Source organism: Salmo trutta, chromosome 4, assembly GCF_901001165.1.
Source record: "Salmo trutta chromosome 4, fSalTru1.1, whole genome shotgun sequence".
Lineage (NCBI taxonomy): Eukaryota > Metazoa > Chordata > Actinopteri > Salmoniformes > Salmonidae > Salmo > Salmo trutta.
The window spans coordinates 19,263,558-19,335,646 of NC_042960.1; the positions used below are offsets into that span (position 1 = coordinate 19,263,558).

At 43.2% G+C, this 72,089-nt stretch overlaps 1 protein-coding gene across 3 annotated transcripts; it reads right to left on the minus strand.

Annotated features, from left to right (window-relative positions):
- Nucleotides 1-578: 578 nt before the first annotated feature.
- Nucleotides 579-51,799, minus strand: LOC115192013 (RING finger protein 24). Of its 3 annotated transcripts, none has more exons than XM_029750100.1 (6): nucleotides 51,294-51,799; nucleotides 19,080-19,229; nucleotides 14,606-14,648; nucleotides 13,960-14,001; nucleotides 4,554-4,633; nucleotides 579-2,061 (listed from the first exon to the last, which is right to left on the minus strand). In XM_029750100.1, the coding sequence occupies exons 2-6, from the start codon at nucleotides 19,220-19,222 to the stop codon at nucleotides 1,917-1,919; spliced, it is 453 nt and encodes a 150-aa protein (XP_029605960.1). In that variant the 5' UTR covers nucleotides 19,223-19,229; nucleotides 51,294-51,799; the 3' UTR covers nucleotides 579-1,916. The 3 variants fall into 3 exon arrangements, with proteins under 3 accessions (XP_029605960.1, XP_029605961.1, XP_029605959.1); XM_029750101.1 differs by lacking the exon at nucleotides 51,294-51,799 and adding an exon at nucleotides 42,703-44,156; XM_029750099.1 differs by lacking the exon at nucleotides 51,294-51,799 and adding an exon at nucleotides 22,684-23,381.
- Between the last annotated feature and the right edge of the window lie 20,290 nt (nucleotides 51,800-72,089).

Below are 72,089 nucleotides of genomic sequence, written 5' to 3' on the forward strand. Positions count from 1 at the left end.
TAGCGTATAGAATATATGATTCTAGACATGATCACATCGGCGACAATATTGGAATATAATCATCTTGGCATTATATGAAGTACTCGTTTACTATGTAGTGTGTAGATTGGGCTAGTTGTTTTAGACTTCCATCAGGCTAAACCTCACTCAAACCTGAGGACGGCAAGAGAGGGATGTATCTTTAACTGTATAAAACCAAAAGAGGAATCTTCCAGCTATGCGTTTTCATAGCGCTCTGTTGCCACAAGCTGAATGAGTAATGCTTTGGAAGCGCTGTGGGCTCGGGAGGAGCTCAATCTTCTCTTATGCAACAGTAACGGAGGCATCTGATTGGATGTTGGCTCTAGGGGTGCCATGGGTGTTGGGTTTCTCTTACTTCCTGATCGCCAGTCCACAGGAAGTGATAGAGGCCAGGACCCCTCCACAGTTAGTCGAGTGTGTGTGTCTGTCTCTGTGTGTGTGTGACACACACAGGGGGGCTCTATGTTTACACTAGAGAATACTACTATGTTAATGATTCGACCCTCATAAAACCTCATAGTGAAAAATCTTTCAATGAGAATACGAACTCGGCATTGTTGCGTTTTAACAATTAGTTCACATTTTTTCCCCCCAACAGAATAGTAACTATTGGCTTTTTCTGAAATGACAGATGCAGACCGTGACAATGGCCACAGCCTTTTTGTAACACGCACACAGGCAGCGTTCCCAAACAGCACCCTATTCCCTAAATAGTGCACTTTTTAGAGAATAGAGTGCCATTTGGGAACGCTGACACTGAGGTGTGCAGTGAGTAACAAACTGTACAACCTTCATATGCAAGAGGGGACGCAGAGTCCGATGCACACCGGTGAACCAGATTCGGGTCACAACCCCACATTCACACCCATCCTCTCTTAATTCACATTAAGTTGTTTAGACACCAAGTACTGAGGTTGGGGTGATCCTCCCCACACACACACACACACACACACACACACACACACACACACACACACACACACACACACACACACACATATTCCCCTCCAATATCCACTTTTGTATGTGTGAGAGGGTGGATCAGGCCACAGAATTCTGGGGTTCCTTGAGCTTCCCACGAGTATCCAGACGTTAATTCATTTGGAGGCTACTGTCCCTTTAAGATATTATGCTCCCTACCCCCCCCCAAAAAAAGTCTCCACTCAACTAAAAAATTAACTCACGTGGCTCTGTTTTGTGTGTATATATATATATAAAGTTCATCGAAATAATATAATATAAAATATAACCTTGTTGCTACTACAACCTCCTCACAAGCGTTCAATTTTTAAAGTGCTTGTAGAAAAAGAAAAAAAAACTAAGGTTTAGTCGTTAAAAAGAAAACTAAACGATGACGCCATTTTCATGTCAACGTGTTGTAGTTGTTGGTTTTCGTGCCTCTTACTCGTCACGTGCTGGTGTCCCCAGAAAAGTGCTTTGGTTGTGAAACGGTCAGAATAGTGACCACGGCTGTGTCCAAAAGAAAAGAAAAAAAGATTGTCAGTAAAGAACCGTTATTATAAAAAAAATCCTTATGGGAATCCACCAAGGCAGAGAGATGAGAGGAGATTCACTTCTTCGTCACCGTGAGTCTCTGTCTGCATCGTAACACTGTTGTGTTTCTCCATTGTCTGTCCTGTCTTTTAATCACATATAAACGCCTCGATCACACCTACAGCGTCATTGCGCAAAATGGTACGCGGCATCATCTTCTACCATTTCTGTCAAGCCGTCTACGCAAAGAATTTGATGCATACGTCCGATGATGCAAGGCAAACACAGCGTTCCATTGGAAATGAATGTACTTCTGGTGTATCAAAATGCAATGACGCTGTCGGTGTGATCGAGGTATACGTGTACTTGTACAGGTGTGTGTGTGTGCACTGCAGTCTGCGCTACACCAGGTTTTCCATGCCTGGCAGGGGCTGCTGTATGGGCACGGTGACGTCGATGGTGTTGCCCGCCTGCTGGGCAAGCTGCAGGACGGGCATGTTGCACAGCGGGCACACCTTCCTCACCTCCAGCCACTTAATGAGGCACCTGGTAGAGCGAGAGAGACAGACGGGGCGGGAGGAGAGGGAGGGAGAAGGACAGGGAGAGAGCGGGGGGGGGGGGGGAGAAGGACAGGGAGAGAGTGGGGGGGGGACAGGGAGAGAGCGAGGGGGGGGAGAAGGACAGGGAGAGAGCGAGGGGGGGAAAAGGACAGGGAGAGAGCGAGGTGGGAGACGGGGAGAACAGGAAGAGAGAGGGGTGAGGGAGAAGAACAGGGAGTGGGGGGATAGAGAGAGACAAGATGGTTCATTTTTAAGGTCATTTAGCAGACACTCTTATCCAGAGCAAATTACTGGAGCAATTAGGGTTAAGTGCCTTGCTCAAGGGGCACATTGACAGATTGTTCACCTAGTCGGCTCAGGGAGTCAAACCAGCAACCTTTTAGTTACTGACCCAACTCTCTTAACCCTTAGGCTTAAGTCATCACTTGCAAATGTGGGTGACACTAACATCAAATAGACTATTAGTGTACCCGTGTGGGTGTTTCTAGTGTTGTCTCTCTAAACACTAGCCCTCTCAGTTCAGCTCTTTGACTGCTGCAACTGATCCAGCTATTCTATTTCTGACTGCTCACAAAGTGCTAGCACTGGGAGACCAGGGGGCTTATTCCACAGGGCAGACTGTTCCGCATAGCAGCTAGAAATAGCTCAGTAACTGTATAAAAAAATTATCTAATGTGTGTGTTCTGTCTACCTGTTCTGTGTGTTCCATTTCTATCTGCAGCCATCTACCATCCCTACATGTTCAGCCCTACTGAATAAGGATGCTCTGCGCTATGCATTGTTAGCGGAACAGACAGCGAGACTACAGCGCGAGACAGTACAGTAGGTTGATGGGGCCTAGACTAGGGTGTGCGTCCCAAATGGCACTATATAGTGCACTAAATAGGGTGCAAAATGTATGCACCCCTAAACAGGGAATGGAGTGCAAAAGTAGAGCACCAAAGAGGGAATAGGGTGCCATTTGGGACGCACCACTAGAGCTTCTGCCCATGACTCAGTCAGAAGTAAGTGGGGGTGGCGTGGCGTGTTCGTTGCTACTGAATTATTTACAGTGGGGCTGGCAGTTCTATTTTGGTACACTCTGGTCCTACAGGGTTGGGAAGGGACTCACACATAGGAGTGAAGGGGGAGTGGGACTGTGCTTCCTTCTCACGGTCACCTAATAGAGGGATGCATTCAACCCCTGTGAGGTTTATAAATCGTCTACTCTCTAGTGCCATCTAGTTCTCTCTGCAGTCCTAGAGGGCCACACACACACACAGCGGAGTGTGTTGAGATTGAGTGGGCCCCGCCCCAGCTCCTGACATGTGGTAAAAACTAGGCCGAGGCTCGCACGACGTAAACAGCCCAATTTAAATTGTCATGCTGGTGGGAGGAAACTCATTTGGCCCCAGGCCACCAGAGACTTCCAATCCATCAAGTGCTGCATTGTGTTCCCTCTCACTTGCTCTCGGCCGGTCGTTTCCTTTCCCTATAATCTCTCTCCATCGCATTCATCTCACCCCCCCCTACTTTCACACTTTCCCGGATTTCTTCAGTCTTTCACTCTGTTGCCGTGTGTTGGGTTGCTCTACTAAGAGAACTTGGAGGGGGCGGGTACTGTAGATAGCGGTGAAGAAATGGCAGTAAAGGGACCATCACTTCTGCAGCCGAATCATAACATGTTTGACTTGGTGTGAGGAAGGGTCCGGTCCACAATATTGGGTCCACTTTGCCCCTCAACAGAACTGTTATTGTGCAACTGGGGCTAAGTGCGTTGGAATCACTGGACTAACTGTGTGAAGAGGATGTCCACCATTTTGGATCCACTTTGCCCCTCATGCTTAGCAACAACAGACCAATATTACTGTTATTGTGGGTCTAGTTGGACCCACATGCTCATCATTAACGGAACTTGTTATTGTTCGAATTTGGCTGCATACAGCGTGTGTGTGTGTATTAGGGGAGGCAGGGTAGCCTAGTGGTTAGAGTGTTGGACTAGTAACCGAAAGGTTGCAAGTTCAAATCACCGAGCAGACAAGGTACAAATCTGTCGTTCTGCCCCTGAACAGGCAGTTACCCCACTGTTCCTTGGCCGTCATTGAAAATAAGAATTTGTTCTTAACTGACTTGCCTAGTTACATAAAGGTCAAATAAATTAGACTGGGCTGAGCGAGCTGGAATCACTGTGTGGATGTAACTTTGTGTGAGGAGGCGGGAGGCAGCATTTTGGGTCAGCTTAGCCCCATATGCTCATCAACAGAACTTATCGTGCAACTGGGCGATCCTTTAGAATCGCAGTTTGGATGGGAAAGGTGCTCTGTGTACAGGGTGTGGCTATTAGATTGGGTTATGTAAATGGTGCTCAACCACACTGTTTAATGTTATTGTGAGACTGGGGCTGAGTGGAAGACAGCCTAGGCTTAGCTGGGCTAGGCCTAACTGGGCTAGGCTCCATCCACAGGCTCTGGGCATCAGCCAGGCCTCTGGTGTACTTACTTCCTGTGAAAGGCGTGTTTGCACGGGCAAATCCCCAGCTCGTCTTTCTGTTTGAACTCCTCCAAGCACACCGCACATATCTGTTGACACAGATGGGGGGGGGGGGGACACAGGGTTAGCAAGGCAGCAAAACAACCACAGTCATTGTAGCTGAAGTTTAAGGAGAGAGAGGAGAGATTGAGACAGAACGAGAGAGACTTAAGACAGAGGGGAGAAACAGGGCTGTTAGCACTAGCAGGGCAGAAACACCGAACAACATAAACAGCTTCGAGATAGTGGGTTTTGTATATACCGTTATGGCAACGCATCAAGGATGACAGACGTCAGTATCTCAAACTAAAACATGTCTGGGTATAGCCAGAGGAGGGAGCGTCGACACACATACGATTTGTACACTTCTGGGCCCATATTCATGAAGCGTCTCAGCGAGTGCTGATCTAGGATCAGTTAGTTTTGCCTTTTAGATCATAATGAAGAAGACTACGTGGACAGGGGAACCTGATCCTAGATCAGCACTCCTACTAGATGCTTTATGAATATAGGCCCTGGAACCCATCGCCTCGATATACCACTTCTCATGCCAGACCTCAATATGCGATTTCTCAGGCCTCGAAAGAGTGGCGACACACCTCGAGATAAGACTCCTCGGGCTGGAGAAAGAAGCCTCTCCCTCAAACAGTAGAATGTTTTCATTAAACTGTGACGTTAGAGGGGAGCATTCTGGAGTGTGGAAACAGAAAAGGCCTCTGCACCTGGAGTATTGTAAAAATGCAACTTAACACATGCACAGGGGTGTGATCTTTTCATCACAGCCCAACTAAATCCAGAAATTACATACGATACACACACACACACACACACACACACACACAATGTCGATTGTGCCCTCAACTTCACACAAGCCTTTAAAACCAGTTGAAACTAGATCCAGTAAGGGTCTCCTCAGCCCAAACAAATCTGGCCCAGCTGGGTGCGGTGTAGTGTGTGTGTGTGTGTGTGTGTGTACTTTCCTGCGTAAAGGTGCCAGCCCAGACAGCTAGGCAAATAGGCCTAAATAAGACCATTAAAAAGCTAATTTTATAGCCTAGTTTGGCCAAGCTGAAGAAAATACTAGCTGTGTAGTAAGACAAGAGAACACCACACAGGGAGAGAGAGGGACACCCGCCTGGGTATTTAAAGTCTCTTTTTGTGGAGGGCTGGATTTAATCACTCCTGTATTAGCAATATTGATGCAGGGATCGTTGTTTAGAACTACTACTACATGCTCAGACCTTATTCTGAAAACCTGTAAGCACCCACCTTAGTCAGAATAAGCCAAATCGGCTCTGTTATAGGACACCCCGGGAGAAATTAGTCTATGCATGAGTCTCATGGCACCTTATTCCCTATATAGTCCACTACATTTGATTTGAATCGCATGGACCCTGCTCAAAGTAGTGCACTAAGTAGGGAATAGGGCGTCATTTGGGACGCACACTGTTTGTACCAGCAGAGCATGTTCGATTGAGCAGCGTGCTGAGAGGCAGTGGTCGGTGTGTGTGTGTTGACAATGACTGGGAGTAGTCTGTTTGTGGCAGTGAGGAAGGATTAGACCTACTGTCACAATAGGACTCTGTGTGGACTGGGAGAAGAAGAGTGTGTGTGTGGTTTGCATGCGTGTTGGGGTCTGTGATGAAGCATTTAACCCACTGTCACAATAGGTCTCTGTGTGGACCGGGAGATCTTTGTGTGTGTGTGTGTGTGTGTGTGTGTGTCTCTCTGTCTGTCTATCTGTCTGTCAGAGGACAATGGGGAAGGTACAAGACAACAGTGCTGACAGAGGCAGGATGGAGACCGGCAGACTGGATAGAGCTCATCTACTCACTAGCTTGTCAGTGCTGCTGTACACACACACACACACACACACACACACACACACCCCATTCAGTGACCTATCAGCACTATTGTGTGTGTGTGTGTGTGTATACATTACTGCCAGTAGTGGTTCCACAATGTTCATGAAGAATCACCCTTGTAACTTGTGGCAGAAGAATCAGAATTAGTTGGGTAACATAGATAATTAAGATGTCTTATCTGCATAATATGCTTATATGATATACTTGTTATTAGAATGTATTCCTTCAGACTCTGGTGTTGGCAGTTGCACATCTTCCCTAAGCTGGGGCTCAGTCACCTGGGGCCCAGAGGGGGGAGAGGTCAGGCTTGTATTTCACATGTCCCTGGTGCTATGCAGAATATCAGAAAGAGAAGAGGACAGGAGGGAACATCGTCTTCATATGTGAATGTGTCTTTACCTATTCTTAAACCATGTGAAGGGATGGCGTGATTAATGGGGAGCCAATTACTTGTCTCCACAATGTCTGTGCGCCAGTCATTCCTTCCTTTGGCCTTGGGGGAGATAAGGTTTGAGACAACAGATGTGTGGGGTAGTGACTGGAACCACTGTATGTCATCTCTGATGTACTTATCCTGGGATAGTGTATGACCTAGAGGCTCACTCCCCTCAAACAGCTTGTCCAGGCGTGTGGTCAAGGGGTTTTTCTTGAGATGGGAGTATCTGGAGTTGACAATTGATTTATGCCATTGGATGAGTTGGTGTTTTCGTGCTATGAAGTACCAGGAATGAGATCGGAGCCTCGTCTTAGGGGCCAAACTGAACGATAATTTATAGCGAATGCTATTTGGCTACGGGACACTCCTTTCTCATTTAAAAAGTCTCACCTTGTGACCCGTTCCAAACATCTGTTGTTTGTTATGTAGACTAGGGGGTAGATCTTTGCTATAAAAGATCTCAGTAGCCTTTGTGTTGTGGCTCTCAACGAATCATCTGAGGTTGATTCGTCGACCAGCCATCGCTATTGCAAAGCTCTCACTAATAAAGATTCAGTTTAAGTATAACTCTGACTTGTGTGATAAGTTTGTCTCTCCTCATTTGATAATACAGAAATTAACCACCACAAACTATCTAGACAAAGATAGTAATGTTGTACCCCAGACATTACAACTGCGTCATTAAGTGCATCCCGATATCCAAGGGTACTTTCAATCCATATCAGTACAACACATGACATTTGTCCTGGGACGACGGCCCAGGAGGCTCACTAAACACTGCACAGTGACCTCTATGCGAGTTACTAGGCTAAATTCAAGAATGCGTATAACATTCCCTCAATACAGAAGAACTGCTAGTGCTGTGTATCCTAGCCATAGAGTTGGATATAGGTCACATCTTTGCAAACGTGTCCTATATTCAACTCTATGAGCCTAGCTTTTTGTCTGCAGCCATTTTGGCTACAGTATTACGTTCGGGGCAGGACCTACTTCGGAGTGCTACACTTCAAGGACAAAAGGCATACTTCTCCCTCTCTCCCCCCTTTTCAATACAAACTAGCTTGGGGCTGGGGATGAAAAGAGGTACTGCCGGCTTAGCCCTCTAAGGTTTCTCTCTAGGGTGTAGTTAGAGACAAGACACCATCCTCTCGGTTGAGCTCCATTGAACACTAACCCTGGCTCCTTCTCATTCACTAGATCAATGGTGTCAGTTCTTTTCAGTGCCCTCTCTTTAACTATGTTGTTACACTAATGGGAGGAGAGGAGAGGAGTGGTGAGCTAGGATGGTGTGTGAGAGATACGGCCCAAAACTGCACGTCTCAGCACCACCACCTCCTGTGTGTGTGTGTGTGATATCTATGCAAGTGAGAGTTAAATCATGTAGATGAGCAGTGCATTAAATCTGACAGTTGTGTGCTCGAGCAGGACCAAACTGCACATCTCAGCACGACCTCCTCCTGAGCTCAGTACAGCACACACCCAGGTCTCACAGCGTGTGTACGAGGGCATGTACATGTCTTACAATCACTAAAATAAATTGGTGTGCTGCTGTGCTCAACTCTGGAAAGCAGTCTCTTTGGGTGTAGCCAGGGTTACAATAGCAACCTGCACTGAAAATAGTCTAAGGACCCTGCTTCCATACAGAGGATCTGAGCCCTAGGACCATGCCTCAGGACTACTGGCTGTCCCCAGTCCACCTGGTCGTGCTGCTGCTTCCAGTTTCGACTGCGGAACCCTGACCTGATCACCGGATGTGCTACCCTCTCTCGCTCTCTCTCTCTTGCTCAACAATCTGGCCTTAATAGCCATGTACTATCTCCACCCAGCACAGCCAGAAGAGGACAGGCCACCCATCAGAGCCTGGTTCCTCTCTAGGTTTCTTCCTAGGTTCCTGCCTTGCTAGGGAGTTTTTCCTAGCCACCGTGTTTCTAGATCTGCATCGCTTGCTGTTTAGGGTTTCAGGCTGGGTTTCTGTATAGCACTTTGTGACATCTGCTGATGTAAAAAGGGCTTTAGGCTTTATAAATACATTTGATTGATTTATGAGTCAGGACATAGGGACACTGGAGATAGCAGTCATCATATAACTATTTACGAGACCACTGATCTCTGTCGCCATGGGAAAAAACATCCCGACGACTCCAACCACTGCAAATCCCGGAATACATTTTTATGAAAAGATAGTCACTCCACTCAAGGAGAGGGGGGTGGGTGAGATAGAGAGTTTGACATCGTGAGTGCTCTCTCTTATACTATGTAACTGCTATGTTAAAATAAACTCAAATCATCCCCTTGTAAACAAGTTGTCGCTTTTGATACAAGATGTACAGCAGTTATACAGTAAGAATATTTACTAGGCTATTTCGTGTCTCTTTACTTTGATTCCAGCTCAGCCCATATTGATAAAGTGTCTCAGTAGGAGTGCTGATTTAGTATCAAGTTTGCCTTTCAGATGATAATGAACAAGGAGCTCCACCCTCTCTCTTTGCAAGTCACGGGTCGAACGTCCCCTCCCCTTCCGAAATTCAAAAGACGCTAACAACCTGCAAAAACGTGATTTGTCCAAATAACCCAAACTACTGCTGCTCGTTATCCTACGCATCCCATACAGTCCTGACAGATTCTACGGTATCAGTTATGTTTACGTAGATCTGTCCACGAGAGATTAGAGGGGACCTGATCCTACGCTTTATGAATACTGGCCCTGGCAACTGGCCACCCATTGCTCCTCTTGGTCCACATCCCAGCTTACATAAGACTTACCTGGTTGCTCTCGTAAAATTGAGCAACAACACAGACCACTATCCACATAGCTAGCATTTAAACAAAGCCAGACAGCCTGTGTCTGATTGAAAAACAACCGCTCTGCTCCAAATGCCAGCGGCCTCATGAAAATTAGAAAATTCATGACGGCAAATTCATTTATTCAGTCTGGCTCTATTATTACCGTTCCACCTAAAGGTTGCTTGGGATGTGTTCTGTCTGAAGTTTCCCCTAGGTACAGATCTAGTTTCCCCTCCCTCAATCATATACTTAACCATTAGTGGAGAAAATGCTAAACTGACCCAAGATCAGCAACAACGTCTCGCGCTGGTTCAGGCTAGGCCAGTTTGTGAGATACAATTCCTATTAACCAAACAATCAAGCTCCTTGTACCATTCTGTATAGTTCTAATCCCACGTAGACACTTAAGAGGGGTGGCAGGTAGCTTCATGGTTAGAGCGTTGGGTCAGTAACTGAAAGTCCCCAAGTTGACAAGGTAAAAATCTGTTGTTCTGCCCCTGAACAAGGCAGTTAACCCACTGTTTCCCGGGAGGCCGCCATTGTAAATAATTATTTGTTCTTAACTGACTTTCCTAGTTAAATAAAGGTAAAAAAGAAAAAGAAACCCTGTTTAAACCCTTTGGCTTAATGAGCAGTTTGTTAAGTGGGGATGGTACGTGAGGTGTGTGTGTCAGAATGTGTACTGGTCAGTGTGTGCGCCCCCCAGGCAGGCTATGGGTTGGAGGGTAAGCAGCTCTGCCTTGGGCAGGAAATGGGGTCACAGAGACCCAGGCTGAGGCTAGTGGAGTTTTTCCACTCTGTGTACAACTTTAAAAAAATTGTATTTAACCTTTAACTAGGCAAGTCAGTTAAGAACAAATTCTTATTTACAATGATGGCCTAGGAACAGTGGGTTTTCAGATTTTTACCTTGTCAACTCGAGGATTCGATCTAGCAACCTTTCGGTTACTGGCCCAACGCTCTAACCACTAGGCTAACTGCACTGAGGTGAGATGGGCTGCATCTCATTCCTGACAACTTTCCCTTCTCCCCTCTACAACTGCACTGAACTAGAGTTGAGGGACTGTTTCATTCCAGATGACCATTTGCCGCCTCCACTCTATCCTGAAGAGAAAGCAGCATGGCAAGGAAACTAGGCAAAAGTTAAGCTATCGGTTAGGCTATATCTGTCCAATGGCAGATATGAAGCGGACATATTTCTGGAATGAAACACAACCAGGGACAAAGAGCTTTTGAGTTGATGGGGACAATGTGGGGGTGTAATGGGGACAGTGATTCACCCCCAGGGGCCCATTCAAAACTACTGTTGAGGGCCACAGTCCCTTGGTCATCACAGACGTCCATTACTACACTCATAAAAAGCAGTGTGTGTGTGCGCGTGTTCAAACTGAAAAGGCCTACCTTAATCTATAGGCAATTATTGGCAAACAGGGAGCATTGCTGCTCCTACTAAACCATGTCCTTGTAACGGTATTTAATTCATGCTCCTGATATCATCAGTAGTGCTATGAACATAGACCTTGACCGTGTCCCCAAAAGGCTCAGAACAAAAGTAGTGTACTATGCTATGTAGGGAATAGGGTGCCATTCGTGATGCAGCGCCAGAGTTAGGCTTATCTTATCAAAACGATAACGGCTGACTAATTCAAAAGTAGGCCTCTGTTTGCTATGGGAAGGATCGCAAGTAAAATACGGCAAGTCAAACAGAGCTGAGAGCGTATTGAAGCCAAAGTCAAAGCTTGCTAATTTCAACACTCATCAGCCACATACAGTAGTCCTACATTTTGAATATGCTACTTTGTCACAAGGTTTAGGCCTAGAAAGTTCCCTTAACGTCCTTTGAATGTTAGAGATTGGTTTAGAATGTTCCCCTATTGCTCTTTGAATGTTACATCGCTGCTGCTGTACAGTGCAACGTCACAGCAACACTATCTGTAATAGTTTGGCTGAGTACTATCAAGGACACTACTACTGAACTGCCACAACATTGAGCTGATGCACTTCCTCACACAATACAACCCCTGTCCATCATACACAGACAAGGACACGAAGTGATGTACTGGTGTGTGTGTGTGCGAGGTTGTAGACCTGTGTGTATTTATAAGGGTTATGTTCAGCTGGATACAATGATTTTTTATTTTTTATTTTACCTTTATATAACTAGGCAAGTCAGTTAAGAACAAATTCTTATTTTCAATGACGGCCTAGGAACAGTGGGTTAACTGCCTTGTTCAAAGGCAGACCGACCGATTTTTACCTTGTCAGCACGTATTATTCACAGCTGTTGTTGCCATGCTCTGTGTCAAATGAAGGTTAGATGTATACAGCTGCAAGAGGCGCAATCTATACACTTTTTCCAAAACATTTTCCTTTGGACAGGGCCCTTCCAATAAAATGGGTCATTCCCCCGGCCAGCGTTGGTGAGTGTTTTTCAGCAATACATAACAACTTGGCTGTCCAACAATCACGCACACACGCTCACAAACACACACAGGCACACACATGTCACATACTGTAGCGCTCTCCCACTTTTAATGACATAGAATGACTCAATAATGGCTACATAACTAGACCTCTGCACTGTGGGAGAGCCGTTTGGTTAGCGTTAGCAACGTAGCGCTTTCGCTCCTCACACGCGGGTGCCAGCGCTAGTTTTTTCATTAGCATTGACGTGCTAAAGGGAGTAGCGGGGGCTAGCAAGAGGCTAGTAGGGCCACTTGGGTCTAGTTTAAAAGGGGCCAGGGCTGAGGCTGTGAAGGAGATCTGTGGAAAAGGGGATAACGCTGCTAGCTGTAGAGCTGGGCTAACATGACTTTAACACATTGTCTGACGCAACAGATGGACCGTAACAAGCTCCAGAGACAGACATGCATAATGAGAGGACAAGGCACATGCACACTCAAAAACGCAAGCGCGCGCACACAATGTGCCTCTTCTGACATTGATACCCTAAAAATGAGAGAGATACAACAACGACAGTCTGCTGACAGCTCAACTAAATCTGTCTCGACAGGTCCACTTTGCATAAAGGGGTTCCCTCGCTCTTTCAACAACATTTTATTTTTAGCAGGTTAATCTAGTTGAGATACAAATCGATTTTTCAAGAGAAGCCTAAGGGATCTTGCGGCTATTGAACAACCAGTTTGCTTCAGACGACATTGATAAATCTGCTTCATCAAGGTCACACGTTTCTAAATCAATAAGTAGCCTAAATGTATGCCATGGGACCCATATACGGTAACACAGCAGTAAACAACAAAACAATCAATGTAAATACCAGACCAACGGCGACCTTACAGTTCATGAAGCTCCGCCTGTTCAGACAGGAAACCAGAGTATATGCATTAGCTGACGTCGCACCAATCATATTCTACAAACACTTTCTACCTTAATATGGTGGTATATTTAAGCTGATCAGTTTTACTCACATTCTCCACTGCCGTTGGTTACTCGATAGTATGCGCTTGCATTTTCTTGTACCCACCCACTACCCCAGCCTCCACCTGTTTGGTTCTGTGTTTCCATCCTGCGGTGGGATTGATACAGAGTACCTTGCTCACTGCCTGTAATTATTATGATCTTAAAAAGGTGCACTATGCAAAAATCACTCCGCCATTTCCTGGTTGCAAAAATGTGAATAGTTTGCCTAATTTCAGTTTGTGACAAAACAAGCAAGTATAGTGTAGAGAATCATTGTACCATCTAAACCGCTGTGAAATAGATTTTCCATAACCAAAAATATATTTTCAGCTGTTTGAAGCTGGTGTACAAAACCAAAAGTAAGATACAAAACTTAAACATAGAAATAGCACACATAGAACATACCTACTGCGTCTTAGACTTGCTTTCAATGAGAATGACAGATCTATAAACTCATATTTCTATGTGAATTGGGTAAGGGTCACCTAAAAAGTGACATATTACAGCTTTAACATGATGCACGCTCTGGCAGTGAGATACCTCGAAGGAGCAGAGCCTAACGCAAACCCTAACGTATTGCAATCATTTTCTAAATAATGGTTAAACAAATACGTGGCATTTGCTGTTTGAAAGGTTGCATTTGAGAGAAGTACAGTTCAGTACAACGACTAATAGGTTACATTAGGGAAGTACAGCACAGAGTGTGCTAAGCTTGTCAGTCGTATTACAGAATGTCCATGTCCGGTCCAATAAAAAAAGTTTCAACACCTGGTGCAATGCTAAACAATATCAACTCAAAGCCCATGTAACCATGAGATACAGTATCAATAGAAGTCAAGACAATGGAACAAGAAAAAAGTTAAGTGCTTACCTCATGCAAATTTAGCTCTTTGACTTTTTCCTTCTGTATAACCTGAGGGGAAATAAAAAAGGCATACAATTAGAACAGACAACATAAAACACACTTTTTCTCACAGGAAACATCCAGAAGTGAATCCAATACTTGTTTGTTTTTAGTATTAGAAGAATGGTGATGTATGAATGGACAGTAGAGTTCAGATCAGTTACAGGCAGTTATGGTCCTGTGTGGCTCAGCCCCGAGCCCTCACCACTCACTTAAAGGGATTAAAGGCGTATCAACAAAATCAATGCTTCCTGCTGCTATTTCACACACAGCATCTGGAAATGTCTTCTCTGACAGGAAGGAGTACAGCTACGACCGGAAGTTACTTTTTCAGCAGGCTGGCTGGCTAAAACTGGCCGTACATTTGATTAAGGTGGAGTCCCCCACTTCCAATGAAACTAGCCCAAAATAAACCACAATCCTTCTGTTTTTACTCTGATGCCTTCTACAGTATGTATATTAAGGGTGTGTACTATATAATGTGTATGTTCAGCAACAGAGGATTTGTAGGCTACAGTGACATACTGTGAGAAAAATAAACCATGTCCATAGTATATTTGTGTGTGTGTGTGCAAGTGTGAGCGCACGCGTGCATAGACAACGGGCCTCTTACTTGTTTGTACGCATACAGCTCCTTGTGCGCCTGGTGCCTTAACCTGTAGGGACAAGGCAGAGAAACACAGCATCTCTTCAATTAGTAAAGGAGCCGCTACAACTCGCCAGTTGCACTCACAGTACATTCAGATACAGTGGCAAGTCAATGGACCCTGAAACAGGAAGTGAGCAACTGTATAGATAGAGAGCATTCGGGGCAGAAAAACATGGCTGCTTTAACAATGTCCATTCAAATCTCCAGCACGGAAATAAAAGCCAGTCAAATTCAACTGTTTAGGCGCTGTAGAAACAGACATTGATGGCAGTGCTGCAGTTTTGAACTAGCCTGGTCTACATTGGATTAAAAATTATTTTAGTGCTACGAAACTTTCAAGAAACTCACCCCTGTACAATATCTTGACTATGGTAGCCTGGATTCAATCTTAACCTTTCATTTTTTTTAATCTTTAGTTTTGAAGTCATAAATCAATCCAGATGAGTTGATGGAAGATAAAAGCTACGGTCATTGTAATAACCACTGAATTGAATCCAGGCCTTTCCCTATGAACTCTTTATATACACACACACACAGGAAATACTGTCATCATATGTGGTTCCACTTGGCATTTCAAAATGGCTTTTGAAAACGATTGGATCTGCTATCTTTTATGGTCTATGAAATGGAATGGCCTGAGGTCGGGTAGGGCACCCGTTCTGCCCACAGACCCATTTGATTTCACAATGGTGGTATCCCAAATCCCTATGTGCTCTTGTCTAATGTAGTGCACTATATAGGGAATAGGGTTTCATTTGGGACGAACTCTGTGATATCACACCCATCTCACAGCTGTGAACGGTGACATTTAACCCCAATGGCTTGGCTGCTTCTGACCCTAATGACACTTATACACCTCCCCCACTAACCCTGACCAAACCAAAACATAACCTACTTCCCACCTATCAGCACCAAACTCAATCTCACTCAAACGTCACCCGGACGACCTTATGACGACTTTGACGGAGCACTGGTCAGCAGTCGTGCTGTGGCACAGCTCCACTGCCACAACTAGGTGGGAATTCCACACCTTGACACGACTCAATGTAATGTGGGCCACCCGTACTGAATGGCAAATGGTCTGGTCCGAACTGGACTGCTTAGACAAAATGTCCGCCAGGTCGAGAGACTAACGCTTTCCCTCTCAAGCGTTAAAAAAAGCACCCCCACGTACGGTTTCTGCCAGCAGGACACATGGTTTTATCACCATCATTCGTGTGAATGCAGCAGGGATGCTTTTCACGTGAGTGCGCCTATCTAACCAGAGCTCCTGTCTTGACTTTACCGTAGTGGCCTTCGTTACTGCTGACTAGGCTAGAAGGAGAGACAGATGAATCATTTGTGTGGGAGAAATGGGAGCTTTACTTTACATCCCAATAAAACTAAACAACTTCCTTTCTTGATTTTCTTCCCTTGACCTTCAGAAGCAATGATGGGTGATAGGACTGGATAGGGCTCTGATATTTTACTTTCACCTTTAAAGTCCTTAGATCAGTGATCAAGCGGATAGAATACAAGGAAAGGAAACGACTGGGCACATTAACCTTCATCTTTAGTGGGGAAGCTAAGGTCCTTTAAGAGGGCATGACAATGCTCACAAATGGGAGAGGAGTATAAAGGTCAACTCAAGAGAGAGGCAGCCAAGCATAGGGAAGTCCATATTCTTAAGATAAATAACCCTTTGAAAAGTGTTGTGAATGGAAAATGACACCTAACTTACTATAGCTTGAAGAAAGTCAGCCATGAGAAAGCAAAACATTTAAATAGATCCACAAATATTATGAAAACGGTGAGTATATACCACCCTGTGTTCATTTTTACTATGAACAGTTAATACACGTAGTGAATTAACATTAAGCTAGCTTGGATATTAACAGACATTTATAAACAAATAACTATTTTGGTAACTCCGTTTAGACATTTTCCCATCACCTGAAGTTAAAAGGAAGATCATAGATAACGCCAGTGGTCGGTTTGTATTGTCATTACACCAACCATTCACTTCAGCACAAATCAAAACGGCAAAAGAATAAAACATGTTGAATGAAAAACAGAATCGAAAGACAGTAGGAGGAGGGATAGATATACACAGAGTTCACAAAACATTTGGAACACCTGCTCTTTCCATGACAGACTGAATCCAGGTAAAAGCTTTTATCCCTTATGGATGTCACCTGTTAAATCCACTTCAAAATCAGTGTAGATGAAGGGGAGAAGACAGGTTAAAGAAGGACTTTTAAGCCTTGAGACATGGATTGTGTGTGTGCCATTCGAAGGTGAATGGGCAAAAAAAAGATTTAAGTGCGTTTGAACAGGGTATGGTAGTAGGTGCCAGGCGCACCGGGATGAGTGCGTCAAGATCTGCAACGCTGCTGGGTTTTTCACGCTCAACAGTTTCCCGTGTCTATCAAGAATGGTCCACCGCCCAAAGGACATCCAGCCAACTTGACCCAACTTAAGGAAGCATTGGAGTCAACAAGGGCCAGCATCCCTGTGGAACGCTTGACACCTTGTAGTCCATGCCCCCAACGAATTGAGGCTGTTCTGAGGGCAAAAGGGGGTGCAACTCAATATTAAAAACATGTTCCTAATATTTTGTACACTCAGTGTATTAAAAAAAAAAAAGGGAGAAAAAGAGAAAGCGATTGAGAGACATATGTGTTGAAGATTTACCTCCGTTACTAGTAACCTTAACCTCTCGGAGCAGAGCGAGAGGCTGAGGGATCTGTAACACACAGCAGCACAGTTCTAGGAGAGAGACTGACACCTTCTGAAAGAGAGCAGCGGGTAAAGGTGCAGAGACTCCCATTGGGCAAGGGGCAGAGGTCAGGGGTCAAAGGTGAGGGGTCAGGGGGTTGTCAAAGGTGAGGGGCAGATTTGATAAGTGGCCCTGTTAGCATGGTAGTGAGGGGGATAGATTAAAGTTTCATTAAAAATACAGGAGACCACAGAAGGGCCACTTGGTGCTTAGGGATGTGATCTTTCCATGGACTCCTACACTAAAATAATGTAACTGACTTCTAAAACAGAACTGGGCAACAAACACTCCTCAACGTGTATGTGTGTGTGTGTATGTATGGTGTGTTCGCCAACCACAGGCTTATTTCACGTATGTGTGTGGACTTCGGGACTGACCGAGAGGAGGGAGTCGAGTCTACCTGTGACGTTCAGCCTCACGTCAAGCTGTCCGGGCCGTGTTTGCTTGGGCCACACCGGGAAAGCGAGCATTCACACGTCCTCTACAGAGCCCGACTGGCCTCGTTCCCCTCTCCTTTTCCGTATTTGTCCAGCTTTTAGAGGATCATCTGTGGACTGGCTGTGAGGAGTAGGGTCAAGTTGACCCAAGAAGAGCGTCTATGGGTAGTTTAGCATTTTCCCCACTAATGGTTAAGGTTAGGATTGAGGGAAGCTGATCCTAGATCTGTATCTAAGGGAAACGCCACACTGGAGCCTCGGTGTGATGTGAAGGGGGCTAAAGTTAAGACAGGGCTCAGTGTTTCGTCCGTCGGTCTCTAAAGGCAATGAAACTGGGTCAAGGAAAATCAAACTGATTCTGTGTTAATATACATGGGAAGTGTAGCCTATCCAGTGAGGCCTTGTGGTTTTGTGGTGTGTGTGTGGTTGGTGGGTGGTTTAGGGAACCATGGGGGCCACGTGTTAGAAAGGGAGACTGCATCTTTAGAAGCCTCTCAGAGTAAAAACTGTCCCAAATGGCACCCTATTCCCTACACAGTGCATTACTTTTGACTAGGGCCCATAGGGCTCTGCTTGCTCAAATGTAGTGCACTATAGGGAATAGGGTGCCATTTGGGACAACGTTTTTCTATAAATTACTTGGTAATCTGACCACCTTTTTTCCCCCTTTTCTTTTTCCTCACAGAATTGTATCGTGACACTGTATCAATTTCATAGTTTGTCTTGAGGAGGGAGGGGCGAAACAATGAAACAAAAGCAGAAACACACATACCATCTCCCCCTGCCGGGTTAGGTAAAAGGGCAGGGTGAATTTGGGTTGAGACATGCTGCTTCTCGCTACTTTAGGTAAGAAACGCTACAGAGTTCCAACGTCATTGGCCATTGCCATGGTTGTCCACCATGGCAACAGTGCTCAGGACTATCGTGATTGGACCAGAGGGGCTAGAGTGGCGGGCCAATAAGATCTCCGCAAAGCAATATAATACAGCCAGGTCTGGGACTTCAAATGTATTGAAGGGGCCATTCTTTTTTTTTTAAATGGCCACCGTAAACATTGAAGTGAGGCTCTGTTGATGTCAAATATGGGGTCAAATATGGGGTCACAAACAAATGTCATAACCCAGAATCTACACTGTCTGGCACCGGTGCAAGGAAACCTAAACACAAATCAAGATTTTCAAAGTAGACTATAGAAACTAGGAACTAGCCTATGTCAACTAGGACGTAGCAGTGTGGATCATACCTTATCAAGTAGCAACAGAAGAGAAGGCTGAGGATGAAGACAAAGATGGCGGTCCCAAACACCACAATGTAGATGTTGAGAGGAAGGTTCTGAAACCCGATATTAGGCATCCTGAAACTATAGTGCTGGAAATCGGAGCTCATGGATATCCTGCAAAGAGAGAGAGAGATGGATTAGGGGATGTGATAAAGTGATAGATAGTCACATACAGTCCTGTGGTCAATTGGGCTGAGTGTGTACTGGACAATTTCTCATAGCCAGCAGAAAGCTTTGATATGGCTTCCAGCCTGCCACAATGACAATAGGTAGGGTGAATTGACGAGAACAAGCCACCATGATCATATACATTTGTTAGTTGCGTAATGTCACTGAGGTAGGCCTATTCCTGATCTTGCACATCACTGCGGCACCTTCAGCATTCGAATGCTTGTAAAATGGCTTGAGCAATATTAGTCTTTATTAGTACAGTGACAATCAATGTAATTTGCTAGGTTATTGTTAACAAATGCGCTGTTGAAAATGGTGTTTTACCTGAATAAAATGAAGCTACCGGAGACAACTCATCTGGCTATACCTGCTGATCGGGGCTTACATTAGATTTTATTGTTCAAGATCACCATCAGCAATAGTTTTGGTAGTTTTGCTTTAAACAATCAGTATATATGGTGATTGTTATAAAGGGTAGGGTAAAGTTGATAATTTCATAACAGCACTGCATGTTGAAGTGGGATGAGAAGAGACGCTCACGCTGTAAAAATGTCCAAAATGGTCAAAACCCCTCGATTTTAAAGGTGCAACACCATTTCCTGGTTGATAAAATTTAAATTAGTTCACCTAATTTCAGTTTATGTAACAATATAAAAGTGTAGAGCAGGGGTATTTGTCTCTAATCCTACAAGGTCCGGAGCCTGCTGGTTTTCTGTTCTACCTGATAAATAATTGCACCCACCTAGTGTCCCAGGTCAAATAAAGTTTAAATAATGAATAAATAAATCTATTCTGGACCTCGAAGCTAGTTCCACTGAATTTTTCATTGTTCCCCTCTAATCAGGGCCTGATTTATACTAGGCAAGTCAGTTAAGAACACATTTTATTTACAATGACTGCCTACCCTGGCCAAACCCTCCCCTAACCAGGACGACTCTGAGCCAATTGTGCACCGCCCTATGGGGCTCCTAATCACGGCCGGTTGTGATACAGCCCGGGATCGAACCTGGGTCTGTGGTGACGCCTCTAGCACAGCAATGCAGTGCCTTAGACCGCTGCGCCAGACAAAAGAGATTTCACAGCGACCTCTGTGCCACTTGGTCCATAAGAGTTTGAGGGGTGTAGAGAATCATTGTGCCATTTAAATCGCTGTGAAATATATTTTCAGTAACCAAAAATATTGTATTTTCAGTGGTTTGAAGCTAGTGTAGTCGTCTGTCCTTGGTTGCAACACTCACTACCGAGTTCCAAACTGCCTCTGGAAGCAACGTCAGAACAAGAACTGCTCGTCGGGGGCTTCATGAAATGTGTCTACATGGCCGAGCAGCCGCACACAAGCCTAAGATCACCATGCACAGTGCCAAGCGTCGGCTGGAGCGGTGTAAAGCTCGCCGCCATTGGAGCAGTGGAAACGTGTTCTCTGGAATGATGAATCACGCTTCACCATCTGGCAGTTCGTAGGGATGCAAACTGGTGAGGGCCCAAAAAAGGTGTCACTTTTTTTTGTTGAACCGAAACATGCAAAAAATCCCTGCTAGGGGGAAATGCAGGTTTTAACTAATTAAACAACAAAGAATTGTGTGTGTGTAAAATAAAAAGTGCTTAATGTGAACCTAAGTCACAGCAAAAAAATGTAAAGAAAGCAATCCAATGTTATTTGTTGCCTAGACTTTACTGCAATTGACACTAAAGTCTTGGGGGGAAAAAAACAATACACTAATATTGCAGTTAGCCATGGCAGCCTTTATAATAGAACGCTTGTGATCACACACACACACACACACACACACACACACATCTAAATATTGCACTTGGGAAAAAACATCTTAAAGTAGAAATAGAATGAAACAAACAGGCATTCTATTTTTGCTCTATTATAGTGGCCACTATAGTAGACATCGATCAAGCGCACAAGGCTACATGTGTGCAAAAATAATGTTCACTGAGTAAAAAATGTAATAATCCCTCCTCACTCACACAAAAGTGTTACTGTCGAGTTCAACACAACAAAAGCAATATCTTTGGGCTACTCTGCAGGTTATTACATTGTACACGTTCTGCCTGTGGACATCTGATTTACAATGTGCCAGCAGCAGAGCATGAGACCCTTTGTTGGCATAATTGATCTCTTTCAGGCAGAGTACACCTGGCATACCCATTTTTATCCACTGGATTGAAAAAGTGAGAAAGAGGGAAAGTGTGTGGTGTTTCTTTCACCTCTATAGGTTTCTCTGGCTAACTTGTTCCACCGCACTTTATCCCTCACCTCAAACTTTCCAAATGCCAGTTGTTTTTCGGTTACAGCTCATGAAGTACGCTTCATCACCTTCTCACCCCCGTCTCTGTGGTCAGGAGACCTACCTCTTCGTTATCGTTCAGGGGACGCGCTGCTGTAAATGGCAAACTGCCTTTCTACTCTCTGCTGTCTTTCCAGAGCAGATGTTGTAACTAGCAAATTGGTTGTCTCTTCAGTCACGTGCTGCATTCTGTGGTTACGCTTCAAAAGCCCCCCCAAATCCTCTGTATGGATTTTCCAATACTGTCAATACATTTAAAAAATATATAAATCTGAATATTTGTACATTTTAAATAAATACCTGCAGTCAACCTGTGCACTAGGAAATAGACAAAGCAGATCGCGTTCATCAGTTCGCCTGTTAGATCATTTTTCATTATGAAGCTTACCGGTACTAGTTCCCCAAAACAGCTGTTTAAGCCAGGCAAGTGTGTTTGTTTACAAAGATGCACAACAAGCAAAACGGGAGCTTCTTGAGGTGAGTCACTCCTGCAGCGCAACTTAACTTGTAGGAAATTACAACCTGATATATTTTATAACTATTAAGTTAACTATCTAAGATGTGCCAAATCAACTCACTCCAGCTGGGTTTTGATAAATGGCTAACGTTAGCTTGCAAGATCAAGCTTCTTGGTGACAGCAGCAGAGACAATCCCCTCCTGGATGAAGATCCCTGCGGTCTAATATTTGTTTTGTGTGTGCTGCAAACTGTGTTTTGAGATACTTGCATTACTTTATGAGATGTCTTAGTAGAAAAGGTTTGCATGCGCTAGTTAGCGTTTACCTAGCATCCCCTATGGGGATTCCTTAGTACATGTTAGCATTCTGGTAAATAACATTTTTGGTTTTTTTTTTACATTTGAAAAAAAAAAAAAAACAGCACCCCTTGTGTGCACTACCGGTAATAATGTATATCCTGGGATGGCACAGGCACAGTAAGAAGGTAAGAAACTGGATACAGCCCAACTCCACACACACAGTTTACAGTTACTCCTCCCTATACAGCCACGCCAACAGACATAATAAACCATAAACCCTGTCTTCCGCACACTGTTCACTTCCAGAGGACACACACTCATTAACCCACACACACACACTCACCCGCGTGGTGCCTTCATAGTGTTGAGCGGAACCCAATCTATAACTCTGAGAACGGCAGAGCTGGGAAGAGGCTCAGCCTTTGTTCATTTTCCTTTTCCCCTCGTCACACACACTGCGACCACGAATGGTAGTAATAACACCATCACAATTTAAACACCCTCAGTCTCCCTAGCTTTAGCCCCTAGGCTGGTATGCGGTCATAAACACTGCTGCCCTCTCGGTTGGGCTCAAATCTGCCCCCCTGCTCTGCCAGTATGCAGTGGCTCCACGCCAACCTCACAATCTTTCTATCAAAACGAGGCAACGACTGGAAAGCCCGGTTATCGCCACTTAGCTGGGCTCCCAAACACACTGGTTCCACATGGCCCTTTGACATACACATTCCAGAAGCAAACACCCACACAAACTCTGGGGTAACATGAAACCCATATGTACAGACCAGGGACTAAAATTAGCTTTTTGGTCCAGCAGCCACCGTGGCAGGTAGATCAAAAATATATATATAATCTACCAGGTCTAATTTACTTGAAACTAAAGTCTACTGAAGTGAGACTCTGTCCTTGTTTTTCTTGGCTATTTACCTTGTTTTGTTCACAAGCTAGGTTGTTTTTCAATGTTTGAGCTGAGTTTCAACTGTTTGGGAAGAGAAGACGATGATAAAATGGCGCCGGAAGAAATGGCAGCAGTTTTACGGGCGCCTAACCAATTATGTGTGTTTTTCCTCGCGTCATTTGTAACTTATTTTGTACATAATGTTTCTGCCACCGTATCTTACGGCAAAAGAGCTTCTGGATATCAGGACAGCGATCACTCACCTCGGATTAGACAAAGATTTTTACTTCAACAAGCAGGACGCACAGGATGTACTTCAGACACCCGACAAGGCCAAAATCCCCGTCATTGGCAGGAGAAAAAGACTCAGGTACAGAGGACACAGAGCGGGGTGCCTTGTAAGGATACGCCGACGGCGAGTGGGAAATCTGCCTTTACCGTCAGTATTACTTGCCAACATGGATATTCAGCTTGCGGAATCTACACTGCACTGGCTAGATAGAACAGCACACTCAAGTAAGGGGGGGGGGGGGGGGCAGATTGCGCATATTTGTAAACAGCTGGTGCACAAAATCTAAGGAAGTCTCTGGATTTTGCTCACCTGAAGTAAAGTATTTAATGATAAGCTGTAGACCACACTATTTGCCAAGAGAGTTTTCATCTATATTTGTCGTGACTGTTTATTTACCACCACAGACGGATTCCTGCACTAAGACCACACTCAGTCAGCTGTATAAGGAAATAAGCAAACAGCAAACTGCTCACCCAGAGGCGACTCTCCTAGCGGCCGGGGACTTTAATGCAGGGAAACTTAAATCAGTTTTACCAAAATGTCTATCAGCATGTTAAATGCGCAACCAGAGGGAAAACCATTCTAGATCACTTGTACTCCACACACAGAGACGCATACAAAGCTCTCCCTCGCCCTCCATTTGGCAAATCTGACCACAATTCTATCCTTCTGATTCCTGCTTACAAGCAAAAATTAAAGCAGGAAGCACCAGTGACTCGGTCTATAAAAAAGTGGTCAGATGAAGCAGATGCTAAACTACAGGACTGTTTTGCTAGCACAGACTGGAATATGTTCCGGGATTCTTCCGATGGCATTGAGTACACCACATTAGTCACTGGCTTTATCAATAAGTGCATCGAGGATGTCGTCCCCACAGTGACATTTTACATTTACATTTTAGTCATTTAGCAGACACTCTTATCCAGAGCGACTTACAGTAGTGAATGCATACATTTCATTTCATGCATTTTTTTTGGTACTGGCCCCCCGTGGGAATTGAACCCACAACCATGGCGTTGCACACACCATGCTGGCGTTGCAAACACCATGCTCTACCAACTGAGCCACAGGGAAGGCCCTTACCAAAGTGACTGTACGTACATATCCTACCAGAAGCCATGCATTACAGGTAACATTCGCACTGAGCTAAAGGGTAGACCCACTGCTTTCAAGGTGCGGGACTCTAACCCGGAAGCTTATAAGAAACCTGCTATGCCCTCCGACGAACCATCAAACAGGCAAAGCGCCAATACAGGACTAAGATTGAATCGGCTCCGACGCTCACCTTATGTGGCAGGGCCTGCAAACTATTACAGACTACAATGGGATGCACAGCCGCGAGCTGCCCAGTGACATGAGCCTACTAGACGAGCTAAATCACTCCTATGCTCGCTTCGAGGCAAGCAACACCGAGGCATGCATGAGAGCATCAGCTGTTCCGGACGACTGTGTGATCACGCTCTCTGTAGCCGACGTGAGGAAGACCTTTAAACAGGACAACATTCACAAGGCCGCGGGGCCAGACGGATTACCAGGACGTGTGCGCCGGGCATGTGCTGACCAACTGGCAGGTGTCTTCACTGACATTTTCAACATGTCCCTGATTGAGTCTGTAAAACCAACATGTTTCAAGCAGACCACCATAGTCCCTGTGCCCAAGAACACTAAGGTAACCTGCTTAAATGACTAAAGATCCGTAGCAATGAAGTGCTTTGAAAGGCTAGTCATGGCTCACATCATCACCATAATCCCAGAAACCCTAGACCCACTCCAATTTGCCTACCGCCCAAACAAATCCACAGATGATGCAATCTCTATTGCACTCCACACTGCCCTTTCCCACCTGGACAAAAGGAGCACCTATGTGAGAATGATATTCATTGACTACAGCTCAGCGTTCAACACCATAGTGCCCTCAAAGCTCATCACTAAGCTAAGGATCCTGGGACCAAACACCTCCCTCTGCAACTGGATCCTGGACTTCCTGAAGGGTGGTGAGGGTAGGTAGCAACACATCTGCCACGCTGATCCTCAACACTGGAGCCCCTCAGGGGTGTGTTCTCAGTCCCTTCCTGTACTCCCTGTTCACCCACGACTGTGTGGCCAGGCACGACTCCAACACCATCATTAAGTTTGCATACGACACAACAGTGGTAGGCCTGATCACCGACAATGACGAGACAGCGTATAGGGAGGTCAGAGACCTGGCCGGGTGGTGCCAGAATAACAACCTATCCCTCAACATAATCAAGACAAAGAAGATGATTGTGGACTACAGGAAAAGGAAGACCGAGCACGCCCCCATTCTCATTGACAGGGCTGTAGTGGAGCAGGTTGAGAGCTTCAAGTTCCTTGAGGTCCACATCACCAACAAACTAGAATGGTCCAAACACACCAAGACAGTCGTGACGAGGGCATGACAAAGCCTATTCCCCTCAGGAAACTAAAAAGATTTGTCATGGGTCCTCAGATCCTCAAAAGGTTCTACAGCTGCAACATCGAGAGCATCCTGACTGGTCACATCACTGCTTGGTACGGCAACTGCTCGGCCTCCGACCGCGAAGCTCTACAGAGGGTAGTGCGTACGGCCCAGTACATCACTGGGGCTAAGCTGCCTGCCATCCAGGACCTCTATACCAGGCGGTGTCCGAGGAAGGCCCTAAAAATTGTCAAAGACCCCAGTCAGACTGTTCTCTCTGCTATCGCATGGCAAGCGGTAACGGAGTGCCAAGTCTAGGACCAAAAGGCTTCTCAACAGCATTTACCCCCAAGCCATAAGACTCCTGACCAGGTAATCAAATGGCTAGCTGGACTATTTGCATCGTGTCCCGCCCCTACACACCTACTCATTCAAGGGTTTTTCTTTATTTTTACTATTTGTTTCTACCTTGTAGAATAATAGTGCAGAAATCAAAACTATGAAATAACACATAGTAACCAAAAAAGTGTTAAACAAATCAAAATATATATTCTATTTGAGATTCTTCAAAGTAGCCACCCTTTGCCTTGGTGACAGCTTTGCACACTCTTGACATTCTCTCAACCAGCTTCACCTGGAATGCTTTTTCAACAGTCTTGAAGGAGTTCCCACATATGCTGAGCACTTGTTGGCTGCTTTTCCGTCACTCTGTGGTCCAACTCATCCCAAACCATCTCAATTTGGTTGAGGTCAGGTGATTGTGGAGGCCAGGTCATCTGATGCAGCACTCCATCCCTTTTCTTCTTGGTCAAATAGCCCTTACACAGCCTGGAGGTGTGTTGGGTCATTGTCCTGTTGAAAAACAAATGATAGTCCCACAAAGCCCAGACCAGATGGCGTAATGCTGCAGAATGCTGTGGTAACCATGCTGGTTAAGTGTACCTTGAATTCTAAATAAATCACAGACATGGTCACCAGCAAAGCACCCCCACACCATCTTCTCTATGCCTCACAGTGGGAACCACGCATGCGGAGATCATCTGTTCATCTACTCTGTGTCTCACAAAGACATGGCGGTTGGAACCGAAAAAAATCTAAATTTTGGACTCATCAGACCAAAGGACAGATTTCCAAAGGACATGTTCCTTGGCCCAAGCAAGTCTCTTCTTCTTATCGGTGTCCTTTAGTAGTGGTTTCTTTGCAGCAATTCAACCATGAAGGCCTGATTCACGCAGTCTCCTCTGAACAGTTGATGTTGAGATGTGTCTGTTACTTGAACTCTGAATCATTTACTTGGGCTGCAATTTCTGAGGCTGGTAACACTAATGAAGTTATCCTCTGCAGCAGAGGTAACTCTGGGTCGTCCTTACCTGTGGCGGTCCTCATGAGAGCCAGTTTCATCATAGCGCTTGATGGTTTTTGCGATTGCACTTGAAGAAACTTTAGAAGTTCTTGACATTATCCGTATTGAATGATCTTCATGTCTTAAAGTAATGATGGATTGTCATTTCTCTTTGCTTATTTGAGCTGTTCTTTCCATAATATGAACTTGATCTTTTACCAAATAGAGCTATCGTCTGTATACCACCCCTACCTTGTCACAACACAACTGATTGTGTCAAACGCATTCAGAAGGAAAGACATTCCACAAGTTAACTTTTAATAAGGCACAGCTGTTAATTGAAATGCATTCCAGGTGACTACCTCATGAAGCTGGTTGAGAGAATGCAAAGCTGTCATCAAGGCAAAGGGTGACTACTTTGAAGAATCTCAAATATAAAATATTTGGATTTGTTGAACACCTTTTTGGTTACTACATGATTCCATATGTGTTATATAGTCAAAAATAAAGAAAAACCCTTGAATGAGTAAATGTGTCCAATCTTTTGACTAGTGCTGTACACCTGTCAGCAACGGGTGTGGCTGAAATAGCTGAATCCACAACATGTGAAGGGGTGTCCGCATGTATGTATGTAGTGCATGGGGGGGGGGGATTAACCCTTCCCAACCCCGACGGCTCTAAGGTCCCACCAGCTGTCTGTGTGGTATCCTGCAGTAGGCTAAGTGCAGCGTTTCACCTAACCTGCCATCCTCTCACTCTGAAAAAAAATAAAATAACACACTTTAGTCTCCTCTGACAGCTTTCCACAAATCTGCCTTCAAGTGGTCTTTTTTATTTTATTTTTTTACATATAACCCTCAGATGGTGAAGGTTAGGCTAGTATAACTGGTAAGCTGATCTTAGATCTACACTTACAGGCACATTTTACCTCAATATGGCCTCATTCGACGACTCCCTATTCCGGTTTATCTAAACAGCCTCTTGATCTACAGCTGAGAAAGGCATTACTATTGTACTACTAATGAAGGATGCCTAAGGAGGCAGGCTGACAGGTCTGAGATCTGTGAGCAGGCCTACTACAGCAGTACTTCCAATGGGCAGCCTGGCTGACAGGTCAAGATCATCCATCTCCTCCAACCCCCCCTCACTGCTGTCGTAGCCTAGTTCTTGGTCTTGGCAAAATGAATGGCCCCCCCAAAAAAACTGGTAAAAGGAACACCTCTTGGCACAATGCCTCTCCCCTATTTGACCTAGATAGTGTGTATATGTATTGATATGTAGATTGTGTGTGACATTTAAAAAAAATTATGTAGGTCTGTCCTTGAGCTGTTCTTGTCTATTAATGTTCTGTACCATGTCATGTTTGTGTGGACCACAGGAAGAGTAGCTGCTGCTTTTGCAACAGCTAATGGGGATCCTAATAAAATACCAAATACCAAATTCTTTGGACAGAGAACACATTGTATTTCTGTAACAGGGCATATTTCATTTCAGTTTTATAGATACTAGCTTAACCTCTAATCTATGCCACAGTCCGAGGACAAGTCACTCTTACTGACTTGATACAGAAACAAACAAAAAACCTAACTGCCTTATTTTCTGCAGTGATATAGCGATAGACAGAGTCACTAGATCGGACAGAATCGCTGTCCATGGCAATTTGACTGGAAACCCTTCTAGCGATTCTACTTCTGTGGATATTATATATTGACCCAAAGGCAACTATGATGGCTAGTCTAGGGCTACTCGGAGACATTGGAGTAACAATCTAAACTCAGCAAAAAAAAGGTCCTCTCACTGTCAACTGCGTTTATTTTCAGAAAACGTAACATCTGTAAATATTTGTATGAACATAAGACTCAACAACTGAGACATAAACTGAACAAGTTCCACAGACGTTAGACTAACAGAAATGGAATAATGTGTCCCTGAACAAAGGGGGGTGTCAAAATCAAAAGTAACAGTATCTGGTGTGACCACCAGCTACATTAAGTACTGCAGTGCATCTCCTCCTCATTGTCACGCTGGTGCCAGTGATGTCTGGTGAGGACCTGCCTTACAACAGCCCTACAAGCCCTCAGTCCAGCCTCTCTCAGTGTATTGCAGAGAGTCTGTGCACTGATGGAGGGATTGTGTGTTCCTGGCGTAACTCGGGCAGTTGTTGTTTCCATCCTGTACCTGTCCCGCAGCTGTGATGTTCGGATGTACCGATCCTTGTCAGGTGTTGTTACACTTGGTCTGTCACTGCGAGGACGATCAGCTGTACATCCTGTCTACCTGTAGCGCTGTCTTAGGCGTCTCACAGTATGGACATTGCAATTTATTGCCCTGGCCACATCTGCAGTCCTCATGCCCCCTTGCAGTATGCCTAAGGCACGTTCACGCAGATGAGCAGGGACCCTGGGCATCTTTCTTTTGGTGTTTTTCAGAGTCAGTAGAAAGGCCTCTTTAAGATGACAGTTATGGAAACTTAGGACACTAATTGCCTACCGTCTGTAAGCTGTTAGTGTCTTAAAGACCGTTCCACAGGTGCATGTTCATTAATTGTTTATGGTTCATTGAACAAGCATGGGAAACAGTGTTTAAACCCTTTAAAATGAAGACCTGTGAAGTTACTTGGATTTTTTTGAATTATCTTTGAAAGACAGGATCCTGAAAAAGGGACGTTTCTTTTTTTGCTGAGTTTATTTATTTAGCCCAGATAGATAACAATTAGCTCCACCATCGTCTTGTTTGGACTGGGCTTGGCTCACCCCAAGACTAGTTCTGCTGTGGCTCTAGCTGGATCCGGCAGTGGAACTCTCTCCCTCCGAACAATGTTGAGAAACACACAAACATACACCAGAGCCAGCGCAAGCTTGCTGAGACAAAGGCTGTTTCTGTCAGGACTGGCAGAGCCATGCGTCGTTATGCAACAACCCACCGTGTAAACGTTGTTGGGTGGGTGCTAATGCCATGGCAGGCAAGCAGCACTCAGATATGATCACTAATTTCTTTATGAAGGCACTGTTATAACTTATCATGACTGAGGTAGACTAGAAGGTGTGTGTGGAGGAGCAGTTTGTTTTTACGACTTGTGCCCCTGGTAGTATACTGTGATTTTTTTCCAGAGTTTTATGGATTGACCATTAGGCGATTTGCAGTCATTAAAGCTTAGCCTATCTGTTTTTTTACACTGTCTAACAGGCTAGCTACAAGAGGACTTGAATACAATAGACCATTTCAGTCCCTGACAGACTGTCCTCGGCCCCTGACTATCATCTCAAAATGATGGACTTACCACTACATTCCCCAAAATCTAGCCTATTACAGTTAGGCATGATTTATGATTGATGTTAAGTTGATTAAATAGCTACGTTTTCACCACGTGTGGTGACACACAGAGGACATACAGGACACGGCTTTGATTCAATTGATGTAAGATCTGGGGGTGCAGGTCTTGGCCTACAGTGGCAAGAAAAAGTATGTGAACCCTTTGGAATTAACTGGATTTCTGCATAAATTGACAACAATAGACAAAGAGTGTGCTTAAACTAATAACACACAAATTATTGTATTTTTCTTGTCTATATTGAATACATAATTTAAACATTCACAGTGTAGGCTGGGAAAAGTATGTGAATCCCTAGGAGAACGACTTCTCCAAAAGCTAATTGGAGTCAGGAGTCAGCTAACCTGGAGTCCAATCAATGAGTAGAGATTTGGCGATGTTGTTTAGAGCTGCTTTGCCCTATAAAAAAAACTCACAAAATCTGAGTTTGCTATTCACAAGAAGCATTGCCTGATGTGAACCATGCCTCGAACAAAAGAGATCTCAGAAGACCTAAGATTAAGAATTGTTGACTTGCATAAAGCTGGAAAGGGTTACAAAAGTATGTCTAAAAGCCTTGATGTTCATCAGTCCACAGTAAGGAGAAATAAATGGAGAAAGTTCAGCACTGTTGCTACTCTCCCTATGAGTGGCCGTCCTGCAAAGATGACTGCAAGATCAGAATGCTCAATGAGGTTAAGAGGAATCCTGGAGTGTCAGCTAAAGACTTACAGAAATCTGAGGAACATGCTAACATCCTTGTTGATGAGTCCACGATACGTAAAACACTAAACAAGAATGGTGTTCATGGGAGGACACCACGGAAGTCACTGCTGTCCAAAAAAAACATTGCTGCACGTCTGAAGTTTGCAAAAGTGCACCTGGATGTTCCACAGCGCTACTGGCAAAATATTCTGTGGACAGATGTTGTATGGAATTGTTTGGAAGGAACACACAACACTAGGTGTTGAGAAAAAAGGTACAGCACACCGACATCAAAACGTCATTCCAACTGTAAAGTATGGTGGAGGGAGCATCATGGTTTGGGGCTGCTTTGCTGCCTCAGGACCTGGACAGCTTGCTATCATCGACAGAAAAATGAATTCCCAAGTTTATCAAGACATTTTTCAGGAGAATGTTAGGCTATCTGTCCGGCTACTGAAGCTCAACAAAAGTTGGGTGACGCAACAGCACAACGACCCAAAACACAGAAGTAAATCAACAACAGAATGGCTTCAACAGAAGAAAATAGTGGCCCAGTCAGAGTCCTGACCTCAACCCGATTGAGAGGCTGTGGCATGACTTCAAGAGAGCAGTTCACACCAGACATCCCAAGAATATTGCTGAACTGAAACAGTTTTGTAAAGAGGTCTGATCCGCAACTACAGAAAACTTTTGGTTGAGGTCATTGCTGACAAAGGAGGGTCAACCAGTTATTAAATCCAAGGGTTCACATACTTTTCCCACCCTGCACTGTGAATGTTTACACGGTGTGTTCAATAAAGACATGAAAACGTATAATTGTTTATGTGTTATTACTTTAAGCCGACTGTGTTTGTCTGTTGTTGTGACCTAGATGATAATCGGATCAAATTTTATGACGAATTTATGCAGAAATCCAGGCATTTCTAAAGGGTTCACATACTCTTTCTTGCCACTGTAAATGTCAACATAGCAGCTAAGTAGCCTAGCGGCTGTTGAAGTAGGGTGGGACGGGATAAGGAACGGGTCAGGGAAGAGCGGATTTTAAAGGTCTCTCTTGGGGATCTCGTCCAGAGTGATTTATAGAATCCCTGCCAGAACCCCTTCCTCCCCTCGTTGTGTCGCAGGCGGCTGTCGATCATCGACCCCCTGCTAATGGACAGTATCAGGATTCGCTTAGCTAGATGGTCCCGGGTTCACCCCGTCGTCCCGGTAACCCTACCCCGCCGCGGTAAACAACCGACGTCATCCACAAAGGCTCGTTTCAGGTGTCACTCAGGGCTGTATGTTGTCCTGCTATTGAATGGAGCAAAGAAATGAGAAGAAAATACTCAAATACACTATTGGCAGTCCTAATTCATCCCTTTTAAATTCTGACACTGACTCGCTCTTCAATTCTGACACCGACTACCCTCTAAAAAGACTTTTTCCTTCTTTCATCACTGGGATCTCTCCGTCTCTAAGCACATCCTTGCAGGAGGTCGAAGAAGCCCAGGAAGTGGAGATACCGGTCCAGAGCCTGTGCCTCTCAGCACTGACAGCGACAGTCATTCACTGAAGGAGCAAACAGACAGACACAGAGAGACAGAGACAGAGAGACATCTACTCTTAAATGGGCACTGACAGCTAGGGAGACTACGGCCTACAGCCAGTTACTCTGTGGGGCTGGAACACACAAATGCCTACAAATAAACGCACACTCACTCCAGGGATCAACGGACCTCACAACGTGGACCTTTATTCACATTTCCCTTGTTTGTACTGAATCAGGTCACTTTGAGAGGGGAAAAATCCAAAGTACACTTCACTTGCCTCACACAGTGCCAGAACTAAGCCAATTGAACTGACAGTCAGAGAGACAGGACTATTGACTGTATGAATTACAGAATCTACCGCTGACACACCACTGCCCTCAAAAGGAAAGCACCTAAAAGTCATCAGATCTCATCACAGAAAAGTACCTAAAATATCCTACAAAGGACCTGAAAATTCCCTAGCTCCTACTTCTCATTTACTCAACACTCCATCCACCTCAGACTGGTTCCAACCCAAAATCTATTAGAGCATCTAAAAATACCTCCCATCTAGCCTATCCTCCCTTCAAACTGGAAGGCCCTCTCAACCAGGCCAGGACACAACAAACCAACAGCTCATAGTTGACTGGAGACAGGCTTGAGGAGGTGAGGGAAATGGGAGCGTGCTTACAGACTAGCCTATATCTGCTCAATATAGGCCGTATATTCTCGCTAACTATGCCAAGGCCAGTTCAGCCAAAAGCATTTTAATGGGCGGAACAACAAAGGCTTTGCCCTCTCATCGTTCTATGAGGCAACGGGTCCGTCCTTACAGTACTGTAACCACACTGCTTTGTTAGCCGTGGGGTAGTTCGCATTTCAACACGTCGGTCGTGCCTCTCTGAGGAGACTTATACAAGGCTCACAGAGGATGATAAAGCCGTAAAAATAGACTGGGGAAGCAGACCGAGAGAGAGCACGACGCACTCTGCCATGTGAGAAGCGGAGAACTGATAGCCAACTCGTTTTGAGAGAGAATGATTTTAGGTGAGACAACGACAAGGCAAAAAAGGCTTTTGGTTGTTGGCTCTTTGTTTCAAAGGCTAACCTTTGAGAAGCTATGTAGCCTAAGCTCTTTGTGAGGTTAGATAAGGTGAGGGCTCTCTCTCTTTGGCAAGGCTCTTAACATTTGTAAAGAATAAATAATACAGATATTTTTAGTCTTCAAGGCTTGCAGTGTCTTTCAGTGTTCATTCCATCTTGAATTATTTATTTAGACTAAACTAAATTTGCTGACATTTCCACGAAAACAAAACCAGCAGCCACATTTCGACGATAGGCCCTCTGACGTAGACCATACAAAAGGTTGTAGTTAAGCAGAGACGTTTTTTGAAAGATTCCTTGAGTGCTGCAGCCTTCAGCCATCTGCAAGTGGGTTGCAATTTTTAACAAGTGAGGTATCAAATGACACAACCAACACCCTCTTCCCACAAGCCCCAGAACAGCTCGAAGTTCTTCCACAGGGCTTTTCTTACAGTAATTTACTCTTCTAGACCTTCTTCTACTCCCCTTCTCCAGCTTGTCCTGGGGGACCTCAGAAGGTTACAGCAGTGGAGATTCCTGCCGGACAGTGAAAGTGAAACCGGTTCTGGTTTGAAGATAAATTATTTGCCCTCTGTGTGATCCATCTTACATTGATTTCAATAAGCCCTCCAACGTGGCTTGAGAGAAGTCTTTGACCACGTTTCATACTGAAATTGGACATTTGGCAATTATAAGTTATGGGGTTACAGAACCGATTTGTTTCAACAAAATAGTCTAAACGAATACTCAAACAATTTAAATGTATTTGGTTAAGCACCATAAAACCACAGTATGTGATTCAGAAGTGTTGTATAGGAAGTAAGACATGCCTTGTGTTTGCACACACACACTCTGGAGTGCCTCTCAGCCATTGCCCAGCAGCCACCAACCAGCTGCCAATCCACAGGACTGTTCACAAATCATCTTAAGGGGAAATAGATGGGCCAAAACACTTAAACAACACGTAGCCTAGCTAATGCCAAAACATACAGTAGCCAAAGCCTAGTTAATGCCAAACTAGCTTTCAATAAAACTAGCCTGCTTTATTGATTACAATTTAGTCTAGTCAGACAACACTGAAGGATGTGACCAATCTCAAAGCCTTGACCTGAACAAAAGTTTGACTACACAAGTACACATGCAAAAGAGGGTGCATTTCTTATGTCACAGACAACAGTGAAGTCCCAGTCAGACATGTATGGGTGCGGAGAAACAAGATCATTAATAACACCAGCACTGAGGGAAGGCTGTTTCTCTAGTTAAAGTAGTGTTTCTCAAACATGTCCTTGGGTGCATTGACAGTTTCCCACATTTGATTTATTCCACCGCTTGCACACCTGATCCAACTAGTTAAGGGCTTGATGATGATGGCTTGTTGACAAGCTGAATCAGGTGTGTTCGTACTGGAATATATTAAATATGTGGATCGCCTGAGGTTCCCAGGATGTGGACTAGTATGAGCAACCGTTGACTAGAGTCTGCCCAGGGATAAGGGATCTGATTACCCTGGCTGGGACTGGGTGACCTCAGGGTGAGGCCTCAGTAGTTTTCCCCTCGTTGCCTCCATGCGTCGGTCACATGGCGCTGCCCGCTGGTTCCTGGATTGCACCAGAGTAACCGCCCACATGGTAGGATGTTAGGCGCCAAGTGAGTAGTCCGGGGATTATTGGGCAAGTTCATTTCCTTATTTTTGGAGGGTAGTGGTGGTTTACTGGCAAGCTGTACCATTTAAACTATTGGTTATCTCCACATTGCAGGTATTCAATTAATACGGCCATGAAGGAGCTATCTTTAGTGTGCATTCTTGGTTGCCCCCCCCCCCCCCTTCCAGCAATAAATGTAATGGCTCAATTTGACACAAGTGTTGAAAAATCATTGCTTTCATACCTCAAACTGTCCGAATACTCCACAACCCGAAATGCCCTTTGAAAGGCTCTAACAAAATTACCCTCCTTTTCTCCCTTGCATAACCTGTGGCTTTCTCAAATCACACTACAAGCCGGCATGGGGCCGTAATACCATATCCACTCTGAGCCGTGCCGTTCCGGCAAACTAAGGAACCCCAGACCAGAGCACATTGCCTTACACTGGACCTAAAATTAGAGGTGCCTGGAAGTCCCTCCCACCAGATAGCCAGCCAAGTAGATAGTCAGAAAGTGAAAGAAGAACCCTCTTTGCATCGTTCCAGTAATTTTCCATTGCATTGGGCAGGGCCTAATACTAAGTAACAGGAATGGGCCAAAGCGGGGTAAGTCAGTGGCTTATCTAGACACAGCACCCATGGTCAATAACCAGAATGTCAAATCTAATTTTATTGGTCACATACACATGGTTAGCAGATGTTAATGCGAGTGTAGCGAAATGCTTGTGCTTCTAGTTCCAACTGTGCAGTAATATCTAACAAGTAATCTAACAATTCCCAACAACTACCTAATACACACAAATCTAAAAGGGGTGAATGAGAATATGTACATATAAGTATACGGATGAGCGATGGCCGAGCGGCATAGGCAAGGTGCAGTAGATGGTATAAAATACAGTATATACATGTGATATGAGTAATGTAAGATATGTAAACATTATTAAAGTGGCATTATTTAAAGTGACTAGTGATCCATTTATTAAAGTGACCAGTGATTGGGTCTTCATGTAGGCGGCAGCCTCTCTGAGTTAGTGATTGCTGTTTAGTAGTCTGATGGTCTTGAGATAGAAGCCGTTTCTCAATCTCTCGGTCCCAGCTTTGATGCACCTGTACTGACCTCGCCTTCTTGATGATAGCGGTGTGAACAGGCAGTGGCTTGGGTGGTTGTTGTCCTTCATGATCTTTTTGGCCTTCCTGTGACATCGGGTGCTGTAGGTGTCATGGAGGGCAGGTAGTTTGCCCCAGGTGATGCGTTGTGCTGACCGCACCACCCTCTGGAGAGCCTTACGGTTGAGGGCGGAGCAGTTGCCGTACCAGGCTGTGATACAGCCCAACAGGATGCTCTCGATTGCGCATCTGTAAAAGTTTGTCAGGGTTTTGGGTGACAAGCCACATTTCTTCAGCCTCCTGAGGTTGAGGAGGCACTGTTGCGTGTTCTTCTCCACACTGTTTGTGTGGGTGGACCATTTCAGTTTGTCTGTGATGTGTACGCCCAGGAACTTAAAACTTTCCACCTTCTTCACTGCTGTCCCTTCGATGTAAATGTAAATGATAGGGGGGTGCTCCCTCTGCTGTTTCCTTTTTTTAATACTTTGGGTGAGAGGTTGTTTTCCTGACACCACACTCCGAGTGCCTTCACCTCCTCCCGGTAGGCTGTCTCCTCGTTGTTGGTGATCAAGCCCACTACTGTTGTGTCGTCTGCAAACTTGATGATTGAGTTGGAGGCGTGCATGGCCACACAGTCGTGGGTGAACAGGGAGTACAGGAGAGGGCCGAGCACACACCCTTGACATTCAGACAAAACACATTGAGCTGGGGTTTTTCCTGAAGATCTCTTAGAGTGTTTGATCAATACTACTTTTGCTAGAGGACAAATCACATGTCCTGATCATGACCAACTTAACCTTTGAACCTCCACCCACAGATTCATTTTTGAGGAATAATTCTCCGTTGCAACAGCATTGTCCGGGATTGAAGGGAAACTGACTGTCACTACTGCATGATTAGGAAGCACAAGAAGTTTTCATTTGTATTCGTATCCTATTGTAAACGGTCTTCATGGTGGTTTGATTACACTCATTGGAGGAAGAGATTCACCAAACAATTAGACTTTTCAGTGGGCCTAACTGCCCAAACATGGTAGGTTGATACATTATGAAAGAACATCAGCAATCAAAAAGTCACTACAGTAGTTCACTAATTATCATAGATAGTAGTGTAACACGTTCACACTAAATCAGGCTTTCACCCTCTTTGTTGAGGATTAAATCTTCCTTGAGAAATCAAGGAGCCAAAATTCCTCTTTGTAGAACTGCTTTTTTAACTAACTCCAGTTGTATAGTTTTGGTTCAGAACACATGCTTTTGTAAGACCCCGCCCCCTCTCTTTTGTATTAAAATAGCTGACCGTTTGCAGTGTTTCGCAACACCACCAGCCAATTTACAGAGGGCTTGTGGCGAGTCCCCAGCACCCGAAACAAAGTCCATTATCTGATTCTGAAGTGGAAATTTCCACTGGCAGCTACAGCCAGCCATGATTTGCACATTTGAAACTTAACATACCAAAGGGCAACACCAAACCAGAGGCCTCGGGCAGAAGGCAGAGCTCCATAAGCGGCAGCAGGCAGGCAGGCATGGGGCTGTTCAAAACGCTGCCCGTCACGACTCACCACTACTATACACACACACAAATCAGTCAGCCATTGTTTAATTGAGCTTGAAGCCCAAATTCCTGACATGGTGGTAGTAGCATTATCAGGGCTTTAGAAGTAATTGGAATCATCACAGCTTAGGCTAAAAGTATATATCATTGTTCCTAGTCATTGTGACAACAGTGGTGAGCTAATCTGCAAACTGACCCAGTCAAGTCAGCCCTAATGCAGAAGACTCACAAAGCTTACCACGGGATACATCCTATACTTCTGTCAGTTAGTCTCTTTGTAAAGGGGAAACCTTCGAAAAACTCCACTTTGTTCTCTATTGGCCAGCGGGACAATATGGGTGATTGGATTTGTTCACCGAGGGGGAGCGACACTGCTATAGCGTTAAATAGGCGTCATAGCGATTCAGGGAGAAAACATAACAGCGCTGTTCCCTCAGGCGCTGAAATATGTATTGCGAAAAAAAGAATGCTTGTTTTTCTGCACAGTTGATGCCAAGTTCTGCAATAAACTAGGTCAGACTAACTTTAGTTCCAGAGATGGAGATGTGGTAGCAAAGGGTAGAGAATGCACTTCGATAAGAGTGAACAAGGTCAACCTCAGGGATGTTTCTGCCATTGAAATCCTTTGCGTTTTTTCGGGCCGCTGTATTAAAAAAGAATTATAATAAATCACGGTGTAAACTTAAATGACTAAAACCAGATAAAGTATGTAGAAACAATGATGGATCTATATATTTTAGTTTTTATAATATAATCTTTGAAAACTAAAAATAAAAACTAGACAGTCAGGGAGAATTGAAAATGACAAAAACAATGAATTTAGCAGTATTGGTTTTGTTTAGAGGTCGACCGATTAATCTGAATGGCCGATTAATTAGGGCCGATTTCAAGTGTTCATAACAATCGGTAATCGGTATTTTTGGCCACCGATTTGCCAATAATTTTTTTACCTTTATTTAACTCAGTTAAGAACACCTTCTTATTTTCAATGACGGCCTAGGAACGATGGGTTAACTGCCTTGTTCAGGGGCAGAACGACAGATTTTTACCTTGTCAGCTTGGGGATGCAACCTTACGTTAACTACCCAACGCTCTAACCACCTGCTTTACATTGCCAAGGTAAGTTGCTAGCTAGCATTAAACTTATCTTATAAAAAAAACAATCAATCAATCATAAACACTAGTTAACTACACATGGTTGATGATATTACTAGTTTATCTAGCCTGTCCTGCTTTGCATATAATCGATGTGGTGCGCATTCGCGAAAAAGGACTGTCTTTGCGCCGACGTGTACCTAACCATAAACATCAATGTCTTTCTTAAAATCAATACACAAGTATATATTTTTAAACCTGCATATTTAGTTAATATTGCCTGCTAACATGAATTTATTTTAACTAGGGAAAATGTGTCACTTCTCTTGCAAACAGAGTCAGGGTATATGCAGCAGTTTGGGCCGCCTGGCTTGTTGCGAACTGTGAAGACCATTGACTTCGCCAAACGGGGATGATTTAACAAAAGCGCATTTGCAAAAAAATTGCACGACTGTACCTAACCATAAACATCAATGCCTTTCTTAAAATCAATACACAGAAGTATATATTTTTAAACCTGCATATTTAGCTAAAAGAAATCCAGGTTAGCAGGCAATATTAACCAGGTGAAATTGTGTCCGTTCTCTTGCGTTCGTTGCACGCAGAATCAGGGTATAGAGAATCTGGCTCGTTGCGAACTAATTTGCCAGAATTTTACAGAACTATTAAATAACATTGTAGGTTGTGCGATGTAACAGGAATATTTAGACTTATGGATGCCACCCGTTAGACAAAATACGGAATGGTTCCGTATGTCACTGAAAGAATAATGTTTTCGAGATGATAGTTTCTGGATTTGACCATATTAATGACCTAAGGTTTATTATATTATAGTTAAGTCTATGATTTGATATTTGATAGAGCAGTCTGACTGAGCGGTGGTAGGCAGCAGCAGGCTCGTAATAATCAAAGGTATATGGTTTAGAGAGAAATAGTCGACGCGTCATAATTCCTGTAATAACTTGTGACTGAACTTGAAAGGGGTTCCTTCGTTATTTTACCGTTCATGTCTTCCATAGAGAATGTCTTGATCTACTTCAAATAAGGTCTGTGTTTTGTGCTTAAACCGCCTCGGCGTTTTGATACCCGTGTAAATCTCACTAGGTAACGTTTGTTAACAAATTTTCATAAATCCACTCTACAAAAAAAATTATCTTCGCTTATATTGATCAGAGTTATATCCTATGGATATCTACACAGTTATAAATTCTATACATTAGTTTATACTGGATTAAGCATTTGCTAACTCATTTCATTAGTTATGTTCCAACTTTCCCTCCATCTTGTGCCAATATCAGTTATTTTAAGTCTTGTTCCAATAGTTTATACATTTTTCTAAGAGATTGTCAGTTGGATAGGCTCTCCGCAAGGTTTTATATATCTTACCTATCATATGAATATACTTTTCTGACTCAGATTATAAGGGCATAAGGCAAGACCCAAATGCAGACACAGGAGGCAGATGGTTGAGCGCCGATATGTATTATACCAAACGGGGTAGGCAAAAGGCAGGTCGGGGACAGGCGAGACTTCATAAACCAGGTCAGAGTCCAAACAGTACCAGGGGATAGGCAGGCTCGAGGTCAGAACAGGCAGAGTGGTCAGGCAGGCGGATACGGAGTCAGGACAGGCAAAGGTCAAAACCAGGAGGGCTAGGAAAAAACAGACTGAGAAAAATAGGAGCTAGGAGAAACACTGGTTGACTTGGCAAAACAAGACAAGCTGGCAGAGAGACAGGAAACACAGGGATAAATACACCGGGGACTAATGGGGAAAACAGGAGACACCTGGAGGTGGGTGGAGACAATCACAAAGACAGGTGAAACAGATCAGGGCGTGACACATAAAGGATTCCCTCAAGATTGCGCTGATGTCCAAAAGATTTCTTGATATTAAACTTTCAAGTTGCATGTATTTGAAAATATCAACATTGGTCAGTCCAAAATTGCTTTTTTATTCTGCCATGGAAATAACTTTATTTCCCATTACCAAGTCCTTTACGGTTTCTATGCCTTGTGGACCAATTTATCTGTGAATTCTGAAAAGCTATCCAAGGATTGTGTTTTTAATTGCACTGTATCCAAAGTCAGCATTCACAATAACATAGGCCTATGTCTAAGATTATGCTACTGTTCTATAGCCCATCTTTAATAGATGGCACTGAATCAATGGAACACAGACATTTTGTCATTGTCTCATTTGGTATCAGATGTCAGGATACTGAGGGCAGATGCCTCCATTCCCAGAATTAAACCAGGGAATATTCCAAGTAGGTCACATAAACAGACCAATGCATTCTTAGAGATAGCAACGGTCAGTTGGTTTTGGGAAAACATTGCTAGAGTGACTTTTAGAAGAAACCTTACAACAACAGAACAGAGGCTGTTGAAACCATAGACCACTGTACTGTGTTCTTCAGGATCCTTCTTGAGCGTCTCAAATTAGGAGTGCTGATCTAGGATCAGGACCCTTTAGGGCTGGGAATTGCCAGGGACCTAAAGATACGATATTATCATGATACTTTGGTGCTGATACTATATGTATTGCGATTCAATACTGTGTTCTTATTGCGATTCGATGTTCCAAACATTTTGCTCACCATATGTCTGCTGCAGAGGGACAAGAGAGAGCCATGTGAAAACAAGCTTTGATTATTCATGGAAATAAATGCTGAAAACAAATTGGCTCCCTTTTAAAAAAAAGATTGAGATAAAGTTAGAGGAAAAATACTGCGTTCTGGTGCAGGTACAGCCAACTACCGCAAACATGTTGCACTATTGGCAAAATGATACATCAAAAATAATATCCCAACATGAAACTATCACTAGGGCCCAGGACCAGGTCCTATTCATTAGAATGGAAGGCAAAATTATTCCTAGATCAGCACTCCTACTCTGAGATGCTTTATGAATACGGGACCAGAACTGCATGGAAGACAGTCTAAGTTCCCTGCGTGTGAGCCGGGCAGCAGGGTCAATCTTCTAACCCCTGACCCAGGGAAACGGTGTTGCTCCTGCGGCTAATTAATCCCCTTTACCCTGAGGGCTAATCTGGGGCTGTGCTGTGGGATCCGCCTCACTGACTCAGATTCAATGGCTTTAGAGACAGATGGGCAAGAGACTGAGGCCCATCTTGAGGTGGGACACTGGCTGCATGTCTTGATGTGGGACACTGACCTGGCTGCATGACCAACATTGGTAGTGACTTTATTAGAGGCAGGCGAGATGCAAAAAAAGGCTTAGAACCCACCTTCATGACTGACATTGGTCGTAGCATTATGCCAATTATTAGCCACAACAGGCTTTCTATATCTGTAGTTTTGTGAGAAACCAATAATGACAAGAGATATAGAGCCATAGGGCCGATATTTGTCTACTTCAAAAATGAAAATAAGGCGTTTTTCATACCTTTCTGCATTTATTTTTTTCACACTCCCTGTGGCCAGCAGTCAAACACTTCTCTCCACCTCTCCCTCTTCCTTTTCGCTTTGCTCGTTCTTCTTCGGTGGGCTCAGACAGTAACACAAGCTGGTACAAACAAGCTGGGAACTGACACACGCAGCTGTCGCATGTAGCCCTCCCCTCTTCCTCCTCCCCCCCTCCCATCCAGCACTAGGCCTACATTTTCAGGAAGGAATTACTCTCTTCTTACCCATCTCTCTCTGTGTCGTCTCATAAACATGGGCCATTTTTAAACAGCCCTACTTTTTGGTGGAGGCCCCTGGATTTGCACCTTACCCCCATTCACATGGTTTACACGTCCTGTTTGGGCATCTGCCCACCTGCATACACACACATAATAATTGACTGACTATTGGGTGACTCATTCAAAGCCAGGGGATCAAACTCTCCTATGTTTCTAAATGGAGTTTAAACGGTCACCCAGACCTTTCGGCTATAGTTGAACATGTTCTAACTTTTAGCCTGAAGGTGGGCTACTTTTCATCCCAATTAGCCTACTATGCTAGTTCTTAGACATATGTTTGGGGATATAAATTGACCAAATCATGTGGGTCAGATTCAGTAAACACAACACAGTATGTAGATGTTTTGCTAATGGTCTACTTGCATTTCATTTCAATGAGATGATAGAAACAAGAGCCCTGTCCAGTGTCGCTAAATAAAACCTGTGGTCATGTGATGCGTGAATGGTCAGACCAGGGCCCGACAACAACTTGGCAACGCTTGGCAAAGCCAAACACAAATCCAACACAACACAAAGACTCAATATCAATGCTTTAGTTGGCTGAACTTCTGCATATAGTATAGCATTAATGTGATCGGGAGAGTCAAGTGCCTACTATACAAATACAAAGAGCGAGACAAGAATGGATATAAACATGGCACCAATATCAACATCTCTACACCTAAGAATAGTTGCACATGTGCACGCTCGCTCACACCACCAAACCCGTGGGCTAGAGATGCCTAATTGATTACCCGTGGTGGACAGACGGGACTGAATAGGACATGACACATTAATCAAGGTCAAATTAAGCAAAGCCCTGACTCAGCAGCACTCTCAAAGGCCTGACCACCTTGTCCTTGAGCATCGTCCAGATGTTGGCTTACATAGCAAGCCACTGCCTGGCACAAATGACAATGAAAGCGAGCCCTAAGAAAGCTAAAATGGAAATGAATGAATAATTCAAACCATCAATTAGGCTTAATCAGGATTAGGCTACAAGTCAACACTGAGGAAATTAGTGTTTTGATGTAGGCCTATAGCCTAGGCCCTAATTGTGTTTGTGCTTGCCCACCAAGGGCCCTCCTCGCTACAATTCCATCACATAGACGACATTCCAACATGTCAATTAAGTTTAGGCTAGTACTTCCTGAAATACATTTGACATTTTAGTAATTTAGGGTTAAGTGCCTGGCTCAGGGGCACATCAGATTTTTCACCTAGTCGGCTTTCGGTTACTGGCCCAACGCTCTTAACCGCTAGGCTACCTGCCGCTCTGACAGGACAGACCTATGACAAGAGACTGTCTCAGAACAGAAGTCACATCCTGAGGCACATGGCATAATACTATTGCAAGTTCATTGGTCAATACTACCCAGCACTAAGCCAAGCCAGGGAATGTGCGTGTGTCCGACTGCTATAAAAGGCCTATGAGATGACTGCCTCACATCTGTGGCTGCTTAACCGTTAAGTAAGCTCGGTTGCATCAAAAAAGGGAATCGTAAATCTGTGTGATGACAGCGGTGCATCATGTGTACAATGACAGATAGGATGCTAAATGGTAACACTGTTACTAAGCATACAAAAATCTCTGAAACTGGAAACACTTATCTCCCTTACTAGCTTTAAGCACCAGCTATCAGAGCAGCTCCCAGATCACTGCACCTGTACATAGCCCATCTATAATTTATTTATTTTGCTCCTTTGCACCATATTATTTATATTTTAACTTTGAACTTTCTTCAAATTACAAATCTACCATTCCAGTGTTTTACTTGCTATACTTTATTTACTTTGCCACCATGGCCTTTTTTGCCTTTACCTCCCTTATTTCACATCATTTGCTCACATTGTATATAGTCTTATTTTTTTTCTACTGCATCATTGATTGTATGTTGTTTTACTCCATGTGTAACTCTGTGTTTTTGTATGTTGTCGAACTGCTTTGCTTTATCTTGGCCAGGTCGCAATTGTAAATGAGAACTTGTTCTCAACTTGCCTACCTGGTTAAATAAAGGTGAAATATATATATTTTTTTAAAAGCCGGTGCCCAACTTCCTTGTTTATGACTGGAGAATGGAGTTACCCAACTGAAGTAAAGGATGTTGTGTCTGTTGTTTCTACACTCGTTGAATTGGGTACAGTCAAGATTAGGGATGAGAATGAGTAACGTCAAGCTCGATCTTTAACCAGAGCTTTTTTTTTATTATACTGTAAAACTATTAAGTGGAATGTGCTACATGGCTGCCCGAACAGGCAAGTGAAAAGACAATGTTAACTTGCTTTGACTCTAGTGTTCCATTTGTACATTTGCGGGGCACAACAAAAAAATGAACCAAGCCAAGCATCACACAGTTCTTATCCCTAAATTCCCATTCACTCAAATGCATTCCGACTGCTTCCTCCACACATGGGTGCTGAGTGCACACACAAGCTCCCGTTAGGCTTACAGAAACGCCTATAAAAACGTATCTAACTGATGGGATACACAAGCTACATTCCTTGCCAAATCACGACAGTTTTATCACAAATTCAATATTGGCCTGGTTGATTGAAGAATGAAAAAATGGCTACTTTGCAAACTGCTAGTGACATGTTTAATTGGTTAACCTAGGCTATAACCCCCGTAAACATAGACAGGTTCCACACTGTAAATACACAAAAACATTAGTTTGATAATGTCAAAGAGCGTATTTTCATCAGAATCCTTAAATATAGGCCTAATCAACAAGCAGACGTTGCGGCGGTAATTCATCTCCCTGCAATGCAGTGTTCAATGTGGAATTGTTCATCCATTTTGAAAATTGAAAAGAACAGGCAGAATAAACTCAACTGAACGTCTGTCTGTACATCAAAAATAAGAGCGATTTTGGTTTGTAACCCAGATTTTTTTCTTTCTTCTCTCTCTACTCGCCAAATTAAGCCCCGTTTCAAATTATCACTGAGAATAACTGTTCCAGACACGAGATGCACATCACTTCGCACCGGCAAATGTTCCATTTTATTATGTTATATTATGGTTTGGGTGCGTCTTGACTGTGATAAGGGCTCATTAAATAAACAAAACAAGGCTATGCCATTGCACAGCCATAGGATTCTACGCAAGTGCCACTGCTGAGGTTACTACCTTTTTGAAGATTGTTTTCCACGATATAATAACCAGCTGATATTATGGTTTCAAAAAAGGGATCTTAAATGGCACTTGCTTTTTTATTGACTTTATTGTAAGTTTATTAGGCACACCACCCAGTTCACGAAAATGGATCACCCCTACAGACAGTGAGTCACGTGGCCGTGGCTTGCTATATAAAGCAGGCAGACAGGCATCCAGTTACTGTTCGACTGAACATTACAATGGGCAAAACGAGTGACCTAAGCGACTTTGAGCATGGTATGATCGTCAGTGCCAGGCACACTGGACACAGTCTGTCACAAACGGCCGCCCTCATGGGCTTTTCACGCACGACAGTCCACGATTTACCGAGAATGCTGTGACAAGCAAAAAACATCCAGTCAGCGGTAGTCCTGTGGGGGAAAACAGCTCATTGAGGAGAGACGTCAAAGGAGAATGGCAAGAATCGTGCAAGCTAACAGGCGGGCCACAAATAGGCAAATAAGGGCGCAGTACAACAGTGGTGTGTAGAGCGGCACCTCGGAATGCACAACTCGTCGATCCTTGTCACGGATGGGCTATTGCAGCAGACGACCACACCGGGTCCCACTCCTATCAGCTAAAAACAAGAAGAGGCGGCTCCAGCGGGCACATGATCACTGGTCAATTGAGGAGTGGAAAGACATTGCCTGGAACATGACAGCAAGTTCAGTTTACTTGAGTGGCCTGCGGAGTCCCCAGACCTCAACCCAATAAAGCGGCATTGGGATGAAGGGGGGTCCGATCTGGTACTAGATGGGTGTACCTAATAAATTGTCAGCGTACTGCACCAACTCTGATAAGTCTCTTGTCTGACTCCAAAAGATAATGGTGCAACACTAATAAACTTAATATTATTTCTCCCACGTTGGACACGGTCGCTGTCCTCGGTTCTGAAACATAATCTTCAGTGCACCTTGGAATTGGCGCCTTTCCCTATGTTGCTATGTGCATAATGGCAAAGTTAACCAGCAAATTGGGATTGAAAACAACGGACAAGGATACAGCCCTTGCCTTAGCCTAATTGTCTAAGAATATTGAGGAGGGAAGAGACCCCAATTTAATTAGGTATATAATCAATAGCCTACCTGTTAAATGTGCCTGGCTTATAAATTATCCATATATATCTACAGAAATAAGAACAATCTTGCTTCTGTTTCCTGTTTGAGTGTTTGTTTAATAGCCTAACTTGGTGGCTTGGTGCTCACGGAATCACCGTGAGCACCAAGCCTCATGCAACAGCAAAATGTTGGGCAAAGCAATTTCACTTTGCTATGCTGTAATAAAGGCTTTACCATTTTTTTTTGTTAGAACAGACTGGTATTACCTATAATTTATTTAGTGTTGTTTACACTATTCCAAATAGGCAGTAAAATCATACGGTAATATAACAGCACCTGTTTGTCACACATAAAATGCACACAGCTCTTGTTCCTATACCCCCCTTTTTCTTGAGCTCCTTCTTATTATTACAACTATTATTATTATTATCATCATTATAATAAGTCATGTTGTCATCATTAGTAGGCTTTGTATAGTAGGCTTGTATAACCACCATAGAGCTGTAGGCCTAAGAAGGCGTCCTGTTTAGTCTTAGTACCGTAACTTACTTAGGCTTGTATTTCAATATATAGGCCACAGTATCAATCATTCATTCATTAGTTCGTTCATGCTGTCACACAGAATACGAAACATTCATGATTTGAAATGCAATCAAGCATTTTCGTTTTTAAATTAAATAACAAAGGGTGCTTTGAAGAATTAGCCTAAACAATAAATAAACCGCAATTCACGAACACATGCAACCGTTCTTAGTCTGCTGTAATAAAATGCTTTATATATTTTTTCCCCATTAGTACAGACTCTCTGGTACACTAGAACAGGCTCAAGTTTATTTTTCACGTCTTCCACATCCATTTTGCTGTCAACCTTATGTGTTCGGAGTTTTTTATAACCAATTTATTGATGTGATTATGACAGGCAATAGGTCAGGCCTACTGGTTACAAGCATGCGATGCTTACATGTTTCACATAAAGAGAGCACGGGTGAGGGAATAGGGGATGTTTTAAGTAAAGAAATTAGGGACTTCGTTAACAGAACTTCTCAATCAGAAACTAAACGGCTGACATGTTGTTGCAGCTTCAACACGGACAGCGCAATAAACACTTGCTGTGCTGCGGTGTCTTTTCGTCGCAGTAGTGAGGAGAGCGAGAAAACGTGCACAACTCACACAGGTACTCTCATTTTTGTTAACACAGTGTGACCGTCGGGCTCTTCCTTGAGTCATTTGTGTCTTAATTATTTAAATCAAACAGTGTGCTTAAAGTATCAAACAAGCTCAGTGCATATGTAGTTGATTTTATTCAAACACATAGGGTAAGTCTGTCTATATATGGAAAAATACGTTTAAACATTTTGACCAATCGATCGGTCGAAAGAATAGGACGACACCCGGTCGACCAAGATTTTTGTTGTTGTTGGGGACAGCCCTAGTCCTACCGTTTCTGTAAATTTTTTCTCCAGTACGGAGAATTTTTTTTAATGAAATGTATGCATTCACTACTGTAAGTCGCTCTGGATAAGAGTGTCTGCTAAATGACTAAAATGTAAATGTACAACACTGGGGTATGGGGTATTACCGGAAGTGCGCACAAGTGGCGCCATTCCAAAAAAAAATTATAACGGGCCTCCCAACTGGCGCAGCAGTCTAAGGCACTGCATCGCAGTGCTTGAGGTGTCACTACAGACTCAGGTTCGATCCTAGGCTGTGTCGCAGCCGGCCGCGACCCCTCCATGTCATTGCCAAAGATTCTGGCCTTTTGGCAAGAAAATGGTGCTATCTGGTTGCTTAATATAAGCAATTTGAAATTATTATCCTTATACTTTTGATACTTAAGTATATTTAAAACCAAAATACTTTTAGACTTTTACTCAAGTAGTATTTTACTGGGTGACTTTCACTTTCTATTATTTTCTATTAAGGTATCTTTACTTTTACTCAAGTATAACAATTGAGTACTTTTTCCACCACTGTACAGGAGTAAGGTAATTACACTATATAATTTTGGCAATTTAATTAAATTTACTTTAGGGAAAACTTAGCTTTCCCTAGCCTTATGGACTTTGCCTTATAATGTGGCATAAACACAACCAGTCACGATGTTTTCATCTGATTGTCAAACAATCAATCATTCGTTCACTCACAAAATAATTCCAACATCCAAACCCCAGCAGTTCACTGTGCACCCACTATTTAATGAATGGAAAGAGACAGTCACAAAACATCATGGATGCATCATCCATCAACTGTTGTCCATGCGCGCCTCGGTCTCGGCCACTCATCTCCGCCTTGACAAAATGTAAGTGTTCTCCTCAAACCACAATGCAATTTGGAGCGTATACTCCCCAGTTTCCAGTCAATTCGCACATGTTTCATGCAGCAGACATGCAGTGATATTAAATAGTGGTGTAACAGCCTATAGTTCTTTAGGCATGTTATATTCATTTTGATAGGCTCACGTTTTACCGGTACGGCGTACCCCCACTATTTATTTACCGGACCGCCTTACTTTCACCCCTGCTCCTAACCAGCAGAATTGTGTAGTTTGGGATTAGCAAGCGCAGCTTGAAGCCTGTCATCTACTGTACCACTCCGGTGATTGACAGGTTTGGTAAACGGGGTACGCATTTGGGTGGCGTCACCTTCCTATGGCTTTAAGAGTCCTTGGTCATGTTCATTAGGCGCAAACAGAAGAAAACGGAATGAAACAGGAGTTGTCCAATGAGAAACACGAATTCATTTTTCGTTGCAAAATGTTTTCAAACCTTTTTCCATTCTGTGCCCTAATGAGCATGACACCTTTGATGTAATATTTGAAGTGGAGGGCTCCTTGAGAGAAATTATGCAGTTGACCCGCCACTGACTCTCCAGGGGTGGGTGTTCTTTATATTGTCCATTTGTCCCTCAGCAGCCAAGATGTAGAAAAGGCTAAAAGACATCTTTGGACATTGTGCACAATAAAAAGTCCCTGATTACTTCTTAATAGCCTTTCCAATAAAGGGGGGGGGGGCACTGCGAAACTCTTGGTACACTTGGTTTACAGTGGAAATGTATACCTAAGAATAAGGTATGGAAATTGCTGCGAGGGTTTGAATCACAGAGAATACAGAGTTAAGCCTTTATGGCTTTAGCTATTCAACTATCTGTGTGCACGTGGCATGACATATGCAGAGCATCTTGAGTCAGAAGCCAGTGAGGTCTATAGCAGGTTTATAGCATCATTATAGAGCAGATGCTGCATATTAGGCGAGCCTCAAACTTAACAGCAGTCTGTGCTGGGCAGGTAAGGGTTAATGCATTACCTAAACCTTTTCTTCCCATCCACTGATGACACCAACCCTGTAATGATAAGCAATTATGTGCAACTACTTAGCCTACGTCAAGAGGGAAGAACATGATTTCGCTATTGGTTATAGTGTTGTCTGGCGGTACTAGTTTGTTCATATAACGTTAGCACTTTACTAAGCACATGCATGGCCAAAGCACGAAGCCAGCCAACAGCACTTCGAATAGGAGCAAGTCTAGAACATTCTATCTATCGTGTGTGCAAACATAGTAACTTCACTTTCAGGTTTTGCTGAACCAAGAGCCAATGCGTTTTCAAAGTGAAACTGCATAGAAAATGCACAATTCGCAAATCAGTCTGCTATGCAAATGATTGAACAAGCAGTTTATCACGAGCAACTGATTCCCACAGCACGAGCTAGGCCTAACGAGTATTACACTTGCTTAACAACAACGTCGATTGTATCGACTCATACAATATTGACAATAGTTTCACGTTTTACTATGTTATTATGAAAACATGATCCAATATTAGCCAACGAGAGGTAGGCTAAAGCACAGCTGATGATAATGGGCCTAAATGCATTTTGCTTGTCCATCGTCAGCTGAAAAAGGGAGCGCGGAGGGGGGCGTATTTGCAAAAAAATCGATGAAACAATGGTTTAGGTTGAATCCCTATAATTTATACATCAGATAAACAAGTAAACTAGCTCGATTTTCACAACGATATCCCAACTGCAACCACTCCTATTAACATACAAGCCTGTATACAGACACGTTTGGTGCTGCAAAGCAACACAAATATTAGGACACTTACCAATCAATACCGTCCTCGATATCTGCTCGTCTCTTCTTCACCAATACCAATGAGAGAAATATCAGGCCAATAAAACAAACAAAAACTCTGCACGTCAGATAACTAGTTACAGTAATGTTAGCTACACAACTGTCTTATCTACACGGGATAGGCTACAGCCCATGCAAAGCGTCTTCATTCAACTCGCGATGTTGGTGGTTGAATATGGTTTGCTCGATATTGGCTTGCTGGCTAGCGATGTAGCAATATTTATCAACACTGTAACTGACACAAAACTGAGAAGCGGACATAACGATAAATGAAACCGATTAAAAAGGCAACTACTGCTCCTCAAACGATTATCTAAATTGATTTCCAGGTGTAAAATATTCTCGTGGTCAATTTTTGAACGGTTCTCCAAGCACGTAGTGCTCGTAGTCCCTCCTCCTAGCCCGTTTAACGGAGACAGAGTCGTGTACAGTGTATACGCGGGATTGCTGTGTTCTGGAAGGAAGGAGGGAGGCAGAAGAATGAATGCATTGCTCACGTAGTTTGCTGTGTTTATTCCGAGCTGGCATCAGATATGGGAGAACTCCACATCTGCCTGGCTGGCGTCGGGATTGAACATTTTTTTTACATGATGATGGTGATAAAAAATAATGGTATTATTGCATGCATGTAATCACATGCAGACTATTTTATTATAGATCATCGATCATAGGATGTTTGTTATTTACATTTATATGCCTATAGAAGTTGATGCAACATACTTGGCTAGAAATAATTCTGTTGAGATTCTATTGAGTTTAGCTATATTATTTATTTAGTCACCCACTTAGTGACTGCACATTAACAATGTCATCATTGGGATCTGTCTCAGTGAATGAGCTGAGATAGTGGTTAAGATGTCAGAACCTTATATTGCTCTACAGTCAAACACTGTCTGCTGATGATGACTAGTCTAGATTCGAGAACAACAAAAAGCATCTCTCAAACTGAATTAGACTAGATCACGTGTCAAGTGTCACCTATATAATCAATAGGATTAGTCCATTAAAACTGGACCAAAAGCAAACACAATGCAGTAATACCTAACAATACACACAAACCCAAACAATTGAAATAATGAAATTAAGAAATACCAGATTGAACAATGTCAGAGTCTGGAATATATACACTATCGTTCAAAAGTTTGGGGTCTGCAGATCATTCCATACATGGGGCGTATCTCTGTCCATTGTCTGTGTTCCTTCGCCCATCTTAATCTTTTCTATTTATTGGCCAGTCTGAGATGTGGCTTTTTCTTTGCAACTCTTCCAAGAAGGCAAGCATCCCGGAGTCACCTCTTTACTGTTGACGTTGAAACTGATGTTTTGCAGGTACTATTTAATGACGCTGCCAGTTGAGGACTTGTGAGGCATCTGTTTCTCAAACTTGACACTCTAATGTACTTGTCCTCTTGCTCAGTTGTGCACCAGGGCCTCCCACTCCTCTTTCTATTCTGGTTAGAGCCAGTTTGCGCTGTTCTGTGAAGGGAGTAGTACACAGTGTTGTACGAGATCTTCAGTTTCTTGCCAATTTCTCTCATGGAATAGCCTTAATTTCTCAGAACAAGAATAGACTGACGAGTTTCAGAAGAAAGTTATTTGTTTCTGTCCATTTTGAGCCTGTAATTGAACCCACAAATGCTGATGCTCCAGATACTCAACTAGTCTAAAGATGGCCAGTTTTATTGCTTCTTTAATCAGAACAACAGTTTTCAGCTGTGCTAACATAATTTCAAAAGGGTTTTCTAATGATCAATTAGCCTTTTAAAATGATAAACTTGGATTAACTAACATAACGTGCTGTTGGAACACATGAGTGATGGTTGCTGATAATGGGCCTCCATACACCTATGTACAGCTGAAGTCAGAAGTTTACATACACTTTAGTTGGAGTCATTAAAACTTGTTTTTCAACCACTCCACAAATTCCTTTTTAACAAACTATAGTTTTGGCAATTCGGTTGGTATATCTACTTTGTGCATGACACAAGTAATTTCTCCAACAATTGTTTATTTCACTTATAATTCACTGTATCACAATTCCAGTGGGTCAGAAGTTTACATACACTAAGTTGACTGTGCCTTTAAACAGCTTAGAAAATTATGTCATGGCTTTAGAAGCTTCTGTCAATTGGAGGTGAGCCTGTAGATGTATTTCAAGGCCTACCTTCAAACTCAGTGCCTCTTTGCTTGACATCATGGGAAAATCAAAAGAAATCAGCCAAGACCTCAGAAAAAAATTGTAGACCTCCACAAGTCTGGTTCATCCTTGGGAGCAATTTCCAAATGCCTGAAGGTCCCACGTTCATCTGTACAAACAATAGTACGCAAGTATAAACACCATGGGACCACACAGCCGTCATACTGCTCAGGAAGGAGATGCGTTCTGTCTCCTAGAGATGAAAAGTGCAAATCAATCCCAGAACAACAGCAAAGGACCTTGTGAAGATGCTGGAGGAAACAGGTACAAAGTATCTATATCCACAGTAAAACGAGTCCTATATCGACATAACCTGAAAGGCCGCTCAGCAAGGAAGAAGCCACTGCTCCAAAACTGCCATAAAAACGCCAGACTACGGTTTGCAACTCCACATGGGTACAAAGATCGCACTTTTTGGAGGAATGTCCTCTGGTCTGACGAAACAAAAATTGAACTGTTTGGCAATAATGACCATTGTTATGTTTGGAGGAAAAAGGGGGAGGCTTGCAAACCGAAGCGCAACATCCCAACCGTGAAGCACAGGGGTGGCAGCGTCATGTTGTGGGGGTGCTTTGCTGCAGGAGGGACTGGTGCACTTCACAAAATAAATGGCATCATGAGGAGGGAAAATTATGTGGATATATTGAAGAAACATCTCAAGACATCAGTCAGGAAGTTAAAGCTTGGTCGCAAATGGGTCTTCCAAATGGACAATGACCCCAAGCATACTTCCAAAGTTGTGGCAAAATGGCTTAAGGACGACAAAGTCAAGGTATTGGAGTGGCCATCACAAAGCCCTGACCTCAATCCCATAGAAAATCTGTTGGCAGAACTGAAAAAGCGTGTGCGACCAAGGAGGCCTACAAACCTGACTCAGTTACACCAGCTCTGTCAGGAGGAATGGGCCAAAATTCACCCAGCTTATTGTGGGAAGCTTGTGGAAGGCTATCCGAAACATTTGACCCAAGTTAATCAATTTAAAGGAAATGCTACCAAATACTAATTGAGTGTATGTAAACTTCTGACCCACTGGGAATGTGATGAAAGAAAGCTGAAATAAATCATTCTCTCTACTTTGATTCTGACATTTCACATTCTTAAAATAAAGTGGTGATCCTAACTGACCTAAGACAGGGAATTTTTACTAGGATTAAATGTCAGGAATTGTGAAAAACTGAGTTTAAATGTATTTGACTAAGGTGTATGTAAACTTCCGACTTCAACTGTAGATACTCCATTTAAAAAAATCTGCTGTTTCCAGCAACAATAGCCATTTACAACATTAACCATGTCTACACTGTATTTCTGATCAATTTGATGTTATTTTAAAATGGGCAATTTTTGAAATTTTCTTTCAAAAACAAGGACATCTCTAAGTGACCCCAAACTTTTGAATGGTAGTGTATATTGACAGTGCCTTCGTAAAGTATTCAGACCCATTGACTTTTTCCAAATTTTTTACATTACAGCCTTATTCTAAAATTGATTCAATTTAATTTTTTTCTCATCAATTTACACACAATACCCCATAATGGCAAAGTGAAAACACGGTTTTAAAAGTATAAAAAATAAAAAACTGAAATAGCTTATTTATATAAGTATTCAGACCCTTTGCTATGAGACTTGAAATTGAGCTCAGGTGCATCCTGTTTCCATTGATCATCCTTGAGATGTTTCTATAACTTGATTGGAATCCACCTGTGGTAAATTCAATGAATTGGACATGATTTGGAAAGGCACACACCTGTCTATATAAGGTCCCACAGTTGACAGTGCATGTCAGAGCAAAAACGAAGCCATGACGTCGAAGGAATTGTCCGTTGAGCTCCGAGACAGGATGGTGTCCAGGCACAGATTTGGGGAAGGGTACCAAAAATGTGTGCAGCATTGAAGGTCCCCAAGAACACAGTGGCCTCCATCATTCTTACAAGGTAGAAGTTTGGAACCACCAAGATTCCTCCTAGAGCTGGTCGCCCAGCCAAACTGAGCAATCGGAGGAGAAGGGCGTTGGTCAGGGAGGTGACCAAGAACCCGATGGTCAGTCTGACAGACCTCCGGAGCTCCTCTGTGGAGATGGGAGAACCTTCCTGAAGGACAACCATCTCTGCAGCACTCCACCAATCAGGCTTTTATGGTAGAGTGGCCAGACGGAAGCCACTCCTCAGTAAAAGCCACATGACAGCCCGCTTGGAGTTTGCCAAAAGCCGCTGAAGGGACTCTCAGACCATGAGAAACAAGATTCTCTGCTCTGATGAAACTAAGATTGAATTCTTTGGCCTGAAAGCCAACCGTCACACCTGGAGGAAAACTTGGACCATCCCTACGGTGAAGCATGGTGGTGGCAGCATCATGATGTGGGGATGTTTTTCAGTGGTAGGGACTGGGAGACTAGTCAGGATCGAGAGAAAAATGAACGGAGCAAAGTACAGAGAGATCCTTGATGAATACCTGCTCCAGAGTGATCAGGACCTCAGACTGGGGCGAAGTTTCACCTCCTAAGCACACAGCCAAGACAATGCAGGAGTGGCTTCGTCATCAAGTTTCTTAATGTCCTTGAGTGGCCCAGCCAGAGTCGGGACTTGAACCCGATCGAACATCTCTCGAGAAACCTGAAAATAGCTGTGTAGTGACAGAGCTTGAGAGGATCTGCAGAGATGAATGGAAGAAACATCCTAAATACAGGTGTGCCAAGCTTGTAGCGTCGTACTCAAGAAGACTTGAGGTTGTAATCGATGCTAAAGGTGCTTCAACAAAGTACTAAGTAAAGTATTTTTTTTAAATACATTTGCACAAATTTCTAAAAACCTGTTTTTGCTTTGTCATTATGGGATATTGCATTTAGATTGATGAGGAAGTAAAACAAATGAATCAATTTTAAATTAAGGCTGTAATGTAACAAAATGTGGAAAAAGTCAAAGGGAATACTGAATACTTTGCAAATGCACTGTATGTGTGTGTATGTGTGGTTGTGTGTATGTATATATTAATATAATGGTGTGTGTAGACAGTATGGACAGTATATGAATAGAAAAGGTGTGTACAGCAGTATATTTATAGGATGATCCTTGACTAGAATACAGTATATACATATGAAGTGGGTAAAAGGGTAAGTAAACATTATTAAAGTGACCAGTGTTCAGTGACTATGTACATAGGGCAGCAGTCTCTAAGGTGCAGTGTAGAGTACAGGGTGATAGCCAGCTAGTAACAGTGACCAGGTATTACTCCAAACACCCAGAAAAGGCTACTCTCCTTGATGTTATCCTCACAAATAATCCTGATAGGTATCAGTCTGGTGTTTTCTGTAATGACTTTAGTGATCACTGTTTTACAGCCTGTGTTCGTAATGGCTGCTCAGTGAAACGACCTCTCCTGATTTGTCATAGATGTTTGCTAAAAAACTTTCATGAGTAAACCTTCCTTCATGACCTGGCCTCTGTAAAATGGTATAGAATCAGCTTGATCCCCTCTGTCGAAGACGCCTGGACATTTTTTAAAAATATTTTCAGTGGTATTCTTAACAAACACGCCCCCATAAAGAAAATAAGAATTAAAAACAGGTTCTGCCCCTTGGTTCGACCGTGATATTGCAGTTACCCCAGCTCAAGAATTCCATTTGGCGAAAGGCTCGGCACACACACACTCAGGCTCTCGTTCAAGCAAAAATAAGTGCACTCAGGCTATCTGGAAGGCCAAAGTTAGTTACTTTAAGGAGCAGTTCTCTCTCTGTGGATCTAACCCCAACAAGTTCTGGAAAATGGTTAAAGACCTGGAGAATAAACCCTTCTCCTCACAGCTGCCCATGTCCCTTAATGTTGATGATGTGGTTGTTACTGACAAGGAGCACATGGCTGAGCTCTTTAGTCACCACTGCATTAAGTCAGGATTCCTATTTGACTCAGCCATGCCTCCTTGCCCGTCCAACATTTCCTTATCTCCCACACCTTCTAATGTGACTAGCCCGATGTTCCTCTCTCTTTTTCCCCTGCCCCACTACAAAGTTTCTCCCTGCAGGCAGTCACTGAGTCCGAGGTACTAAAGGAGCTCCTTAAACTTGACCCCAAAAAAACATCTTGGTCAGATGGTTTAGACCCTTTCTTCTTTAAGCTTTCTGCCCTTATCATCGCCAAGCCTATCAATGACCTTTTTAACCTGTCTCTCCTCTCTGGGGAGGTTCCCATTACTTGGAAGGCAGACACGGTGCGTCCTTTATTTAAAGGGGGAGATCAAGCTGATCCTAATTGTTATAGGCCCATTTTTATTTTGTCCTGTTTATGAAAAGTGTTGGAAAATAATTAATAATCAACTGACTGGCTTTCTTGATGTCTATAGTATTCTCTCGGGTATGCAATCTGGCTTCCGCTCAGGTTATGGATGTGTCACTGCAACCTTAAAGGTCCTCATTACCCTTGATTCTAAGCAATGTTGTGCTGCTATTTTTATTGACTTGGCCAACTTTTGATACGGCAGACCATTCCATTCTTGTGGGCCGGCTAAGGAGTATTGGTGTCTCTGAGGGGTCTTTGGCCTGGTTTGCTAACTACCTCTCTCAAAGAGTGCAGTGTATAAAGTCAGGACATCTGCTGTCTCAGCCACTGCCTGTCACCAAGGGAGTACTCCAAGGTTTGATCCTAGGCCCAACGCTCTTCTGAATTTACATCAACAACATAGCTCAGGCAGTAGGAGGCTCTCTCATCCATTTATATGCAGATGATACAGTCTTATACTCAGCTGGCCCCTCCCCGGATTTTGTGCTAAACGCTCTACAACAAAGCTTTCTTAGTGTCCAACAAGCTTTCTCTGCCCTTAACCTTGTTCTGAACACCTCCAAAACAAAGGTCATGTGGTTTGGTAAGAAGAATGCCCCTCTCTCCACAGGTGTGATTACTAACTCTGAGGGTTTAGAGCTTGAGGTAGTCACCTCATACAAGTACTTGGGAGCATGGCTAGATGGTGCACTGTCCTTCTCAGCACATATCCAAGCTGCAGTCTTAAGGTTAAATCTAGACTTGGTTTCCTCCATTGTAATCACTCCTCTTTCACCCCAGCTGCCAAACTAACCCTGATTCAGGACCATTTTACTCATGCCAGATTACGGAGACATAATTTATAGATTGGCAGGTAAGGGTGCTCTCAGATGTTCTTTAACATTTGGTCATCAGATTTGCCACCAATGTTCCTTATAGGACATATCACTGCACTCTATACTCCTCTATAAACTGGTCATCTCTGTATACCCGTCACAAGACCCACTGGTTGATGCTTATTTATAAAACCCTCTTAGGCCTCACTCCCCCCTATCTGAGATATCTACTGCAGCCCTCATCCTCCACAAACAACACCCGTTCTGCCAGTCACATTCTGTTAAAGGTCCCCAAAGCACACACATTCCTGGGTCGCTCCTCTTTTCAGTTCACTGCAGCTAGAGACTGGAACGAGCTGCAACAAACACTCAAACTGGACAGATTTATCTCCATCTCTTCATTCAAAGACTCAATCGTGGACACTTACTGACAGTTGTGGCTGCTTCGCGTGATGTATTGTTGTCTCTACCGTCTTGCCCGTTGTACTGTTGTGTTGCTGCCATGCTGTGTTGTTGTCCTAGGTCTCTCTTTATGTAGTGTTGTGGTGTCTCTCTTGTCGTGATGTGTGTTTTGTCCTATATTTTCATTAAATGTTTTGTTTTTAATCCCAGCCCACTGTCCTCGCAAAGAGGCCTTTTGCCTTTTGGTAGGCCGTCATTGTAAATAAGAATTTGTTCTTAACTGACTTGCCTAGTTAAATAAAGGTTTAAAAAAAATAAAAATGTCTACGTTTCAAGGCAGGGTACAGGGTGGATGCACCTGTACTGTCTTCACCTTCTAGATGGTAGCAGGGTGAACAGGCCGTAGCTTGGGTGGCTGAGGTCCTTGATGATCTTCTTGGCCTTCCTGTGACACCAGGTGATGTAGATGTCCTGGAGGGCAGGCAGTGTTCCCCTGGTGAGGTACTGCACTGACGGCACCAGCACCACCCTCTGGAGAGCCCTACGGCTGATTGCGGACGGTGCAATTGCCGTACCAGACGGTGATACAGCCCGACAGGATGCTCTCAATTGTGTTTTTTTAGAATTTCTTTAGGGTCTTATTTTTGTTGACCATCTTATCTCATCTCATCTTACCTCATCGTTAAAGGGATGATGTCATTGAATTTCTCACTAGCTTCCGTAGTGAGGAATCTTCTCAGACTATAATAAGAGGATTTGAATGAGTTACCAACGGATACAGGAAGCAGCCATCACCACCCTATCACAAGCCTGTATCCCTCATTTCCCTTATCCTGTGAGAGGCGTCAAGGAGCGCGCCCGTTCCAGACGAACACCACGGCCTTTGCATGCCAACGAGGCGCCCGTGACAGGGACACATTGTGAGACGGAGCACGGCAGGCTGGGAGTGGGCGTGCGATGTGACCACCCTGAATGGACAGCGGGGGTTGGTCAGGAGGGAAGGATGGCAGTGTCCACAAAGGCCCATTGAGTGTAGCACACTGGGTGCTAGACTGGCACCAGTACCCCAGCCACCCTGACATACCCGGGCATGAGTGGGGTGGGCGAGGAGGAAGCCTGCTGCCTGGTACAGGCTGAATTGAAGGATTCTTCCAGCTAGAATAGGAGGGCATTTTGCACTTCATCATTCCAGGCTAATGTTAGCTATTATGTCCCGTTTTGTACACAGAAGTGTATTATTGACATCTACTCAGAGCGTTTTCCCCATATGGCCTTTATGTGAGAAGATTGCTCATACAAGGTCCAAACATTATAAAATGGCAATAAAACAATAAAACAGACTATATAAGTGTTTTACTCCCCAAAATGCAGAGAGGTGAAAAAGACATTTGGCTCATTGATGAGGCATGACACACGCATGCACACAGGTACACACACGCACAGAGGAAGGACATGTACACATACACTTAGCGCAAAATAGGTTTGTTCTAGATAAACACGCATATCTGGTAATGTTCACATGATACTCATTCCTAGGACTTCTTGACCATGAAGTACACGCAAAGAAGAGTATAGGATGAGTCAATAACATTATCTGGGTATGAGTCAATAGAACATTAACTTTTAAAAGTGAGATTTCCACTTTACAGGTACTTTAAGAATGTGTGACAACGCTCACTGTGTTGATTGAAGTGTACAAGCAATGTGTACTAGATTCCAAGTAAGTAAGTCAGTCTATACAGGTTTGTTTTGAGTACCGTAAGCACTGATCACCATAGGGTTGGAACAAATATGGTTTGTGTCCAAAGGATAAATTGAAGAAGAAAAAAAACGAAACACAACCCCGCCTCAGAAATGCTTGCTATTTGCTCCTGAGAAGGATGAGCTGGCCAATCAGTGGCCTACTCGCGTTAATATTTTTTTTATGATTGGAACACGCCCACATCATTCTGCTGTTGGGTTACGCCCACACCATGTCAACTGCAGACAAGCTGCTTTTTAATATTTTAAATTCCATGTTTTGGAAGGAAAACTATTTAACTTACCAAACATTAGGAACACCTTAATATTGAACTACACTTGCACTGCCTCCTCCCCCTTTTGCCCTCAGAACAGCCTCAATTCGTCAGGGCATGGACTCTACCAAGCGTCACAAGCGTTCCACAGGGATGCTGGCTCATGTTGACTCCAATGCTTCCCACAGTTGAGTCAAGTTGCCTGGATGTTCTTTGGGTGGTGGACCATTCTTGACACAGGAAACTGTTGAGCGTGAAAACCCAGAAGCGTTGCAATTCTTGACACAGTCCGGTGCGCCTGGCACCTACTACCATATCCCGTTCAAAGGCACTTCAATCTTTTGTCTTGTCCATTCACCCTCTAAATGGCACACATACACAATCCATGTCTCACTTGTGCCAAGGCTTAAAAATCCTTCTTTAACCTGTCTCCTCCCCTTCATCTGCACTGGTTGAAGTGGCTTTAACAGGTGACATCAATAATGGATCATAGCTTTCACCTGGATTCACCTGGTCAGTCTATGTCATGGAGTAAGTTCTTAATGTTTTGTATTCTCAGTGTAACTCCCTATTGGCTCGGACGATCAATTAGATAACAAAGTCCAGTCGACATTGCTCTGCATCACATTCACAGCAAGGCTACAGAACGCTACAGAACACAGTCTAGAGAACAGAACACACATAACTAACGGATTTCACAATGAACGTCAAATGACTTGTACCCTATGAGCAAAAGACGTTGACAATCATTATTTTTAGTTGAAAAGATGCTGAAAATGCATATCGTGCTCCCTGGGTAGGCTACTTGGTATCTCCAAGACAGTCTTTGTTATTCCTCAAGGGTTAGTGTGCAATTTCGGGGCAGTAATACATAAGGTGATGGGTTAGGGTCAGGTCATATGTTAGGTTTAAATTATATAAAGTCAATCTCAATGTGACTTGGATTTAAAGGAATGGCGCAGAGACTGGTGCAAAAAATATGGTGGAAGGAAACTCTCTCACCCATGTTTACACCAGTCTAAAGCTTTTTAACATGTAAGGAAAATCAAGTTAGCTACTTAGCGTTTTTTTTCTCCCTTTTAGCTAGTGATAGCTTGGGGTTGTGATGCACACGATAATTATTATTAATTATTTTGTTTTAGTTTACTCAATAGTTTTTTCATGATTAGTTTTAGTTTACTATAATAACCTAGTACGTGTTTTGTTCCAGCTCAGGACAATCGCATCTGATCTAACTAAACATGCATACACATCAGCCCTCCAGAGAGTCAAAAGGTCACAGAAAACCCAACTTCTGCTATGGAGCTGATGACTGACAAGGATTCATATCACTTATTTAGAAACCAACATTCCTCTGAATTTCACAAGTGTATGCCCCTAAGCCATAAAATGTATTTCGTATGAATGAATTTTTTTTTTATTAAGGTCAGAGGCGACTCAAATATCAGTCATTCTATGTCTGTTTTTCTCTCCGTTTACTTACTTTGCTGTAACCTTGGTGCTCTTTTGGAATGTGTGCTCAATCGTTGCCTCCTAGAGAAGCATTTCTTGTCTCGTTTAGGGAACTTACCGCCAACTTTTACAATGCATTCCATCAAATACATGTGTGGATGTTTAGTGTTGAGTTATGTTTCGACAGTCTGTCCCTTGTCTTGAGAGGCAGCAAAATAGTTGACTAGTGAGCTGTTTCCACAATATATGAATCTCTAATGCCCTCTACTGTTGAAAACCGTACCTCACAGGTCAGGTGGTAATGTAATGGTAATTCCAGTAATGTGGCATAAGTTATACAGTAGTATACTCTGCTCAGCATTTTCAAAAATAATTGGGGAAAACAAAAACAAACCCACAACAACACACTCACAACAGAAAGATGATATAGCAAAGCACATACTAGGAGAAATAGTATTCACAGCTATAGTATTATACAGCTCATTTATGTACGCACGATTCAAATATGAATGCATCTCTCACTTCCTGTAAATTGTAAAAGATGAAAGGGATGTATTTTCTAAGAGACAGTAGTCAGCCTGTCGGCCTGTCATGTGCATACCAACACCTCATTGTCCTTCGCTCTGAAAGAGACAGGGCCGCAGTGTTACGTAACTTATGCCCCCCCCCCCCCCCCCCCCCCCCACTGTGCAGCTTGCACACCAGTGCAGTGTACAGACCTTTCAAGGGGCAGGTGCTCAAAATGTTTTTTTTGTATATTTTTTTTTTAACATAGAATAGGTCTATTTATTTCTGCAACAACACACTCACTCAGCATCACAAATTGTAAGCAAGCTAGTTACAGTGCCTCCTAAAGATATGATTTCCATTGGAAAATAGGGTGGGCTATCAGCTCATCATGGATGTTGATGATTATGTAAATCTACTAGATAGCTAGCGCAATATTTTCGGGGGGACTGATTATGATTTATCTTCAATGCTCTTAAATAATAACTTCATAATATAATCCTAATCTTCTAACTCATGATATATGTCTGGCTGGCTAATGGCTCATGTGGATATTTTAGTATACGGTGATTAGACAGGGCAGACCAGCATGCGTAACCAACCAACGGATCTGGGTAGCGGCGTGGTGAGTCACAACGACTTGCGGCCAGTGGGTTCAGAACAACAACGATGAAAACTGTATAAACAAAATATATATATATATACCAGAGGAGGCTGATGTGATGAGCTATAGGAGGACTGACTCATTGTAATGGCTGGAATGGAATAAATGGAATGGAGTCAAACGTGGTTTCCATATGTTTGATAACGTTCCATTTATTACCCCTATCTGTGCACGTGCCTGCTGCACACGCTCAGTGAACCAGGAGGAAAGCTGCAGTGCTCCCACCAGGGGCAAGAAAATAATGATTACTGGAGTAGCGGTAAATGTGTAAGCTGACCAACTAAAGGAAAAGATTCCCGGTGTTTGTGATGCTCGTCGTTTGGTGCGACGCAGACAGGGTGACGTGAGTGGAGAAACATTGTCTGTTCTTTTGATTTTAGATGTTGAGTCTTTCCTCGACAAAGTGACGTTAGGATATATAAGTTATCCTGTACAAGCTTTTGTGCCGAATACATTCCATTGTTACAGGTGTCAAGCTTATGGGCATGTGGCAGCAGTGTGTAGGAGGGAGGTTCCTTGGTGTGAGAAGTGTGCAGAAGGTCATGAGACAAAGGAATGTGTAGCATTGGGGAAAGTAGTGGTATGTGTTAATTGTAGGGGTGCCCATGGGGCTGGGGATCAGAAATGTCCCGTGCGAGAGAGGCAGGTTGAGGTTTCCAGGGTTAGAGTAGTGCAGAAGGTGTCATATGCTGAGGCAGTGAAGAAAGTAGAGGAAGATGGGACCTACTAAACATTTGACTAAATGTAATACACTATACATGCTGTTTTAGAGCTTGGGACAATAAGGTTCTATCTTTCAGAAATGTTTATCTTCTATTCTTTCAACTTAACAACATGAATTGGGGAATTTAGAGTACTATATAGGTAGAGAACATTGAACAGAACAAGACTATGTCAATATAATTTGGACAAAAATACAGATAGAACCTTATAGTCCCTAACTCTATATTTGTCCAAATACTTATGTTACCTTCAAATGGGTACTATAAAGTGCCTTCATTTCTAAATGGTAAAACAGATATGAAAATACCCTTGTGCTGGGGACAATAAAAGGACACTCTAAAATGTGCAGTTTTGTCACACAACACAATGCCACAGATGTCTCAAGTTTTGAGGGAGCGTGCCATTGGCATACTGACTGCAGGAATGTCTACCAGAATTGAATGTTAATTTCTCTACCAGAACGTCATTTTAGAGAGTTTGGCAGTACGTCCAATAGCCTCACAACTGCAGACCATGTGTAACCACGCCAGCCCAGGACCTCCACATCTGACTTATTCACCTGCGGGATCGCCTGAGACCAGCCACCTGGACAGCTGAAGAAACTGTGGATTTGCACAATCGAAGAATTTCTGCACAAACCTGCCAGAAACCGTCTCAGGGAAGCTCATCTGCATGCTCGTTGTTCTCATCAGGATCTTAACCTGACAGCAGTTTGACGTCGGTGGGCAAATTTGTGTGCAAACACGTTCCTCTTAATAAAAAACATGTTTTACCATCTCAAAAGAGAAAGTAAAAAAGTGACTATTGTAAGTGCCAATTAAGTGCCAAATAAAGTAACAGGGTTGACCGTAACAGGGGCAGGTTGCAATTTGTTGTCATGAATGCCCTGAAGGCATCTCTGCAGAGTTGTCACCACTGTAGCTGGCACAGCAACAAAGTCATAAAATCTTTTTTTTTTACTCCTTTTTATCCCCAATTGGTAGTTACAGTCTTGTCTCATCGCTGCAACTCCCGTACGGACTCAGGAGAGGCGATGGCCAAAAGCCGTACATCCTCCAAAACACAACCCAACCCAACCAAGCTGCACTGTTTCTTGACACAATGCCCACTTAACCCAGAAGCACCAATGTGTCAGAGGAAAGACTGTAAACCTGGCAACTGTGTCAGCATGCACTGCACCCAGCCCACCCCAGGAGTCACTAGTGCACAATGGGACAAGGACATCCCTGCCGGCCAAACCCTCCCCTAACCTGGACAGCGCTGGGCCAATTGTGCGCTGCCCCATGGGTCTCCCAGTCAAGGCCAAATGCGACAGAGCCTGGACTCGAACCCAGAATCTCCGGTCGCACAGCTAGCACTGCGATGCAGTGTCTTAGACCACTGCGACACTCGGGAGACGTGATTTTAAACCTAACCATAACCTTAAATTAAGACCAAAAAGCACATTTTGGTTTTCATTAATTTGTACAGTAATGATAACCAATTTTTACTTTGCAGCTGGCCCAGCTAGCAGAAATCGCTCAGTTCTGCCTCCAGGGGAAGATTCATGACAAGAAACGTCAACCTGTGTAACAGGGTTGACAAATTCATCTTAAATCATCCATTAATCTACCTGTGACAAGCTTGTTGTGTGCAACATGGAGGGGCAATTTTAAACAAGCTAAGCAAAAACATGTCATTGTTAAAAACATTCTAGCCTGCCTATCCATGGGTAACAGGGTTGACGTGTTATGCTCGAACCACTCAGTTTTCCACCACAAAATGGCCACAAAGAGTAGAACCAACTCACCCGATTATACACTATGACTTGACTACTAGATGTTAAATCTTTCTTTTGAAAAAAATATTTAAAAAGGAATAGTTCCACCATATTAAAACGAGAGTTCAGTTCACTTAACAGGGTTGACCTCAAAGTGAATCACTAATCACATTAAATAAATAATAATCTTCAGAAATTACATTGTCAAAGCAACAAAATAGCTAGGACTTTACAATGATGTTGGGGTTAAGTGTGTTAAAATCTTCCTAGAAGTCACAGAGGTTGCACAGAGGGTCATGTCAAAAGGCTGAATTTTGGCACTTCAGCAAGTGTTTATTCATATAAAAATCAGATTGATTGAATTTTCCATGTGGTCTATATTAAATGGCTCTTAATTTATTATATCAGGCTTTGAAAATGTCATATTTGTGCACAATTTCTACCAAAAAATATCAAAGGGACACAAAAAGCAATCATTTCATGGAACGACCCAGGGAAGTTTAGCATTTTTGGGGGGGTGTGATCTTTGTTCCTCTGTAATTTTCTCACTCATCAATATTCATGATTCAATCATGATTATTTAAAAAATATATGTATATATTTCACCTTTATTTAACCAGGTAGGAAAGTTGAGAACAAGTTCTCATTTACAACTGCGACCTGGCCAAGACGAAGCAAAGCAGTTCGACACATACAACAACACAGAGTTACACATGGAGTAAAACAAACATACAGTCAATAATACAGTAGAAAAATAAGTCTATATACAATGTGAGCAAATGAGGTGAGATAAGGGAGGTAAAGGCAATAAATAGGCCATGGTGGCGAAGTAAATACAATATAGAAATGAAAAAACACTGGAATGGTAGATTTGACAGTAGATGAGTGTGCAAAGTAGAAATACTGGGGTGCAAAGGAGCAAAATAAACAAATAAATAAATAAATACAGTAGGGGAAGAGGTAGTTGTTTGGGCTATTTATAGATGGGCTATGTACAGGTGCAGTGATCTGTGAGCTGCTCTGACAGCTGGTGCTTAAAGCTAGTGAGGGAGATAAGTGTTTCCAGTTTCAGAGATTTTTGTAGTTCGTTCCAGTCATTGGCAGCAGAGAACTGGAAGGAGAGGCGGCCAAAGGAGGAATTGGCTTTGGGGGTGACAAGTGAGATATACCTGCTGGAACGCGTGCTACGGGTGGGTGCAGCTATGGTGACCAGCGAGCAGAGATAAGGCGGGACTTTACCTACCAGGGTCTTGTAGATGACTTGGAGCCAGTGGGTTTGGCGACGAGTATGAAGCGAGGGCCAGCCAACGAGAGCGTACAGGTCGCAGTGGTGGGTAGTATATGGGGCTTTGGTGACAAAACGGATGGCACTGTGATAGACTGCATCCAATTTGTTGAGTAGGGTGTTGGAGGTTATTTTGTAAATTATTATCTATAATCATGGTAGCATCCACATTAATGTAGACGTTTTCAGAAACCTTTTTTATTCTTATTTACAATAAAAGTGACTCCAAAATGACATAATACATTATTACTCATTCAGTTCCTATTGGGCAAAACATAATCCAAAATACAACCAAAACAAACTGCAAATGCATCCAACAAGTTTGTAGAGCAACAAGCTTGATGTAGTCATTGTGTGCTAGGAATATGAGACCAAATACCAAATTTTGGACCATTTTTATACACACAGTGAATTTGTCCAAATAAAAAAACATATTCAAATGGGAGGTCTAGATACATAACGTGCTTTCATTTCTAAAAGGTAAAACAGATATGCATGTAAATACCCTCAAATAAAAGGTGAAGTTTTACAATTTCATCTTCAGTGTTCAAATAAAGGGAAGTGTATATACAATACTGCTCCCTATATAAAAGGAGAGGTTCACAAAATAACCAAGTTCCTTGACCTTTAAAAGGATGACTCTTCTCTCCCAGGAAAGTAACTCCTTATTAACCATTGTTAGTGCGCCTTGTTGTGTTACCTTGAAACAGAATCAATCTTCTATCCAGAATGAGATATACAGCAAAGGACCCAAAAGAACAGACAACAGCATACATATTCTCTCTGTTATCAACTTTGCCAAGCTGTGAACTTTAAGGTAAATATAACAACTGTAATGTCAGCATACAACCTCAAGCTGGCAGCAAACACAACCATACATCAGAAACAAAGCTGTAAGTAAATATCAAGTTTTCACGAATTTGATGATATAATCGTCCAAGAAATATTACGGGACAAAGTAAAGTGAAAGCAGTTAATTTCACAGTGTATTCAACTCAGAAAGCTGCGGAGATTTCTCACGCACAATTGCTTCTTTCTGTGATTTCCAAGTGAATTTTAAACAATTCACTTTCTGGATATCTTAATCCAGCTTGGCCTCAAAGACTATAGGTATCATAGTAAACATAAATGTTGTATCCCTCCAATTAGTATGATCTGTTACATTTGTTATGGTTACAAAAGATAGATGGTTAATTAACCCAAAAACAAAAGGAGGGAGATTGGTTGGGGAGGATGGATGGATTGATGGACATGTAACATGAACATCTAGCAACCTAAAGGTTCCCTGTTCAAATGACCTCATGGACAACTTTATTATTTTAGCTAATTAGCGACTACTTACTACCTTTTAGCTACTTTGCAACTACTTAAGAATGTCAGCTAACCCTTCCCATAATGCAAATCTTAACCCTAAACATACACTTTAGCCTAACCCCTAGCGTAGCTAATGTTAGACACCTAACCAGCGTTAGCCACAACAAATTGGAATTCGTAACATAATGAGTATTGCAAATTCATAACATATTGTACAAATTGTAATTCATCACTGTCACGCTCTGACCTAGGAGAGCTGTGTTTTCTCTGTTTAGTTAGGTCAGGGTTGGTGGGCATTCTATGTTTTTGTTTTCTATGTTTTGGCTAGGTATGGTTTCCAATCAGAGGCAGCTGTCTATTGTTGTCTCTGATTGGAAGCCATACTTAGACAACCTGTTTTTCCTGTGTTGGTGTGGGTAGTAGTTTTCTGTTTTTGTTAGATTAACCTGACAGAACTGTCGGCTGTCATTTTTGTTTATTTGTATTCAGTGTTCATTTTCATTAAAATTTACGATGAGCACTCATGCTGCGCCTTGGTCCCCTTCATATGACGACTGTTACAATAACAAATCACACAAATTAGAATTCGTAATATATCGTACAAATTTGAGAATGTAACATATCATATAAAATGGATGATGGACATACAAAAATGAATACATACCATACGAAACATAACATTTCTTACTAACTGGAGGTAGAAAAATGTCGGTCTATCTGCACCCTCACACTATCTGCACGGCCTCTATGCATATTCACATGACTTTCTCAAACACTCACACACATTTTACTATGTTACGTCGACCCATGAGTCCAGGTTGATTGATTTCCACAGCATTGTTACACTTGTTGTGAGTGTACTAATTGTAGCAAGTGTATTATGTGTGTCAGGTTGTATTGCTTTGGCACACATGCATCCTCAATCACATGTTCCTACACGAGTTGCCAGTGCCACCAGATGTGACTGGTGCACAATGCATTTGGAAGAATTTCAGACCTCTTGACATTTTTCACATTGTTTTACGTTACAGCCTTATTCTAAAAACAAATGTACATTTTTTTCCCTTAATCAATCTACCCACAATACCCAAAAATGATAAAGCAAAAACATGTTTTAGAAATGTTTGCAAATTTATTAAAAATAAAAAATAAAATCTCATTTACATAAGTATTCAGACCCTTTACTCAGTACTTTGTTGAAGCACTTTTGGCAGTGATTACAGCCTTGAATCTTCTTGGGTATGACGCTACAAGCTTGGCTCACCAGTATTTGGGGAGTTTCTCCCATTGTTCTTTGCAGATCCTCTCAAGCTCTGTCAGGTTGGATGGGGAGCGTCGCTGCACAGCTATTTTCAGTCTCTCCAGAGATGTTCGATCGGGTTCAAGTCCGGGCTCTGGCTACTACACCACCATGCTTCACCGTATGGATGGTGCCAGGTTTCCTCCAGACGTGACGCTTGTCATTCAGGCCAAATAATTCAATCTTGGTTTCATCAGCCCAGATAATCTTGTTTCTCATGGTCTGAGAATCTTTAGGTGCCTTTTGGTAAACTCCAAGCTGGCTGTCATGTGCCTTTTACTGAAGAGTGGCTTCCGTCTGGCCACTCTACCATAAGACCTGATTAGTGGAGTGCTGCAGAGACTGTTGTCCTTCTGGAAGGTTCTCCCATCTCCAAGAGGAACTCTGGAGCGCTGTCAGAGTGACCAACAGGTTCTTGGTCACTGCCCTGACCAACGCCCTTCTCCCCCTGATTGCTCAGTTTGGCCTCGACACAATCCTGTCTTGGAGCTCTACCGACAATTCCTTCGACCTCATGGCTTCGTTTTTGCTCTGACATGCACTGTCAACTGTGGGACCTTATATAAACAGGTGTGTGCCTTTACAAATCATGTCCAATCAATTGAATTTACCACAGGTGGACTCCAATCAAGTTGTAGAAACATCTCAAGGATGATCAATGGGAACAGTATGCACCTGAGCTCAATTTCAAATTTCATAGAAAATGGTCTGAATACTTATGTTAATAAGGTATGTCTGTTTTTTTTGGTTTTAATACATTTGCAAAAATCTAAAAAAAACTGTTTACGCTTTGTCATTATGAGGTATTGTGTGTAGATTGATGTGTAAAAAAATATTTATAAATTTTAGAATAAGGCTGTAACGTAACAAAATGTGGACAGTCAAGGGGTCTGAATACTTTTCCGAATGCACTGTACTTGAGCAGGGATTTTCTCTACCCATCCAGTCCCTCTCACTCCCTACCTTCCTCCCTCTCTTCACTACCTTTTCAGGTGACGTGAGACAGAGGCTGTGCTCCAAATGGCACCATATTCACTGCATAGAGCACTACATTTGACCTGAAAAAAAAGTAGTACGCTGCATAAGGAACAGGGTACTATTTGGGACTCAGACACACCAAGAAGAGGACTATCAGCACCCCAGCTGGAGACACACACGGAGTCAACATATTTAAATATAAAGGGGTCATATGATATCAGAAGGAAATATTCTCATCCCCTGAGACACTGACACAGGAGTACATTATGTCTTCGTTCTTTGCTTTAATATCAACAAAATATTAACAGAACCATAACAGAATATTAACAGAACCATTGAATATGCGTCGTTGCGTCTCACAGTGGCAGTGCTGTGGTAGATATCTTCTGCAAGCTCTCATTGTGTGCCATTGAAAATTATGGTAAACGGAATGCTTTCTATATAGCCTATTAGATTGACCGCATACACCGCTTTATAACCACAGAATACATTGACTTACTTTCCACGTTCATAGAACATTAACAGAGGAACTATAAAATACCAAAGTATGTGCTTTGATTATCGATGTGGAACCAGTAATGGTTTGACCAATATGCTACCCTTTTCCATAGTATTACTTTAACCACTGCAATGTTTCATAATCATAACGCATTAACTCAACGTGCAGCCAATCCCCTTCTTTTAGTAATAGGAGAATATGTCTCTAACCTCAAACTGATGACATGAAGGCAAAAATACATAATTCTCAGTCTGTCCATTCAAAGCCCCCTCAAAAAGTAATCACTCCCCCGCTCTATTCCCCCCCCCTTTCACGCACAGATCTTGGCCACAGCCATTCCCACCATGACAACATATTAAGCTCTGTTCCCCAATCCTCCAGCCTAGCTATTGGGGACTTACATAAGCTGCTTACTGTGCCTGCTTCCTCTCTACAACTCCAGCTGCGGACCTTTGCTCATGTGTGTGCCTGTGCCTCTGTGTGGTCTGTGTGTGGATGTGGCGATGGCATGTGTGTGTGTGTGTGTGTGTGTGTGTGTGTGTGTGTGTGTGTGTGTGTGTGTGTGTGTGTGTGTGTGTGTGTGTGTGTG

What these genes read in the sequence shown, in the direction of transcription:
- LOC115192013 (XM_029750099.1), bottom strand. An exon ending in AGCTGTATGCGTACAAACAA is followed by an intron (nt 14,002 to 14,605) that starts GTAAGAGGCCCG and finishes ATTTCCCCTCAG; the next exon opens with GTTATACAGAAGGAAAAAGT. An exon ending in AAGAGCTAAATTTGCATGAG is followed by an intron (nt 4,634 to 13,959) that starts GTAAGCACTTAA and finishes CTGTGTCAACAG; the next exon opens with ATATGTGCGGTGTGCTTGGA.